General features: G+C 36.6%; 4 protein-coding genes across 4 annotated transcripts; all 4 read right to left on the bottom strand.

Moving 5' to 3' along the window:
- Nucleotides 1-494: 494 nt before the first annotated feature.
- On the bottom strand, nt 495-6,192 carry LOC144448043 (juvenile hormone acid O-methyltransferase-like). Its single transcript, XM_078138192.1, has 4 exons — nt 6,009-6,192; nt 4,948-5,264; nt 1,181-1,319; nt 495-658 (listed from the first exon to the last, which is right to left on the bottom strand). Exons 1-4 carry the CDS (start codon nt 6,190-6,192, stop codon nt 495-497), a joined length of 804 nt encoding a protein of 267 aa, XP_077994318.1.
- A 15,732-nt stretch (nt 6,193-21,924) lies between these two features.
- LOC144448042 (type I iodothyronine deiodinase-like) lies at nt 21,925-23,935 on the bottom strand. The gene is made up of 3 exons (XM_078138191.1): nt 23,879-23,935; nt 23,288-23,463; nt 21,925-22,183 (listed from the first exon to the last, which is right to left on the bottom strand). The coding sequence occupies exons 1-3, from the start codon at nt 23,933-23,935 to the stop codon at nt 21,925-21,927; spliced, it is 492 nt and encodes a 163-aa protein (XP_077994317.1).
- A 7,016-nt stretch (nt 23,936-30,951) lies between these two features.
- LOC144447951 (alpha-N-acetylgalactosamine-specific lectin-like) lies at nt 30,952-42,166 on the bottom strand. Its single transcript, XM_078138074.1, has 6 exons — nt 42,095-42,166; nt 36,215-36,282; nt 34,537-34,683; nt 34,113-34,201; nt 32,626-32,761; nt 30,952-31,058 (listed from the first exon to the last, which is right to left on the bottom strand). The coding sequence occupies exons 2-6, from the start codon at nt 36,273-36,275 to the stop codon at nt 31,054-31,056; spliced, it is 438 nt and encodes a 145-aa protein (XP_077994200.1). The 5' UTR covers nt 36,276-36,282; nt 42,095-42,166; the 3' UTR covers nt 30,952-31,053.
- Nucleotides 42,167-47,467: 5,301 nt separating this feature from the next.
- On the bottom strand, nt 47,468-60,223 carry LOC144448599 (C-type mannose receptor 2-like). Its single transcript, XM_078138875.1, has 9 exons — nt 60,187-60,223; nt 56,888-56,955; nt 53,489-53,635; nt 53,069-53,157; nt 51,590-51,725; nt 50,830-50,982; nt 50,190-50,278; nt 48,631-48,766; nt 47,468-47,693 (listed from the first exon to the last, which is right to left on the bottom strand). The coding sequence occupies exons 2-9, from the start codon at nt 56,943-56,945 to the stop codon at nt 47,689-47,691; spliced, it is 813 nt and encodes a 270-aa protein (XP_077995001.1). The 5' UTR covers nt 56,946-56,955; nt 60,187-60,223; the 3' UTR covers nt 47,468-47,688.
- Between the last annotated feature and the right edge of the window lie 11,866 nt (nt 60,224-72,089).

Genomic DNA, 72,089 nt, shown 5'->3' with positions numbered 1-72,089 from the left:
TACATTTCTATAATAATAGGTTGAAAATATATAATACCCATGGATTTCATTATTACAACCATGGTATCACCGAAACGGAGGAAATGTACTGGAAGATTAAAATTTAATTCATAGTAAATTGTAATCAAATTAAATCTATTGAAGTAACACGACGTGTACACTTTTCATTTCATTAATAATGTGCATGTATTTTTAATATTGTGGTTTATGCCCAGGATTTGGGGTTATAAATGTTGTAACTTTTGGATAGGGGTAGAAGCTTACATCTGAGCCGAGAATGTCTCTGGGCCTTTGCTTGGTTGTAAATGTTTGCTGCTATTTACAATTTACTGTGTCACTGAATATGTGGCCTTCCTGTACTTCTCTGCACAGAAATACAAAACTTTACAATTCTTAGATAATGAATATTATCTTCCCACTCTATATGGATTAGGCTTAGGTTACATAATACTACAACTATCAGTTGAAAAAAAACAGCTACAGCAGTGGAGTTTTCACTTCTCCAGTTTAATGAAAAGAGACTCAATTCGCCAATACGGGTTTCCCTCTTCATCCTTCGGTGCAAGGGAACAGAAGAGCTGATATACATCTTCCATAAACTCGTCGTGTAATTCCAATGGTATGTAATCCAGATGTCCAAGGATAGGTTTTAAGTAGCCTGTCAGAAATGCGTACAAAGTTGAAATTTAATTTAAATTCAAACCGAATTTATTTATTTGCATTTATTTATGCAACTTTAGTATTTCCTTCTCGACTTAACAATCACTGTTTAGTTCTATTTGCTTTCAATTATTCAACAATTTCTGCTTTTAAGAACGCCATGTAAAAGTGTTCGGCATGTTGTTTAATAACATACACGTTATTGCCTGGCACATTGAGGGCGCTAGTGGACGTCTATATCCTGCATGAGTTGTCATAAAGCTGACATTTTATGGAGAGACGCGCAATGCATCTTGGAACCGGCAATATGTATTCGGGCAGTCGTACACGCCTAATACCCACAAGGGCTGTTATGTAGCCACTATTTCCCTCGGTTCGTAGCCTTCACAACATACATAACAGCCCTACGTACGCTAGTGCCCTCATAGCCAGGCAATAAGTGTATACTAGTAATAAATGAAATTTCAAAAATAATTTCACGTTTCACATTTATTATATCACTGTTTGTGTGTTCCCATACCTTTATGTTTTGCTACGGAATCCCCCTTCAGTGATAGAGATTCATGGAAACTTTTAAGAATCTTAAATCCATTTCTTTGAACCATTTCATTTAGTTCTTCGTGTGTACCATTAAACGGGAAGATATCACCTTTGAAGTCCTATCAGTGGAGATATGAAAGTAGAATATATTAAATCAATTATTATATACATAGCACCTCATATTCAGAGGGTGTGACATCGAAGTACAGTAATATGAAATAAATAATTTCATATTACTATACTTCTGACGTCACAGTACAGTAACATGGTCGGAACTACTTCTTCTTTGAATATTTGTAAACATCAACCTGTACAGTTATGATGTTGTTGGTGTTAAATGCGAACGTGTACATCATAATTTGGTGAATTAAGACACCTGTGCATTTCAGTAAGGTTTCAGTTATAATTGATGATTTTTTCGAATATTGGGACATAATGATCATAGCTAACATATCACCTTCTGGCACAAAACATATCAACAACAACAATGCGAAGCTACACGTACGTAGATACATCAACATAGTTTGCAGCAAAGTACTAGACTTAAGGGACCGGTCAGTTTCTCCAGCCGGGGGGGGGGGGCGGTGGATTCTTAAATCGGGCCGACAAAAGTCACTGACCCCCTCCCCCCTATCTGTAAAACCCAAAACAGGCTGACCCCCCCTATCAATTAATTCTAAAACATGATGACCCCCCCCCCCCCTTGTATGATATACGCATGAGTGACAGGTATTTTTTGATCGTGACTCAGTGTGGACTGCTTGACTGTCTTGCATCTACTTTATAAGATCCCGGGTTAGCACTATCATAATTATAATTATTGACTACACAGGGTAAATATATTTGAAAAGGAGGTTAATAGCATCTTGACAGTGAAAGGTAGGGGGGAAGCTTGAGAAGGGAATATGTACAGCTGTCATGGGGTCTCCCCCTAGAAGCCCAGGAGGTTTTTAACTCTGAAAAGTCAATTTTCAGACTATTCAGACATTTTTAGAAAATCATTTCCAAGCTTTACAAGACAGCACCAACATGTAAAAAGCAACTACATAAGGTTGAAATATTTTTGAAATATAGTTTGATAGGATCTTGCCGACAGTAAGAGGTAGGGGGGGGGGGAGATCTTGAGACTGGGATGTGTACACCTCATGGGGGGGGGGGGTCCCTGGGGGTTTTTTCCCTGAAAAGTCAATTTTGAGACTATTCAGACCCTTTCAGACAATAATTTCCAAGCCTTACAAGACAACACCAACATGTAAAAAACAACTACATAGGGTTGAAATACTTTTGAAATATACTTTGATAGCATCTTGACAGTAAGAGGGGAAGAGCTTGAGACTAGGATATGTCCACCTCATGCGGGGGGTCTGAGGGGGTCTCCCTCTAGAAGCCCTGAAGGATTTTTACTCTAGCCAATATTTACGCTATTTAGACCCTTCAAGCACTAACTTAATCCATGCTTTACAAGACAGCAAGTATCAGAAACTATTCTTTATAACTTACACTAAGGATTGAAATATGTTCTTAAAAAGTTAAATGGCATCATTATATACATGTAGTAAAGGTCAGCACATCTAATGGTAGTATCATTGGTAGGGGAGATTTGGAGATTAAGGCAATTTTAGACTATCTTGGCAAACATTTCACATCTTGAAAAGACAATATCATCTCAAATTAGAATAGGGTGAAAATATTTAAGAAAATTTTAATACCATTATGACAGTAAAAAGGTTGTTGGTGCATCTGATTGTTGGTTGAATGCATGAGTGACCTCTGGGGTGAGGAAGTCCTTGGGGTTTCCCCCTGGCAGATATGGAGTTTTTTGCTTGAGATACTAAGGCAATGTTTAGGTTATTCATAACCTTTGAGGTAATATTTCCAAGCTTCGAAAAGCTAACCTAAATGTACGTTTTAAATGAGTTTCCTATATCACATAAAATAGACATGTAACATTAGTATATGGGCATTAATATATGTATAATAAAGTCACCAGTATGTTAGAGAACTTTAGGTGGTCATACCTAGTGTATAATATAAACTGGAATCTGATGAGATGTGGTGATTTGTAGTGTCAATAACATGACGAGTAGACCAATTTAGATTAACTTCATTTATAAACTATCTATGAAAATTGCCATTACGAAACCTTCAAGTCACAATTTCACTTTTGCCCCAAACTGCAATAAAGGTGAAGCATTGATTGTGAAACAGCCAAGCATTTACATGACATGTTCTGTAACTAGTGTGGTAGCTAGGTAATACATGTATATGTATATGTATAGTTATGTTTGAACTAATAAGTAATATTAAAGAAGTCATGTAAGAAACAGGGACAAGAACAAATATTGACATGTACCACATTTCAGACAAGGCTATATGCCATTGTAGAAAGGATTTTCTTTCTTCCATCACAATTTAAAACACAATGACCCCCCCCCCATCCACAATTTTCAAAACAGTATGACCCCCCCCCCTACTGCCAATTTCAAAAACAGGGTGACCCCCCTACCAATCCACCGGACACCCCCCCCCCAGGCCGAAGAAACTGACCGGTCCCTAATGTGGCTGTCATAAAAAAAGTGAAACACGCATGAAAATATGGTTTCCTGTCCAGTTCATGGATTGCCGAACATCGACCATCGATATCATCATCAGTGTAACAGTGAAAAAATACGGCTCGTTTGGACACATCGCCATTCATACAGCCACTAACGTACGTAAATATACAAGATCGTAAAAACCTCTATTTGTGAGATTTATACAATTTTTTAATGACTTTTCACAATGTGATTTTGCAAATTTCACCATGTTTTTAACGTTGCAATTGCCAGTTTAGTGCTCACTTTGCTTATATATTGTGGGGATTTGTCCCAAAAAAACAATACTCAACTTAGTGTGAAAAATATATGAACCACTAACAGTTTGATGCCATAGTGTATGTTATTCCCACACCAGTATTCAACACTAGAGGGCGTTATATTCTCAACTTCCGGTTTGCATTGTACAATGGGCAATTTGAATGGAAGGTTATATAATAAGAGTTCTTTGATGTTAATTTGGACAACTATGACATCACATTATTGGTATAAGTTAAGAAATACCATTTAGTGAGCATGATATTTTCAGTGAGATATCACAGTATTTACTATCAATATGAAGACATGGTATTTACAGACACTGTAGTCATAACAACACTGGGAACTGGTATTTCAACTATTTGTAATACTGATTTAGAAAAGTTATAAACACACAAACAGTTCAAACTTTTTAGCATTGAGCTTTCGACCTGTCTTAGTCGATGATCCTCATCAGAATGACAAATTCCGTAGTTACAGCTGACCACTAGGTGGCACAGTATGATCAGCCGATTATAGGATTTAGGTAGCTCGATATCCTCGTCTCTGTTGATCTTGGGATTGTAGCGTCTGATGTTAATAGCCTCCCTGATCGTCCTTGTGAAATCATGTGGGGATTTCTCAGTAATGGAAACAGAGTCCCAGTCGATATTATGATTGTAGCTATGGAAGTGTTCAAAGGCCAATACTACAGTGTGAACAGCACAGATTTGTGATCTTCCTCGATCGTGGTTTTCAATTGTCTTCCCGATTCCCGATTGTAATAAGTTATTTCATTCGGAGACGACTCAGCTGTACATATTCTAAACTATTGTGAATTAACTGCGAACATTCTACATTACCTATTCTCAACCCTGGTAAGTTGATCTATCTACAAGTTTTGACGACATCTTACCTGTAAATACTCCTTCCAACGAGGAATTTGTGAACACCCACGATACACAGCGACAATCGTATCATCCGGGTGCTTTATCATTATTGATGCAATGAATCCACCAGATGGTTTCAAACTCCAGTAAACGTTTCTGAACACTTCCTCCTTGTCTTCGATCCAATGAATAGTTGCTAAAGCTAAGACTTTCGTGAAAGAGTTTTCCAACTCTGTACAGGTTTCCTTTAGTTTGGTGGCATCAGCCACAATATATCGGCACTTATTTGTGACGGAATTGACTTTATTTGCAATGTTGATAGCATCCGCAGAAATATCAATACCTACCGACCAATGACAAACAGAATATTACTTTATGTTAAGTATAGTATACTAACAATCTCCTTACATTTTATGTTTAGGGTGGTTTGCTACTTTATTCTAAAATGAAAGAGAATAGACTATATCAATGAATTCATACTTTGAGTTCTGGTTCTTTGTTAATACAATGCTTTGCTGAGCTCTCTCTCTCTCTCTCTCTCTCTCTCTCTCTCTCTCTCTCTCTCTCTCTCTCTCTCTCTCTCTCTCTTTCTTTCTCTCTCTCCATACCAAAATGCTTATAACACGTAACTATGTGCATGTACCTCATAATGTTACAGTGGCATAGCCAGACAATCCATAGGGTGCAGTCATTATAGAGTTGCTATATTATGTTTCAGATGATACAACATTTGGTTAAGGACAAAGGCATTTTACATGTATTTGACAGCCCTTCATAATCCAATAGACCTTAAACTTCCTGTCAATGCCTGTTCTTATCCTACAACGTATGGTGACCAGACTTTGCTCGACCTTGAACAGGCGAGATAGAGCCCACACAGTGCAGGCTAAGACCGTGCAGTAGCATTATATTACTAGTAGCATTACCATTAATTGCACCTAAATCTCATTAATAGTCCAATTGTCCTAGATGGGGCTATATGGTAAGAAAAGGAAGTAGAAATACATTGCAAACTGATGGTACGATTGTTTTACCGTCCGTTGTCTCAAAGTAAACACTGAAAACTGGAGTAATATGTACCACTTACCAACAACACTTTGAACATTGTCGCGACTTGCTATGAACTTTGTTAGATCTCCAGTTCCACATCCTATGTCTAAAATAATCTCATCGTTTTCCCAGTCGTTATCCCATAAAGACAGTGTGAAGAGACCACTACTTTGCTGAATAGGTCTATTCCTTGAGTAGTCTGACCGGTATACCTGATTCATGTTGAAGCGATTAAGTATGTTGTGTAGAAATACCAGGTCCTATAAAGGCCAGTGGGCTGTGTTTTGACACATATGATAACAGTTGACAGAATTGTCAGTGCACGGCGGTGCCACCCCGAGGTCATTTTGGAGTCGTAGGGGACCAGCGTTATCAGATTGATACCTGTAACCATATACCTATAATCACGTCCCTACGTATTGCTATGGAGAAATCAAGAGCTCTACCCGGGCAGTAATTTCCGTATCACGGACCGGCACACTTTGCCCAAATAAGGCAAGGTGCGGGGATTTTGGACTACTTTCTTTCCCGTTGCTATGCGCGTTGCTATGCGTGTTGCAAAACTTGTTGGCATCCTGGGTATGTGTACGCTATCATGGCGGAAGCCAACGATATTCAACTGTCCAGTACATTCCTAGTTTTCGATTTGGCAATTGTGATGAAATTACATCGAATATTGGTATTACAGGAATCATTGGTTTCGATCAAAGATGTACAAAAAGTGAAGCCAACGATATAGGACGTTCGCGTTCCGTCCCCTACGACTATGAACAGCTGTAAGCTACGGTCATTTTCCCCAAACATCTGTTGTATAACTAATTATCATGAATAAAACATTATTAACAGTAATTTTTTGTTGCATGTTTTCCGTTTTTCGTGCCTTTTCTGGTGTCCTTGTGTGTTTCCTGCGTATGTACGTATGTGCAATGCAAGAAGCTCGAGATATGAACATACCAAAATCAATCCGCCAGGCCATACCTGTGATGAGGCCTTTGACATACGGCGATTTATTGTCAGTATAATGTCGCTTACTGTCTATAATAATGTCCAAATTAGTGATTGCAAATGTATTTTAGCGCTTCAAGAGGTATATGATAAAACCTTTACAGCCCGGATATGGGTTTTGCGGACCTTGGTCGTACGGCTTACTGGCCCTCCTAGTCGGGCCCTTCCACCGCACACCCTCACCATCTGATTGTCCATTGCTGTCAAAGAACATTATTCCGTTTTTTCTCTCCTTGGGACAGTAATGATAATACGTGTATGCAGACGTTGACCCTCTGTAAAGTTATCATGGTCTGAAAGGTTTACATTTCGAAATTCATGGCATTGACCAAGTTTGCATCTCATGGGCAGAGTAAGTTACATCACCAGATGGACTATATTTCATGATATATGCCTCCGTACACTATCGACATTATGACCACACACATCACTTTTGTGGTGTTATGTTATCAAGCTTCTCAACAAGCATTCTGTGTTTGAATTTGTTATGTAATTTATTTTTATATTTATGATACATACATACATACATACATACATACATACATACATACATGCACACACACAAACACATATACACATTAATATATGCAAGCAGACACACGCATGCACACCTACGTACGTACATACATACATACATACATACATACATACATACATACATACATACATACATACATACATACATACATACACACACGTACATCGATATTATAATAGGCTACCCTGATATTTATAATTGTGGTTGCAGACAATCCATGTATCCTAAGAACCCAGACATACCATGTTAGTGTACATGAGTCAGGTTATCTTTTATTAGCATCAATGATAAAATGAACGGGTTGTTTATTATATATAAGAGGAAATGCCTGACAGTGAGATGAATGATTCTATTAATAATAATGATAATATTATTTCATTTTTGAACGATCCCTTTATCAAAGTCGTGGTGAAAATTTACTACCACAGTGTGCATTTCGACATTAAATCAACATACTTTGGTAAATCTCTTTTCAAGTAGAAATGTTAGAATTATTTGTAACCTGGCAAAACTTGTCTATGAAGCATTTGTACTGAGGAAGGGAGCTGTCTCAGGGATCTAAGTTTTCCTTTGAGCGGCTGATTTATTTACTTAATATTTAATATGTATAATTTTCTTTACTATAAGCCGGTGATAATTTTATTATTGAAGTCAAACCGGAAATGTTTGATTTATTACCCGATATTTCGGTCTAAGAATAGGTACTGTATTATAACTCTTACGTGGTAGGCGTACATGTTTGATATCGACTTGTGACAGTAGGTAGCTAAGCCCTACTTCTATTGGCGATGGACTACTTTTGTCTCCGAGTATCCTTTCCCATAGTAGTTGGCTGTATTCCATTTATCTTAATTTGAAATTTGCTTGGTAGGTGTGTGTGTGTGTGTGTGTGTGTGTGTGTGTGTGTGTGTGTGTGTACGTGTGTCCATGTATGTATGTATGTATGTATGTATGTATGTATGTAGGTATGTATGTATGTAGGTATGTAATACATGTTTTGCTTGTTTGTGCTTTCTGTTGCCCTTCAGAAACATACAAGGAGATTCTTCACATTACATGCTTTTCTGTTGTTTACAATGCCAGAACATTGGGTGAGAAATGTATTCTCATTTACTATATTTGTCAAACAGTGACAAAGTTGACAATTAGTTGGAAACATAGCCTACATATCTCTAACATACTTCATCCAACACTAATAAAGTCAGTTGTTATTACGAATGTGCTAGCTACAAAATATTGTAAAGAAACGCCCTGCCATGGTAAAATCATACATACATACATACTAGTACATACATACTTACATACATACACACATACATACATACATACATACATACATACATACATACATACATACATACATACACGTACGCCAATTTTGTTATAATCAGCTACCCTGACACTATGTTAATGTACACGCGTCAGGTTATCTTTTATTAACATATCGTTGATAAAATGAACGGGTTACTTATTATACATATAAGAACAAATGCCTGACTGACGAATGCTGCTATTAATAATGATAATTTTAACATTAAAGCCAAACCGGAAATGTTTGATCTAGTACCCGATATTTCGGTCTAAGAATAGTTAATCTATTATAACTCTTTTGTGGTAGGAGTACATCTTTAACTCTTTTGTGGTAGGAGTACATCTTTGGAGAATTTTGATATCGACTTGTGACAGTAGGAAGTTAAGCATCTACTTCTATGGGCGATGGTCTATTTACTCGATTGGTCAGTATCATCTCTCATGGCTGTATTCCAGTCATCTTAATTTAGAATTCGCTTGGAGGGGCGGGGATTTTTTTTTTTTTGGGGGGGGGGGTAGGTATGTGATACATGTTTTGCTTTGCTTGTACTTTCGATTGCCTGAAAGATTGGATGAGAAATGTATTCGCATTTAATATATTTGTCAACCAATGACAAAGTTGACAAAAGATGTTAGGAACATATCCTACATATCTTTAAGTCTACACCATACATCATGCAAAATTAATAAAGTCATATGTTTTTACGAATGTGGTAGATATACAATGTTGTAAAGAAACTCTGTGCCATTGTAAAATTATACATACATACATACATACATACATACATACATACATACATACATACATACATACATACATGCATGCATGCATGCATGCATGCATGCATACAGACAGACAGACAGACAGACAGACAGACAGACAGACAGACAGACAGACAGACAGACAGACAGACAGACAGAGACAGACATACATACATACATACATACATACATACATACATACTAGTACATGCTACGCTATTATGGAGCGTATAAGATGAATATGTGTTATCCTTCACTGTCACTTGTTGAATGGTTTGTAGTCACTGGCAAAAACTCCCACGGTATAATCTGCTGTGACACTTTATTCTCATTTTATATGAATAAATGACGCCATTTTATTCTTATTATGAGAGTACCGTATCACAGTAGTTTATAAGGTAGGAGTTTAGCCAGAGAATGCTGGTTTGTAGACAAGTGATAGCGTGTGGTAAAATAGAAGTAACATTGATTTTATTTGGGAACGGACGGAGCCCAACGTAATAGTCTCTGGGGGGGGGGAGACTACTAAACGGATTATACAATTCAATTATTTGGCAACAAATAGTAAAATTGTGCAATGCGGATAGAATGTCATCAGTAAACATTTATACAATCTTCTGAAAGAAATAAGTCGATAATTGTAACACACATTATCCTAGTTACATCAAATTAGAGTTAACCCACCTTAGTATAGCACACACCTAAGGTTAACTACCTTGCTGGCTCAAATACCTGTACATTTAACTATTCGTGTGACACAGACGCTAATCAAGCGATTGGTATTTTCAACGTATCGGAAGTAGTTTACATATGCTGGTATTGACACACCTCCATCCTATAAACGCTTACTCATGGATATTTAAATACTGTACTGAATTCGATATATAATATCATATGGTTGTCCTGCGTTTCAGACACTTCCAGTCAGACAGAGAGATTAAGAACATCGATGAGTAAGTGTGGTGTTTTTTTGTTCTTGATTTTTGGGTAAATATCATTTAAATATGTAGATTGACAATGACGATGCCATTTCTTCTTTTAACGCTGTCCATTTACAGGAATGGCCGAGTTTTTGGAGGACAGAGAGCTTACCTTGAATATCGCCCGACGACTACTCGAACAGATGGGGAGTGCAGACTATAAAAGAAGATACGAAGTTGAAGTTGATCAGAATCGAGATGACTTAGACACACAACCGAGGAGAGTCAGGGCTCTTCGTGAGGCGTTGCACCAAGAAGTTCTGGATGAATTTGGCGTAACCTATCATGGAACCCAACTAGGGTTTATAGCTAAAGATATATTTAGGGTTTACAAATATGATGAAGAGGTAGGTGTTGTCAGGTGACCATTCATATAATATTTGCATGGGTTTGTTTGTTTGTTTTCAATGTGTAGGATTTTGTAATGCAATGAATCAAGAGTGTGCTATTACCAAGAATGTTAGTGGTTTTAAGCAAGACATAGCTCATGGTGTAAACTATTAGTCGTATAAATAACCAATTCATACAATTGATTCAGTAACTAGGAAGACTAGTTTGTTTTTATTTAGTGATAACTCTGGGTGTTTATTTTGGTTTCCATCTTTATAAGACACGGGTTTAGTAATGTTTTAAAATATACAGAAATGGAAGTACAATTATATACATGTTGAGGACAAAGAAAAAAAACTTGGAAGCAAGATCTAGAATTGTCAGAACTATCGAGAAATCGCCACCACAGTGACATTTATACTGGACACATAGTTTTTGCTGCATATTACATACCCTACGGATACTTATTACACACCCTACGGATACTTATGACTGAACGACATAATTTCAACTACACTGCTATACAAAAGGTATGTTATAAGGTTCCTGCCGTCTTTAACCTTTTATGCAACTTGTTGTTATAGATTATGGAAGTTCTTGGTCCGACGTTGTTCAAGGGATACAGCATAGAAGGGTGTACACTACAACTTGGTTATCCTGCACCCGATGTACAATTGGTTAATTTAGAAACAAGAGAATTTATCCCACTTTTAAGTCTAAGCAAGGCCATAGACAGACCACTCGCTGTCATTGCTTCTTCGTTAACCTGACCTCCGTTCCGGGTGAGTAACTGCAAATACGTTAGCATTGCACTGCTTAAACTCAGCGTCTGTTATATTTATTGTAAGGGTTCTCACAGAGTGCAGACGTAGCCATTATGGCTACAACATTGAATAACCCCCCCCCCCCCCCCGTGTATACTTTCAGACATTCATCAAGGTACTTACAACTTCGAATTCAAGTTCACGAGTTCGACTTATTACTTGATGCAACACCGTGACACTGGCAATACTTAAAAAAACACAATTTAGATTATAAATACTTCAGCTATGGAATACGAATTTCTATGATAGTAAACACCTGTCATACGAAATTATAAACATGAGCGTTGTCTAATATCAAGGGAAGAGTATAGGAACTTTTCAATAGGGCGCTGATGTATAGGCATGGTATGCTAAGGTTCACGGTTTACAACACGTGAAAAGGTATTATTATTCTAAAAATACATGCGAGATACATAGCCTCTCGTTCATAAATTTCAGGCATTCAACATGTATATTGGCATGTGGTACAATACAATGTATTCACTTGCTGTCACTTAGCTGCATTTTTTATTTTTCCCTATAGGCCATTGTTCACAGTGGCTCGTTGATGAAACTGTACCAGGAATACAAGGATAGAGTTGATTTCATAATGGTTTACATGAGAGAGATGCATCCAATGGGCACAATACAGGATCGTGGTAGCAACATAAGCTTAGTTGAACAACACCACACGCTAGACGACAGGATTGAAGCAGCAAAGTAAGTTATGACAAGGAAGCTACAATGGCATCTATAGTCATCTACGATTGTGAGACTCTTAGAAGCCAATCTCGGGTTCTCGCTTCTAGTGCTATCAGACTTTGGGACCATTCCTTTGTTCAGAACTACCTTTCTTAACAATGGCTGTTTTTCACATCCAATATTAAATTCTTATGCGACATGGGCTTTCAAAGATCGTCGATTTTGGTCTCCTATTTATGATTTTACCAGTGGAGCTACAAGGATAGTAAGATATGGCAATTTCTTTGTTCAGGACCATCCTATTGTAGGGACAACTATTTTACCCATTCGACTTTTAATCGTGAAGAGACATAGACATGTAAGTACATGTCTCGATGAACAATCTCTCAGCGCATTAATAGCGTTAATATTGAACTACATTCTTAATTACATTGGGTAAAGACTATTTCTTTCTAAGGGTTTGTTTAACTATTACTACAGAGATTATTTTAACCTGTTATTACAGTATTATATTTGAATCATGTGTAAATACTTTGACAGAGATAAATTTCCTTCACGAAAAGACATTATGCAAAACTTTTGATAGAGGGGTGCAGGTAGTTCAATGACATGAGCTTTCCTAGATGGGCAATAAGTGTTATTAATCCTTGAACGTATTCCTAGAATTTACAAAGGTACTTTGAGTTGAACTCTCTTAATGTGTTGTTTTTGCTGTGTATTTTTTTTAGATTTTCCATTGAGATTAGTGTTATTACAGTAGTATAGTCATATGTGCGATGATGGTACCCTTACTATGGCATGAGCCGGAATCAAGATTTATCTTGTCTTCCTCTAAGGGGGGGGGGGGCGGATTCATTCCACTCACTAGGTACCATCTAATTTACTGCCATCCTCACCATTTTGGTTTGATGGGGTGAATGAAAAGGAGTGAGACAAACATCGCCTACATGAATGCATACTAGGTTTTACATCCACGAAGGCTATGTTGTATGATTTCTGTGTTTTTATGTTTTAAATAGCCAAGTGTCATTTTTTAATATAACATATCTTGATTTGCATGACTGCTAACAGAATGTCCAAAGGCACAATCATTGAAACTATTTACTTCTTTTTACAGCTTGTTAATAGAGTTGGACACCAAATACCAAACGTTCTCAAGCGATGTCACTAACTCATCAAAGGTTCCAATAGTACTGGACAATATGGCAGATGATTTTAAAACGATTTTCGCCGCCATGCCAGACCGTGTAGTTGTAATTGAAAACAATCGATTGGCCTTTATTGGATACCGTGTTGAAGAACAGGTTCAAGAAGGACTGCTTATGACAGATGAATTACGTACTTGGTTTTGTAAACGGTTCAGTAATACATACTAAGTACCTTACACTTTTAGCACTGTCATGATGATAAACGAATTGTTTGTATTAAAGCTGATACACACACATACGAGTATACATACATACATACATACATACATACATACATACATACATACATACATACATACATACATACATACATACACACACAGAGAGACAGACAGACAGACAGACAGACAGACAGACGTACAAACAGGCAGGCAGGCAGCAGGCATACACACATCCATCCATCCATCCATACATACATACATACATACATACATACATACATACATACATACAGACAGACAGACAGACAGACAGACAGACAGACAGACAGACAGACAGACAGACAGACAGACAGGCAGGCATAAATGAATATGTACAAACACAAACACAGGCAGGCAGCAGACATACATACATACATACATACATACATACATACATACATACATACATACATACATACATACATACATTTGTGCGGATCTCAATGCATTGAAAGTTAAAAATACAATTTATGAGCAGTTATATTGTACTTTTAGTATCTAAAATACAGAAAAAGTGTTAGGTTTTGAGTTTACATAAATTTATCTTGCGACGAATACTTACAACACTTTCTATGTACATTTAGACATTCTCTCAATTTACGTCACTAAATATAGGGAGATGGTATATGTATATTACTCTGAATATCACGTATCACTATCGTACTATTATTTACAATATAATGCATTAACACGACCTTATTTTTTGGAGAAAAAAACTCAGATTACATTAGCATTTCACCTTCCTGACAAGCGATATTTTTGTCGAAACGGGCCCCCTTTTGTAATATTTCAATGAAATGAAATGACACCATGTATACGGTCCCAGGGCATTATGACGTCACACAAGACAATGTCTGTATGGCAACTAGTGTGATTGAAACGAAAAGTCCCTACCGTAAAACTGGTGTGCTTCTGATTGGAATGTTGTTAATGTTACAAATCCAAGTTTTCAAATAATGTAATTCCTGCATGTAAATAAAATTTGGAATGTTAAAATATTTCCCCACCGTCTTGCTTTCTTTTTGTAGATTTAAATAAAGAATACACCAAACTTTTACATCATTAATTTAAATGATGCGATTTCTTTGATTACAGCTGGTGACACTCGGCAATATTTCATTAATATTGATTACATTAATTTGTCGTTGAGTTTTGGTCTTTTGACACTTACGTGTAGCTTTTGTTGGAATAATTGCCTTGTGTTCAATCTCAGTCTAATGTTCAAAACATTGTATTTCAAGATTGCCTATAAAAACAGTCACTAATAACATCAACTTCAGTCTAGCTAACAAGGCATCATCGTATTTTATGACCTCCTGTAATCAGATACCACACTTGGCGTTGATTGTTTGAACTGAATTTCCCAAAGAGTGTAAATGTTTATATACAGGGGTCTTATGATTTGAATTTATCTTGAAAATCACAATTGTGTCTATTCCTTTCACACTGGTTACGTGAATTTCATTGTAATTTCAACACACTTGTCGTTGAGGGCGCATGATGCGTAGAATTCTATAGCATATTACATTGCTTGTTGTCTGCCGTCAATGGTGTCTTTTCAAGAGTGGCTGCTTCCTTCAGTTTAGCATGCTAATTTCCAACATGGCGTCTGTCATAATGCACACACATCACAATTTCAATAGTTCAAAAAATACTTTTAAAAGATCACAAAACATAGCGGAGAAGAACATGTACTGACTTGAAATTAGCAAATCTGAGTAAGCTATCCTACGGATATCTACATGCCAGATATCAAAGCAATCTAACGTGTAGTATTTGAAAAGATGAAAATATCATTTTTGACAAAATGGCACAGATCAACTTGGCTTGAACAAATCTAAATAGCCTCCCACAGGGACATGCAAACCAAATATCAATGTACTCTGACCGTCGGTTTTGGAGAAGAAGTTAAAAAGAGAAAAGGTTGGCAGATGGACGACGGACGCCGATGGAGAATCAACCTAACCCTTAAGCGGCCGCTGAAAGTGGAGCTAACAAGTTGACAAACGGATGACAGACAATTAACCTATCCACACAGCTTCCACTGATAACAGAGCTAAAAATTGAAACATTTTACTTTTTTTTATTAAAAGAAACCCAGGAATTGTTTTATAGTTCATACTCTTAATAATGGCGTTACATACATACACACATGCATGTAGACATACATACATACATACATACATACATACATACATACATACATACATACATAGACACGCACGCACGCACACACACACATACATACATACATACATACATACACACACGCACACATACATACATACATACATACATACATACATACATACATACATACATACATACATACACACGTACACGTGATTTTAGCCCTGACCTCCAACCGTCAGCGTTACATTGTTTGCATAGATTACATTAAGTACCCAAGTCCGATTTAATTGTCATAAATGTATTCACCTTCTTAATTACACTCTACTTTTGTTGAGAATAATTATCTAATAATATTTAATAATTTAATAATTATCATGTTCTGTTATTTCACTTTCACTTTGGTGCCTAGCCAATACTGCACAAGTGATAGCTATACGTCTGCAGTACCAGTGTCTAGCTAACACTGCAGGTGCTATTGTATACAGTTTTGATGTCTAGCTAACACTGTACGTATGGTCATTGACAAACCAAGTTGTTTATTCCGTAGCGCAATATACACAGTACACATTGATATAACAAAACAATAACATTGGTGTTCTGCAGGATGGCTTGGAGAACGCATCAGGGTTGTATCGTGGATAAATAACTTTCAGAAATTATATCTATGTGATCTTGATATTGAAGAGATGATTTTTAAAACATGAATTCATTGATTGAAATTGATTAATAAGGTTATATCTGTAAAGGACATTTGATTTCAGAAATTGCACGACACGTCGAGCTCGATATTGAGAACAAAATATGTCATTATTGTCGTCTTCGTCGTTGTTATGGGGGGATCATTGTCATTGAACAAAATCTGTCACAAGTTACAACTAAACACCCAGACAAATATTTCCTCGTTGTCCACATTACGAAGCACACTTGTAAAAAAAAAAAATGAATTAATGTGCCACCATGCAGACTTCTGATGTAGTCATCAAATTCAGAAGTGAAAATACTGTGTGTCTGCATCTAGTTAATTGCAGTCCATTGAAAGGGCTGTACTTTATTTACACAGAATGTGGCGGGAAAATGTGATCTTGTTATCTTAGTGTAGATCATGCAGTTTCTTTATTTGTTTTTGAGTGGTTGTACACAGAATCGCCGAACGGTAACATGAACCACGACAAATAGAGCGTGTCTATCTTTGTTTAAGTACACGTACGTAAACGTATTTAAAGCATTTTCGTTATCGTTGCCATAAGATGATATCGAGGCTCTAAATTCTACGAATTGGGGCGTGTTTTGTATATTGTATTTCAGCATAGTCATTGAGTTCGGTACCAGTAGACACTCCGTGTTTTTAACACTAATTTTGACGACTGATATCAAAAGATACATTAAGAAAAGGTAAGAAATACTTCTCCAAATGTGCATGTTGTGAGGATGCTGACCATTGAGTCAGATCATGGTCAGATACACATAGTTTGTACATGTATGTGGCCTGTCTGTTTTTATATTTCATTGTTCAGTTCTTTCAACTACATGTATAGTCAAAATGGTTTGTTGTTTTTTTTTATAAAAAACTTCCTCTACAACCACTAAGTTGTTTGGGCTGACATAGTAACATAATAGTAGTACCAAAAGAAATATTACAGTTGTGCTACAGTAACAAAAAAAATTGTACTCTTTTTAGTTATTGTAGGGGGCAGGATATTGTGCACTTTTTTTCTCTTTTTTTTTTGGGGGGGGGGGCATGAAATTTTTATTCTTTTGAAAGAGGGGGCTGTGAAATTTTGGTCACAGTGGATGGGGGGGGGGGGCAGGAAAAAAACCAAGTCAGAGATAATTTCTCCCCAGGCCCACCCCCTGCCGTAAATTCTGTCCGGTCCCTTAGTGAGTGACGTGTTTCAGAGTGAAAATTTCGATGAGACTGCTACAAGCCTTGTTCACACACAAATGACAATAGCTTGATAAAAGACGGATTATTAACTAGGTATTGTCTTTTTAGTGGTCTAAGGTATTGTACGATTGTCATAGAATCGAAATAACAGGTATGTACAACCATAGTTCCTCTGGACTGTGTGTGGTACAACGATACTGACGCAGGTACCCGCGAAAGTACATTCTACAAGTGTTCCTCGATGACATTATAACAAACTTACTGTAGTTGTAGGTGGAAAATTCTACTCGTTTTTGTTAATCACTTGAATGTGTTAGAACGATAGAAATGTGAGCAACTATGACAGTCCGTTGACCTCTACATAAAGCTATGTTAAAACGAAATAGATCCACAGTTGAAAGAACTGAACAATGAAATATAAAAACAGACAGGCCACATACATGTACAAACTATGTGTATCTGACCATGATCTGACTCAATGGTCAGCATCCTCACAACATGCACATTTGGAGAAGTATTTCTTACCTTTTCTTAATGTATCTTTTGATATCAGTCGTCAAAATTAGTGTTAAAAACACGGAGTGTCTACTGGTACCGAACTCAATGACTATGCTGAAATACAATATACAAAACACGCCCCAATTCGTAGAATTTAGAGCCTCGATATCATCTTATGGCAACGATAACGAAAATGCTTTAAATACGTTTACGTACGTGTACTTAAACAAAGATAGACACGCTCTATTTGTCGTGGTTCATGTTACCGTTCGGCGATTCTGTGTACAACCACTCAAAAACAAATAAAGAAACTGCATGATCTACACTAAGATAACAAGATCACATTTTCCCGCCACATTCTGTGTAAATAAAGTACAGCCCTTTCAATGGACTGCAATTAACTAGATGCAGACACACAGTATTTTCACTTCTGAATTTGATGACTACATCAGAAGTCTGCATGGTGGCACATTAATTCATTTTTTTTTTTTACAAGTGTGCTTCGTAATGTGGACAACGAGGAAATATTTGTCTGGGTGTTTAGTTGTAACTTGTGACAGATTTTGTTCAATGACAATGATCCCCCCATAACAACGACGAAGACGACAATAATGACATATTTTGTTCTCAATATCGAGCTCGACGTGTCGTGCAATTTCTGAAATCAAATGTCCTTTACAGATATAACCTTATTAATCAATTTCAATCAATGAATTCATGTTTTAAAAATCATCTCTTCAATATCAAGATCACATAGATATAATTTCTGAAAGTTATTTATCCACGATACAACCCTGATGCGTTCTCCAAGCCATCCTGCAGAACACCAATGTTATTGTTTTGTTATATCAATGTGTACTGTGTATATTGCGCTACGGAATAAACAACTTGGTTTGTCAATGACCATACGTACAGTGTTAGCTAGACATCAAAACTGTATACAATAGCACCTGCAGTGTTAGCTAGACACTGGTACTGCAGACGTATAGCTATCACTTGTGCAGTATTGGCTAGGCACCAAAGTGAAAGTGAAATAACAGAACATGATAATTATTAAATTATTAAATATTATTAGATAATTATTCTCAACAAAAGTAGAGTGTAATTAAGAAGGTGAATACATTTATGACAATTAAATCGGACTTGGGTACTTAATGTAATCTATGCAAACAATGTAACGCTGACGGTTGGAGGTCAGGGCTAAAATCACGTGTACGTGTGTATGTATGTATGTATGTATGTATGTATGTATGTATGTATGTATGTATGTATGTATGTATGTATGTGTGCGTGTGTGTATGTATGTATGTATGTATGTATGTATGTATGTGTGTGTGTGCGTGCGTGCGTGTCTATGTATGTATGTATGTATGTATGTATGTATGTATGTATGTATGTATGTATGTATGTATGTATGTATGTCTACATGCATGTGTGTATGTATGTAACGCCATTATTAAGAGTATGAACTATAAAACAATTCCTGGGTTTCTTTTAATAAAAAAAAGTAAAATGTTTCAATTTTTAGCTCTGTTATCAGTGGAAGCTGTGTGGATAGGTTAATTGTCTGTCATCCGTTTGTCAACTTGTTAGCTCCACTTTCAGCGGCCGCTTAAGGGTTAGGTTGATTCTCCATCGGCGTCCGTCGTCCATCTGCCAACCTTTTCTCTTTTTAACTTCTTCTCCAAAACCGACGGTCAGAGTACATTGATATTTGGTTTGCATGTCCCTGTGGGAGGCTATTTAGATTTGTTCAAGCCAAGTTGATCTGTGCCATTTTGTCAAAAATGATATTTTCATCTTTTCAAATACTACACGTTAGATTGCTTTGATATCTGGCATGTAGATATCCGTAGGATAGCTTACTCAGATTTGCTAATTTCAAGTCAGTACATGTTCTTCTCCGCTATGTTTTGTGATCTTTTAAAAGTATTTTTTGAACTATTGAAATTGTGATGTGTGTGCATTATGACAGACGCCATGTTGGAAATTAGCATGCTAAACTGAAGGAAGCAGCCACTCTTGAAAAGACACCATTGACGGCAGACAACAAGCAATGTAATATGCTATAGAATTCTACGCATCATGCGCCCTCAACGACAAGTGTGTTGAAATTACAATGAAATTCACGTAACCAGTGTGAAAGGAATAGACACAATTGTGATTTTCAAGATAAATTCAAATCATAAGACCCCTGTATATAAACATTTACACTCTTTGGGAAATTCAGTTCAAACAATCAACGCCAAGTGTGGTATCTGATTACAGGAGGTCATAAAATACGATGATGCCTTGTTAGCTAGACTGAAGTTGATGTTATTAGTGACTGTTTTTATAGGCAATCTTGAAATACAATGTTTTGAACATTAGACTGAGATTGAACACAAGGCAATTATTCCAACAAAAGCTACACGTAAGTGTCAAAAGACCAAAACTCAACGACAAATTAATGTAATCAATATTAATGAAATATTGCCGAGTGTCACCAGCTGTAATCAAAGAAATCGCATCATTTAAATTAATGATGTAAAAGTTTGGTGTATTCTTTATTTAAATCTACAAAAAGAAAGCAAGACGGTGGGGAAATATTTTAACATTCCAAATTTTATTTACATGCAGGAATTACATTATTTGAAAACTTGGATTTGTAACATTAACAACATTCCAATCAGAAGCACACCAGTTTTACGGGACTTTTCGTTTCAATCACACTAGTTGCCATACAGACATTGTCTTGTGTGACGTCATAATGCCCTGGGACCGTATACATGGTGTCATTTCATTTCATTGAAATATTACAAAAGGGGGCCCGTTTCGACAAAAATATCGCTTGTCAGGAAGGTGAAATGCTAATGTAATCTGAGTTTTTTTCTCCAAAAAATAAGGTCGTGTTAATGCATTATATTGTAAATAATAGTACGATAGTGATACGTGATATTCAGAGTAATATACATATACCATCTCCCTATATTTAGTGACGTAAATTGAGAGAATGTCTAAATGTACATAGAAAGTGTTGTAAGTATTCGTCGCAAGATAAATTTATGTAAACTCAAAACCTAACACTTTTTCTGTATTTTAGATACTAAAAGTACAATATAACTGCTCATAAATTGTATTTTTAACTTTCAATGCATTGAGATCCGCACAAATGTATGTATGTATGTATGTATGTATGTATGTATGTATGTATGTATGTATGTATGTATGTATGTATGTATGTCTGCTGCCTGCCTGTGTTTGTGTTTGTACATATTCATTTATGCCTGCCTGTCTGTCTGTCTGTCTGTCTGTCTGTCTGTCTGTCTGTCTGTCTGTCTGTCTGTCTGTCTGTCTGTCTGTATGTATGTATGTATGTATGTATGTATGTATGTATGGATGGATGGATGGATGTGTGTATGCCTGCTGCCTGCCTGCCTGTTTGTACGTCTGTCTGTCTGTCTGTCTGTCTGTCTGTCTCTGTGTGTGTATGTATGTATGTATGTATGTATGTATGTATGTATGTATGTATGTATGTATGTATACTCGTATGTGTGTGTATCAGCTTTAATACAAACAATTCGTTTATCATCATGACAGTGCTAAAAGTGTAAGGTACTTAGTATGTATTACTGAACCGTTTACAAAACCAAGTACGTAATTCATCTGTCATAAGCAGTCCTTCTTGAACCTGTTCTTCAACACGGTATCCAATAAAGGCCAATCGATTGTTTTCAATTACAACTACACGGTCTGGCATGGCGGCGAAAATCGTTTTAAAATCATCTGCCATATTGTCCAGTACTATTGGAACCTTTGATGAGTTAGTGACATCGCTTGAGAACGTTTGGTATTTGGTGTCCAACTCTATTAACAAGCTGTAAAAAGAAGTAAATAGTTTCAATGATTGTGCCTTTGGACATTCTGTTAGCAGTCATGCAAATCAAGATATGTTATATTAAAAAATGACACTTGGCTATTTAAAGCATAAAAACACAGAAATCATACAACATAGCCTTCGTGGATGTAAAACCTAGTATGCATTCATGTAGGCGATGTTTGTCTCACTCCTTTTCATTCACCCCATCAAACCAAAATGGTGAGGATGGCAGTAAATTAGATGGTACCTAGTGAGTGGAATGAATCCGCCCCCCCCCCCCCCCTTAGAGGAAGACAAGATAAATCTTGATTCCGGCTCATGCCATAGTAAGGGTACCATCATCGCACATATGACTATACTACTGTAATAACACTAATCTCAATGGAAAATCTATAAAAAAAATACACAGCAAAAACAACACATTAAGAGAGTTCAACTCAAAGTACCTTTGTAAATTATAGGAATACGTTCAAGGATTAATAACACTTATTGCCCATCTAGGAAAGCTCATGTCATTGAACTACCTGCACCCCTCTATTAAAAGTTTTGCATAATGTCTTTTCGTGAAGGAAATTTATCTCTGTCAAAGTATTTACACATGATTCAAATATAATACTGTAATAACAGGTTAAAATAATCTCTGTAGTAATAGTTAAACAAACCCTTAGAAAGAAATACTCTTTACCCAATGTAATTAAGAATGTAGTTCAATATTAACGCTATTAATGCGCTGAGAGATTGTTCACCGAGACATGTACTTACATGTCTATGTCTCTTCACGATTAAAAGTCGAATGGGTAAAATAGTTGTCCCTACAATAAGATTGTTCTGAACAAAGAAATTGCCATATCTTACTATCCTTGTAGCTCCACTGGTAAAATCATAAATAGGAGACCAAAATCGCTGATCTTTGAAAGCCCATGTCGCATAAGAATTGAATATTGGATGTGAAAAACAGCCATTAGTTGAGAAAGGTAGTTCTGAACAAAGGAACGGTCCCAAAGTCTGATAGCACTAACGCGAGAACCCGAGATTGGCTTCTAAGAGTCTCACAATCGTAGGTGACTACAGATGCCATTGCAGCTTCCTTGTCATAACTTACTTTGCTGCTTCAATCCTATCGTCTAGTGTGTGGTGTTGCTCAACTAAGCTTATGTTGCTACCACGATCCTGTATTGTGCCCATTGGATGCATCTCTCTCATGTAGACCATTATGAAATCAACTCTATCCTTGTATTCCTGGTATAGTTTCATCAACGAGCCACTGTGAACAATGGCCTATAGGGAAAAGTAAAAAAATGCAGCTAAGTGACAACAAATGAATATTGAATTCTACACCACATGCCAATATACATATTGAATGCTTAAAATTTATCAACGAGAGAAAATGTATCTCACATGTATTTTTAAAATAATAATAATACCTTTTCACGTGTTGTAAACCGTGAACCTTAGCATACCATGCCTATACATCAGCGCGCTATTGAAAAGTTCCTATACTCTTCCCTTGATATTAGATATCGCTCATTTTTATACTTTCGTCTGACAGATGTTTACGATCTATCAAAGAAATTCGTTTTCCAGAGTTGAAATATAATCTAAATTGTGTTTTTTAAAGTATTGCCAGTAGTGTCACGGTGTTGCATTAAGTAATAAGTCGGACTCGTAAACTTGAATTCGAACTTGTACGTACCTTTATGAATGTCTGAAAGTATACACGGGGAAGGAAGTTACTCAATGTTGTAGCCATACTGGCTACGTCTGCTAATAGACACTGAGCTAAAGCAGTACAATGCTAACGTAATTGCAGTTACTCACCCGGAACGGAGGTCAGGTTAACGAAGAAGCAATAACAGCGAGTGGTCTGTCTATGGCCTTGCTTAGACTTAAAAGTGGGATAAATTCTCTTGTTTCTAAATTAACCAATTGTACATCGGGTGCAGGATAACCAAGTTGTAGTGTGCACCCTTCTATGCTGTATCCCTTGAACAACGTCGGACCAAGAACTTCCATAATCTATAACAACAAGTTGCATAAAAGGTTAAAGACGGCAGGAACCGTATAACATACGTTTTGTATAGCAGTGTAGTTGAAATCATGTCGTTATATAAGTATCCGTAGGGTATTAATATGCAGCAAAATGTATGTGTCCAGTGTAAATGTCACTGTGGTGGCGATTTCTCGATAGTTCTGACAATTCTAGATCTTGCTTCCAAGTTTTTTTTTCTTTGTCCTCAACATGTATGTAATTGTACTTCCATTACTGTATATTTTAAAACATTACTAAACCCGTGTCTTATAAAGATGGAAACCAAAATAAACACCCAGAGTTATCACTAAATTAACACAAACTAGTCTTCCTAGTTACTGAATCAATTGTATGAATTGGTTATTTATACGACTAATAGTTTACATCATGAGCTACATGTATGTCTTGCTTAAAACCACTAACATTCTTGGTAATATATAGCACACTCTTGATTCATTGCATTACAAAATCCTACACATTGAAAACAAACAAACAAACTCATGAAAATATTATATGAATGGTCACCCGGCAACACCTACCTCTTCATCATATTTGTAAACCCTAAATATATCTTTAGCTATAAACCCTAGTTGGGTTCCATGATAGGTTACGCCGAATTCATCCAGAACTTCTTGGTGCAACGCCTCACGAAGAGCCCTGACTCTCCTCGGTTGTGTGTCTAAGTCATCTCGATTCTGATCAACTTCAACTTCGTATCTTCTTTTATAGTCTGCACTCCCCATCTGTTCGAGTAGTCGTCGGGCGATATTCAAGGTAAGCTCTCTGTCCTCCAAAAACTCGGCCATTCCTGTAAATGGACAGCGTTAAAAGAAGAAATGGCATCGTCATTTTCAATCTACATATTTAAATGATATTTACCCAAAAATCAAGAACAAAAAAACACCACACTTACTCATCGATGTTCTTAATCTCTCACTCTGACTGGAAGTGTCTGAAACGCAGGACAACGATATGATATTATATATCGAATTCAGTACAGTATTTAAATATCCATGAATAAGCGTTTATAGGATGGAGGTGTGTCAATACCAGCATATGTAAACTACTTCCGATACGTTGAAAATACCAATCGCTTGATTAGCGTCTGTGTCACACGAATAGTTAAATGTACAGGTATTTGAGCTAGCAAGGTAGTTAACCTTAGGCTTATGCTGTACTAAGTAGGATTATTAAACTCTAATTTGATGTAACTAGGATAATGTGTGTTACAATTATCGACTTATTTCTTTCAGAAGATTGTATAAATGCTTATTGATGACATTGTATCCGCATTGCACAATTTTACTATTTGTTGCCAAATACTTGAATTGTATAATCCGTTTATTAGTCCCCCCCCCCCCCCAGAGACTATTACGTTGCGCTCCGTCCGTTCCCAAATAAAATCAATGTTACTTCTATTTTACCACACGCTATCACTTGTCTACAAACCAGCATTCTCTGGCTAAACTCCTACCTTATAAACTACTGTGATACGGTACTCTCATAAATAAGAATAGAATGGCGACATTTATTCATATAAAATGAGAATAAAGTATCACAGCAGATTATACCGTGAGAGTTTTTGCCAGTGACTACAAACCATTCAACAAGTGACAGTGAAGGATAACACATATTCATCTTATACGCTCCATAATAGCGTAGCATGTACTAGTATGTATGTATGTATGTATGTATGTATGTATGTATGTATGTATGTATGTATGTCTGTCTGTCTGTCTGTCTGTCTGTCTGTCTGTGTCTGTCTGTCTGTCTGTCTGTCTGTCTGTATGCATGCATGCATGCATGCATGCATGCATGTATGTATGTATGTATGTATGTATGTATGTATGTATGTATGTATGTATGTATGTATGTATGTATAATTTTACAATGGCACAGAGTTTCTTTACAACATTGTATATCTACCACATTCGTAAAAACATATGACTTTATTAATTTTGCATGATGTATGGTGTAGACTTAAAGATATGTAGGATATGTTCCTAACTTCTTTTGTCAACTTTGTCATTGGTTGACAAATATATTAAATGCGAATACATTTCTCATCCAATCTTTCAGGCAATCGAAAGTACAAGCAAAGCAAAACATGTATCACATACCTACCCCCCCCCCCCCAAAAAAAAAAAAAAAAAATCCCCGCCCCTCCAAGCGAATTCTAAATTAAGATGACTGGAATACAGCCATGAGAGATGATACTGACCAATCGAGTAAATAGACCATCGCCAATAGAAGTAGATGCTTAACTTCCTACTGTCACAAGTCGATATCAAAATTCTCCAAAGATGTACTCCTACCACAAAAGAGTTAAAGATGTACTCCTACCACAAAAGAGTTATAATAGATTAACTATTCTTAGACCGAAATATCGGGTACTAGATCAAACATTTCCGGTTTGGCTTTAATGTTAAAATTATCATTGTTAATAGCAGCATTCGTCAGTCAGGCATTTGTTCTTATATGTATAATAAGTAACCCGTTCATTTTATCAACGATATGTTAATAAAAGATAACCTGACGCGTGTACATTAACATAGTGTCAGGGTAGCTGATTATAACAAAATTGGCGTACGTGTATGTATGTATGTATGTATGTATGTATGTATGTATGCATGTATGCATGTATGCATGTATGTAAGTATGTATGTATGTATGTATGTATGTATGTATGTATGTATGCATGTATGCATGTATGTAAGTATGTATGTATGTATGTATGTATGTATGTATGTATGTATGTATGTATGATTTTACCATGGCAGGGCGTTTCTTTACAATATTTTGTAGCTAGCACATTCGTAATAACAACTGACTTTATTAGTGTTGGATGAAGTATGTTAGAGATATGTAGGCTACGTTTCTAACTTATTTTGTCACCTTTGTCACTGTTTGACAAATATAGTAAATGGGAATACATTTCTCACCCAATGTTCTGGCATTGTAAACAACAGAAAAGCATGTAATGTGAAGAATCTCCTTGTATGTTTCTGAAGGGCAACAGAAAGCACAAACAAGCAAAACATGTATTACATACATACATACATACATACATACATACATACATATATACCTGGACGCGCGCACGCGTACACACACACACCTTCAAAACACATTTTGAATTAAGATAAGTGGAATACAGCCAACTACTATGGGAAAGGATACTCGGAGACAAAAGTAGGCCATCGCCAATAGAAGTAGTGGCTTAGCTACCTACTGTCACAAGTCGATATCAAAGATGTACGCCTACCACGTAAGAGTTATAATACAGTACCTATTCTTAGACCGAAATATCGGGTAATAAATCAAACATTTCCGGTTTGACTTCAATAATAAAATTATCACCGGCTTATAGTAAAGAAAATTATACAAATTAAATATCAAGTAAATAAATCAGCCTCTCAAAGGAAAACTTAGATCCCTGAGACAGCTCCCTTCCTCAATACAAATGCTTCATAGACAAGTTTTGCCAGGTTACAAATAATTTTAACATCTCTACTTGAAAAGAGATTTACCAAAGTATGTTGATTTGGATGTCGAAATGCACACTGGTAGTAAATTTTCACCACGACTTTGATAAAGGGATTGTTCAAAAATGAAATAATATTATTATCATTATTATTATTTATAGAATCATTCATCTCACTGTCAGGCATTTCCTCTTATATATAATAAACAACCCGTTCATTTTATCATTGATGCTAATAAAAGATAACCTGACTCATGTACACTAACATGGTATGTCTGGGTTCTTAGGATACATGGATTGTCTGCAACCAAATTATAAATATCAGGGTAGCCTATTATAATATCGATGTATGTGTATGTATGTATGTATGTATGTATGTATGTAGTATGTATGTATGCATGCGTGTGTCTGCTTGCATATATGTATATATGTGTGTGTGTGTTTGTGTGTGTGTGCATGTATGTATGTATGTATGTATGTATGTATGTATGTATGTATGTATGTATGTATGTATGTATGTATCATAAATATAAAAATAAATTACATAACAATGTACGGAGGCATATATCATGAAATATAGTCCATCTAGCATCTGGTGATGTAACTTACTCTGCCCATGAGATGCAAACTTGGTCAATGCCATGAATTTCGAAATGTAAACCTTTCAGATCATGATAACTTTACAGAGGGTCAACGTCTGCATACACGTATTATCATTGCTGTCCCAAGGAGAAAAAAACCGGAATAATGTTCTTTGACAGCAATGGACAATCAGATTGTGAGGGTGTGCGGTGGAAGGGCCCTACTTTAGGAGGGCCCGTAAGCCGTACGACCAAGGTCCGCAAAACCCATATCCGGGCTGTAAAGGTTTTATCATATACCTCTTGAAGCGCTAAAATACATTTGCAATCACTAATTTGGACATTATTATAGACAGTAAGCGACATTATACTGACAGTAAATCGCCGTATGTCAAAGGCCTCATCACAGGTATGGCCTGGCGGATTGATTTTGGTATGTTCATATCTCGAGCTTCTTGCATTGCACATACGTACATACGCAGGAAACACACAAAAAAACGGAAAACATGCAACAAAAAATTACTGTTAATAAGGTTTTATTCATGATAATTAGTTATACAACAGATGTTTGGGGAAAATGACCGTAGCTTACAGCTGTTCATAGTCGTAGGGGACGGAACGCGAACGTCCTATATCGTTGGCTTCACTTTTTGTACATCTTTGATCGAAACCAATGATTCCTGTAATACCAATATTCGATGTAATTTCATCACAATTGCCAAATCGAAAACTAGGAATGTACTGGACAGTTGAATATCGTTGGCTTCCGCCATGATAGCGTACACATACCCAGGATGCCAACAAGTTTTGCAACACGCATAGCAACGCGCATAGCAACGGGAAAGAAAGTAGTCCAAAATTCCCGCAACTTACCTTATTTGGGCAAAGTGGGCCGGTCCGTGATACGGAAATTACTGCCCGGGTAGAGCTCGCGATTTCTCCATAGCAATTCGTAGGGACGTGATTATAGGTATATGATAAGCGGTATCAATCAGATAACGCCGGTCCCCTACAACTCCAAAATGACCTCGGGGTGGCACCGCCGTGCACTGACATTTCTGTCAACTGTTGTCATATGTGTCAAAACCCAACCCACTGACCTTTATAGGACCTGGTATTTCTACACATCATACTTAATCGCTTCAACATGAATCAGGTATACCGGTCAGACTACTCAAGGAATAGACCTATTCAGCAAAGTAGTGGTCTCTTCACACTGTCTTTATGGGATAACCACTGGGAAAAGGATGAGATTATTTTAGACATAGGATGTGGAACTGGAGATCTAACAAAGTTTATAGCAAGTCGTGACAATGTTCAAAGTGTTGTAGGTAAGTGGTACATATTACTCCAGTTTTCAGTGTTTACTTTGAGACAACAGACGGTAAAACAATCGTACCATCAGTTTGCAATGTATTTCTACTTCCTATTCTTACCATATAGCCCCATCTAGGACAATTGGACTATTGATGAGAGTTAGGTGCAATTAATGGTAATGCTACTAGTAATATAATGCTACTGCATGGTCTTAGCCTACACTGTGTGAGCTCTATTTCACCTGTTCAAGGTCGAGCAAAGTCTGGTCACCATACGTTGTAGGATAAGAACAGGCATTGACAGAAGGTCTATTGGATTATGAAGGGCTGTCAAATACATGCACAATGCCTTTGTCCTTAACCAAATGTTGTATCATCTGAAACATAATATAACAACTCTATAATGACTGCACCCTATGGATTGTCTGGCTATGCCACTGTAACATTATGAGGTACATGCACATAGTTACGTGTTATAAGCATTTTGGTATGGAGAGAGAGAAAGAAAGAGAGAGAGAGAGAGAGAGAGAGAGAGAGAGAGAGAGAGGGAGAGAGAGAGAGAGAGAGAGAGAGAGCTCAGCAAAGCATTGTATTAACAAAGAACCAGAACTCAAAGTATGAATTCATTGATATTGTCTATTCTCTTTCATTTTAGAATAACGTAGCAAACCACCCTAAACATAAAATGTAAGGAGATTGTTAGTATACTATACTTAACATAAAGTAATATTCTGTTTGTCATTGGTTGGTAGGTATTGATATTTCTGCGGATGCTATCAACATTGCAAATAAAGTCAATTCCGTCACAAATAAGTGCCGATATATTGTGGCTGATGCCACCAAACTAAAAGAAACCCTGCTTCTAAAGGTTGCATTTGTTTTACCCAAAATGCACATCTCTTACGCAATCATTTTGATTTGAAAAATTTCCTATAAAAAACAATCGACGCAGTGGTTTTCGAGACACATTGTACCATGCCTATTGTGTTAGTGACCCCTTATTAATTGAGCTGTGCTAATGAGTTGAAATGAGGTGAGACAAGGCAAGGTGAGATGAGATGAGATGAGATGAGATGAGATGAGATGAGATGAGATGAGATGAGAAAAGAATTTAAGTCGCTGTGTAATGCAAAATCCAAATAGCTACTACTGAAAGACACTTTACAACATAGGATTCCACAGCACACATCAGGTATATGCTCCATCACCAGGATTATTTTATTCAGTCGAACTATCGATTCAAATATTACATCTGAAGATCTTGCAGTGAATTGACATCAATGCTCTAACCACACTATGCAAATTATTAGATATTCTTTTTTCCACTGTATCAGAAGTATTTTTCACAATTAAACCGATCAGTTTGGACCAAGAAACATGAAGTACCCAAAAGTTATTGAATATTGAAAAGAGCGACCATAGACCCCAATCTTGTTCATTGAAGACATTGGATAATGTTTATGCTGTCAAAAAAAAAGAAAAAGAAAAAAGGTTACATAAATCAAATAAAATGTTATTCACTGACGTGTTTGTATACTCTGAACTTATATACATTTTGAACAAAATCTTATTTAAATGTTAATTTAACATCAGTCACACCAAGTATCTACTGATGACATGGGACACAAGCAGCCTTGCAGTATTCTGCATATGGAGATACACATAAGTATCACATGCAATAGGGAACTTGAAACCAGCCATGTCGAATGTTGCATCATAGGAAATGTGATAATAAATGCTAATGAATTGGTATGTAAACAATGCTGTTACATTGTTTGCAACCACGAATGACCAATTCATAGTCACCCTGACCATTGTGGGAGGTTTATTTTATCAGTAGCTCAAGATTAGGTATTACAATGACCACATATAATCCCATAGTCATTTGCATCTGAGCATGCCCAGTCTGGATTGCAAGTTCCCTATTGACTGAACTCGCACCTGGTATTAAGATATAACATATAAATGATCCAATGACATAATTTCATATACGTTTGAAGAATCCATCCCATGGCAATCGAATGTTGTAACAAAATTAGAAGGCAAATGATAAGACCGGGCCTGTATATAAACAATTACACTCTTTGGAAAGTCAAATTCAAACTATCAACACCTTGTACATTATCTGATAATGGGAGATCATAAAATACATGTCTTGCCTGCAATCTCAGTCTAAGCTTCAATCCGTTATATTGCAAGACTGTCTATACAATAGTGTTTCTAGTAAGGTAAACTTCACTCGGTCTAGATTATAGCGTTGTTGTATTCTCAGCTACCACGTACATTATCTTCTATAGGACCCTTACTACAGTGGAATAACTTCAATGGAAAATCCTACTACATTAACATAGAAACAGTTATACCTACAATGAAGCCACACAATTCTGCGATGGTATATCAAGTCATCTCGCGATTATCAATGATGAAGAGGAAAATACATTTCTGAAAGGCGATAGAGAGAGAGAGAGAGAGAGAGAGAGAGAGAGAGAGAGAGAGAGAGAGAGAGAGAGAGAGTGTGTGTGTGTGTGTGTGAAAGAAATTTAACAAGGAAGAGTGAGTCAGAAAGGCAGTGTCAAACAGGCAGTAGTACTGAGACATACATTTAACAGAGAGAGTAGTAGTTAAGAGGGAGACAAAGAGGGCAGATGTGTAAGGCACGAAAAAAGACAGAATGATCACTAGCTTGTATTTATTTCTTTGTCGTCCAAGTACTCACTGTAAATATCCAATGTTATTGTAATACCTAAAGTATCTTCATTTATCCAAGTGAACATTATACCCACAATTTATTGCTGACATGCCATTGTTTACAGAAGTAAATCAGCTGATGAGAAAATGTTAAGTTACAGTTCTTATGGGAATGATGGCAAAAAAGTTCCTGTACAATAGGGGTGATTCAGGTTTTTGATCTGTCCTGTTTGACGTCACGTGTGAGGTTTACATGTATTAATATAATTTTTAAGGTTAGCTGTTGTGCACTGCTGCCACATGTCACAGTGTGATCAGGAGTAAACTACATGTATAGCCTACCTTTTTCGCAGATGAAGCCAATCTTTTTTGAACAGGGAAGATCATTCCATTTGCCATTGTGATATACGAAATGACCACAGTCCTCCTTATTTTCATAATTGTCTGGTTGTCCAGTATTCCAGTCTGAATAGGTCACCTGAAACAATGTCATGTACATGAATGTATTTACATTTTTAGTGAGTAAATGCAAAAATGTTTTTGATCATTGATGTTTACTACACTGATATGATTATGGGACTGCAGATCAAGTGCCAATGTATTTGAATTAGAAACCACATATGAAATAATTTACGGGTTGTTGTGACACAAATATGTTGAATATCTATTGTTAGGTAAAATTTGGCAGTAAATTTCAAATTTTGTGCAAGATATTAGTCATTAGAAAAGGGCAGTTTATAGTAGATGTATTCAATAGATCTGTAAGAATTATTTCTTCTACGTTTTATTCCCAATATCAACTATGTAATGATCAGTGATATAATCTCCTTAGATGTTTATAACAAGTGACAATCGGTCAGAATAGCTCGGTTTTGTTTTGTTCTTTTTTGTTTTTCTTTTTGTAACGTGTACAAGTGGTTCTGCTGTTCAGCTCTTCCACTATGCAATTTTATTTTAGCAAAGTAATAAAGTGGTTAATGGTTTCATATGACACACATCCTATTGAACACATTTCACACAGAAAGTTGGTGAAATATTGTTACAGTACTAGTAGCCTTTTACCATTTCACACAAAAATTATTTTACCCCTAATATGCATATTAATGACCCAGTCAAATTGTCTTAAACAAACTTATATATGCTCATCCCAAGGCACCTACACGACAAATTTCAACTCAATTGGCCAAGTAGTTTTGGAGAAGATTTTAAAACCTTTTTTACCAAAAATTCTATTTATAGACCTAGTTTACATATCAATGACCCAGTCAAATTGTCTTAAACAAACTTATATATGCTCATCCCAAGACACCTCCACGACAAATTTCAACTCAATTGGCCCAGCAGTTTTGGAGGATAAGACTTTTGAAGCATTGTTTATACCAAAAATTTTATTTTAGACCTAATTTGCATAAAATGACCAAATCAACTCATTTTGAACAAACCTATATCTGCTTATCAAATGACATGTACACAACAAATTTCACATCAATTGACCATGTAAAAGAAGATGAAAGTAGACAAGTTGATGGACGGACGACAGACACCGACAGAGAATCAACCTAACCCTTAAGCTCCGCTCAGCTGTTGCTGACAGCAGAGCTAAAAAATAACCCCCAGCTCCAATGATCAAAACAAAAGTAACTGTAATGAAGACCACATTTTCCAAAATGACACTTACCCCCCCCCCCCACCTAGCCCCCCCCCCCCCACCTAGCTACCTAGATAGAAACAAGTAAAGAAGTTTCCATTGATGACTTAAATATATTGATGTAACGTAAAAACAAGAAATAAATATACTGGTTGTTGATAAAAAGTGTTTATTTTTTTACCAGTGACCCATCCAGCCATCTCATTTCTCCTTCCACGTCTCTGTCATCCAGTCCCATCCATAAATGCGATCCAGCATTTAGTACCAAATCTTTCATTGGAAAAAATGGAAAATAAATAACCCTTAAAACAAAAATAGCTTTATATGATGCTACCGAATATATTGATAACATATTAAGAGGTTTGATAACAAACTGAAACATGAAAATATTATAGATAGCGGTTATGCTACATATTAACAACTATCAAAGACAGACTAACGCATAGTAAGCCATCTTCAGTGAAGATAAAAATGAAAATATCCTGCCTGCTACTTACATGTATATGTCTGCCTCCCTCCTCTCTCTCTCTCTCTCTCTCTCTCTCTCTCTCTCTCTCTCTCTCTCTCTCTCTCTCTCTCTCTCTCTCTCTCTCTCTCTCTCTCACCTTTCAAATATCTATTTTCATCATCATTGTTGACGATTACGAGGTGACTGAATCTACCTTCACAGAAACAGTTGGCTTCCTCATATGTATAACTGTTCTCAGGGCTGATGTAGTAGGAATTTCCATTAAAATCCGTCCATACAGGATCTGAAAAAAAAATCATTAAAAGAAACAGTTGAGAAACTCAAATGTCAGTTTCAGTAGCACAAAGACGTTTGTTGACATGAATCCTTCCTTTTGATTTCTTCATCTGTTGATAAAGTCTAGCTGCACTGTCAGCAAAAGCTGCACAGAGCTGAAGGGTTAGTTTGATTCTTCTCTAAATTCTCCAAACCTACTAGGCCAATTGAGTTGAAATTTCTTCAACACAAGTTTATTAGGTTATTAATATGCAAGTTAGGGGTAACAATAGAATTTATGGAAACTGACTATAATATAATATAAAAGTACAATGTTTTACGAACTTTCTGTAACAAATTTGTTCAATAGTGTGTGTGAGTCATCATATGAAACCCCTAACCACATTATTACTTGCTAATACAAAAGTAAATAGTGCAAGAGCTGAACAGCAGAACCACTTCTACACATTTTAAAAAAAGAACATAAAAAATTACACCAATGGCGTTGTAGCACAACTGTATTTGGCTGTTGCTATGGACATGGTCTTGTTGCTAGGCATATTTGCATACATTTTTGGAATCTTTATTAACTTGCCTACCCTTCCTACTTTTCATCCTTGCAATATAAACCGTCATTTAGATGTTGCTATGAGCGTGATCCTGTTGCTATGTGTATTTGCATACATTTCTTTGAACCTTTAGTCACTTACCTATACTCATCCCTGTTATCTTTGTATTATGCAGTCATTTCGCTGTTGCTAAGGGCATGGTCATGCTTGCTAGGGCCAATTTTGTCAAAATGTTTTCAATAACAATAACTAATAACAATAACTGCAGAACAATACCAGATCATCACATTATTAATACAGCTTCATCTATACATTCCCAGGTGCATCGCGATTAAATTTCAGACCATTCTGCTCAGCAGTTTTGTTTGTAGACCTAATTTGCATATCACTTGCATGTCATGAATAATTCTTAATCTAAACACCTCTAACAACGTTCCAACCAAATTTCAGACCAATCTGCCAAGTAGTTTGGGAGTTTAAGTTTATTGACTCTTCTCTTTTTTCACCCAAATCACACACCGGTGGTAAAATCATTTTGATTTGAACAATTTCCCAACTAGACACTCAAGGTAATACATCCACCAAATATTAGGGCAATTGGACCAGCGGTTTTTGACTTAAGTTGTTGACACACATCCATGCACAGGCAGACAGACAGACACTTTGCCATAGCACTACTGAACCTTATCAGTTCAGTTGTGCTAAAAACAGTGGCACTATTCTGACCAATAGGTCGCTTGTATTTTCTTCACAAGTCATACCAACTAGATTTACACATTATTAATCATTACGGTTCTTAGGGGGAATGATCACACATGATTAATAATGTAAAGATTAAAATGAACCCCAACTGCGTTCCAGGGAATATATCAATAACTTTCATTTCAGTCCTCAATCACTCGTGAATGAGTTAAATGGAAAATGATGAAGGAAATTTCTTTTTAAATTGAAACATGTATCTTGTGAATATATCAATTAAAATGTCATTACCTTCAGCAAATACTTGTACGAAGGAGACGCACATCAGGATAGTAATTGGATGTTTCATCATTGATTGTCTTTGATGGCATAAAAAATAAACCAACAACCTTTGTCATTTATTACATGAAGTATCCTACTCTAAATGGCATGTTAACATGTTGTGGGGGGGGGGGGGGGAGAGAATTACCTTAATGACATTAAAGGTGGAAGTAAGATAGGAACCTGTAGTAGATGTGATATTAACTATATACTCGTTTGCTATAATGATAGAGAAGTCATTATTAGAAGGGTTTGAAGATCCCTCTTTAATTTATGTTATTTATGCATTACACTTCACAGGTGTTAATTATTAAACACAAGAAATCAAAAGGGACTAGGTCATAGAAATAACAATACTATTAATTGACATTAACATTATACTAAGGCTATTATAAATGACAGCCTGTAATAGGAATGAACAAGCAGGTGCAAGACACCTCTAATTGTCTTCAACCTTCATCCTTCATCAAATTATACAAGTCATTCAAAATGACATAGTCCCTGCTTTAATTGGCAGTTTATGTTGTCATTTTCAAACCTGGTTAATGTTGTTTGTCCGCATATGGTTATTTTTGATATCACTACTCTGATCACGCAACAACATTTGTGAACCTAAAACAAACAGACTTAGATATGTTGTGTCTGCTCGTTGGACATGGAACATGACTACTCATGTTGTGTTTCCTCATTGGACATGGGACTGACTACTCATCACAATGACGTCATGGAATAAACCATTCAACAATAAAGGATGGGTCGAGTAGGGGGGGACCTGTTCAAGCATGTCTGAGTTATGGCTTTGGACATGAAAACTGCGCCAACAAAATGGTTGCAAGGCAGCCATATCGGATTATATCACAATGAAAATGGATATGCACATGAACACTGTGCTAATACCAACTTTGAATGAGATCTGTTCAAACATGTCTGAGTTATGGCTTTGGACATGAAAATTCGCAAACAAAATGGCTGCCAGGCAGTCATATTGGATCGTATCATGACAACAATGTATATGCACATGTATGTCATAGAACGCTGTCCTAATACCAACTTTGAATGAGTTCTGTTCAAGCATGACTGAGTTATGGCTTTGGACATGGAAAATTCGCAAACGAAATGGCTGCTAGGCGGCCATATTGGATCGTATCACAATGAAAATGGATATGCACATGTATGTCATAGAACACTGTTCTAATACCAACTTTGAATGAGATCTGTTCAAGCATGTCTGAGTTACGACTTTGGACATGAAATATTCACAAACAAATGGCTGCTAAGCGAGAAAGTACTCAAGGTGGCAAGGGACAAGAACTCCCCTAACTTCGTTTAGACAACCACCTAACCTCCATAAACTTTTAGTCAAAGCTAGTCTCACCAAGTCATCTAATCACAATACCACTGGTTACACTGAACGTTGCGACAAATGAAACCAAAGCCATTTCATCACCAAAACTAACACTCTCACCTGCTCCACCACTGGTGTAACACACAATGTCATTGGTAACATTTCATGTAACACACGTAACTTAATTTACATCATCACTTGTCACAAATGTCACAAACAATACATTGGCGAAACTAAAAACCTGCATTTACGAACACATTTACACTATCCACAGTCACAAACCAACCCCCATTTCACAACACTTCAACCAACCAGATCATGATCTTTCCCACTTTAAAGCTAGTGGCATTTGTAAAGTCTACACTACCAACACTCGTAAAAGACGACTCCTTGAACAGAAATATATCACCATGTTTAACACACTAACACCTAACGGTATTAATATAAGAGACGGTTAACACTCGCTTTCTTCCCCACTGTCCTTTGTCCAAGCCTTTCTCTTTTTTCCTATCATGCTAGGGTTCCCTTCGGCTTTACCCTGTCCTTTCACCTAGTGGGCCTTGCTACACACTTGCACCTACACTCCAACTCAGCACTTCAGCCCAGATAGAGCATCTTTCGCCTGCTCCTTCTAAAGTCAGTCTGCACCTCCTACTTTCCGAAACTTTCCCGCCATTTCCACTCTATGGTTATTCAATTCTGATCCTTTTGACATTTACTTTGAATTTGTAACTTTTAATACCATTTTTATTCACTTTTGTTCACTTTGTATACTCAACTACGTTCTCTTGGACTTCAAAATCCGCCTACATTTTGTGCAGTTCTGTATTCTACTGTTTTACCTTTTTATAGCTTACATGTCACTTTATCCTGGATTTTTATTTCTTGAATACTTTGTAATTTTACCACTGTGTATTGTACTCTTTTTTATCAGTGCTTACCCTGAAGAAGGCGACTTGTGCGTCGCCAAAACGTTGGTGTTTTAATTTATATCAAAATAAAGATCAGATTGAAGATCGGAGACCAGTTGAACCGCCTCGTTTTATTTATTTATTTTTTATTTATTTATGGTACGGGCGTGTTCCAGCTCTCCACTTGTGCCTTCCAATAGTTGTAGTTGGACTGATTCTAACAAGAACACTATCACAAGAACTTCCCCGGTCTACAATATGACAGACGACAATACTACATCTATGGAAGATTTGTAACCATGAAAAGTCTTCAAAATACCAAGTTTGGAACCATGAGAAGCAAGCAACATGCTAAGCTGTAAACGACTGACGATAAAGTTGCAACTCCGAAAATCAACAGTTAGCGAAGCAAGAACCATGAAGGGGGGAGAGAGACGACACAAGAATTAAGAACAGTAATAGAGCGATCCAACAACACTATTTTGTACGAAAACTTGTACGTGAACTCTGAACTATTTCACTGTACAGTATTTAATTTGTCGTAATATTTTGTGTCTACCAAATGACTATAATTCTTAGAAAAATGTTTTGAGTAAAGTTTTAGACAAGCAAATTTATATATGACTTCAGCTTTTCATGTTCGTCAACTTTATGCGGAGGTCTTGTGGTCACTTACATTAGTTTGGTTAAAAAATTAGATACTGTAGCAGCTCGATAGAGAAAACCTAATTCACTGGTTTATATTTATGTCTGACCTAAAGAGACGAGAATTCCTATCAACGAATATTCTACTTTTAGCCATCAAGCTCTTTCTTCGTGTGGCTTGGGAGCAGGGTTGGGAGATGTTTTAATTTTAAGATGTCCCTAGGCCTGATGACATACATAATGTGGTTTGGGGGGCATTGGTTTAGTGGTAAGCGTTTTCTGGCCTCGAATTTCGCAGTTGCTCTTCTGTAATGTGTCCTATGACGTGAAATTTTCTGGACTACTTTACTGTTACATGCGTATTTCTGCATGCACTAAAACAAGCTTTGATAACCGTAAGGAGTTTAGCTGGTATTATATAGATGGGTAGAACAAATTCTGGTGAAAGGTTAATGATGCTATTTAAAACCACAAATTCATGCTTTAACATTTCAGGGTACCTTTGCAGAACAGCAATATCAGATATCACTTTTTCTTCTCAGTTTAATTAATATGCGTGTTTCATCACCCTACACTGACCTCGCTCATATCCCAACCAACGCACAGCACTCACGCCATAACTACCAAAATATTGCAGATATCGACGCACATTATCCATGCATGTTGTATTTGATGGCAATATATACCAGCTTAATGCACAAGTTATATGTATTACGGTGTAAAACCAAACCATAGTTTGAATGTCCTTTGGTGTCTTACACACATACAATGTATTATAATAGATAGTCAAGGCTGTATTTGAAATACAAAACTTCGATTCCAAAATTCTGCTTTGGTCAAGGTGCTGATTGACCTTTGGGTCATAAACTTGTATAACATAGTTTTGACTAGTGTTGTACTAGAAATGATGATAAAAATCATGAATTCGCCCTATTGCTTTTAATTTGTTACTAGGGGATTTTATGTGTTGCGTTTCTGCTAATGGGTTGAAAGTTGCTTCCCATATCTATGCTACTACTATATTTACATGGACATCACGTACCTGTCAACAACATTGTAATGTAAAACCATACACAGTATGTACATACAGTTGGAAATTAAAAGCTGATTGACGTCATTTCCAGAAAAAGTGTTCAAGCACTTTGCAGTTATAATTATATAACCTACCCTTTAAATTATTGAAAATATCTATTTTCATAGTTGATTCTAACATCAATATTATCAAACAAGAATTGGTGCCTGGGTTAAACCAGACTCTACCCTGGCCCTGTAAAATTTCAACACACACAGACAATTTTCTGCCAATAAACTATGTAAGACAAAACGTCGGGAGTCAGGACTTCTATTTGATATTGTTACTTACCCACTCTTCTCAGGTAAGAATCAAGTTCCGATTTACACCGTTTTTACTATTCCTAGAGCTAACATTGATTAAAGACATATTTGCTGCAACAGAGACTATTTTTTTTCACTATTTTTGTTCTTGTTTTCAATATAATTTTACTTTAGCACATGCAAAAGCATGTACAATGACCTCGAAGAACCTCTTCGATTTCACCATACTAGTGATGTGGGAGTCGAGCGAGTGACCACAGAGAAAAGTACTCAATTTGTCATGGGAAAAGAAATTCCCCAGTGTACAATATATGACCGACGACGATACCACATCTATGGAGGATTTGTAACCATGAAAAGTCTTCAAAATATCAAGTTTGGAACCATGACATGAGAAGGCAACGACTGACGATGAAGTTACAACTCCGAAAATCAACAGTTAGTAAAGCGACATGAGAAGGGAGGACAAGAATTAAGAACAGTAACAGAGCGATCCAACATTAGAACGATCACTATTTTGTACGAAAACTTAACTATTACAGGACCACTGAACTATTTCACTGTACAGTATTTAATTTGTCATATTATTTTGTGACTACCAAATGACTATAATTCTTAGAAAAATGTTTAGAGTACTAATGTTTTAGACAAGCAAATTTATATATGACTTCAGCTCTTCATGCTCGTCAAATTTATGCGGAGGTCTCGCTGTCACTTAAATTAGTTGGATTAGTTTGGTTAAAAATTTCGAAACTATAGCAGTTCGATAGAGAAAGCCTATTTCACTTGTTTATATTTATGTCTGACCTTAAGAGATGAGAATTCCATCAACGGATATTCTACTTTTAGCCATCAAGCTCCTTCTTCGTGAGGGTTGGGAGCAGGGTTAGGAGATATTTTAATTGTAAGATGTCCCTAGGCCTGATCACATACATAATGTGGTTTGAGGGGCATTGGTTTGGTGGTAATCGTTTATTGGCCTCGAATTTCGCAGTTGCTCTTCTGTAATGTGTCCTATGACGTAAAATTTTCTGGACTACACACACTCAACCACATATTATTGGCAACTGTGGTACGTAAATTTCTGACGGAAATGATCACATGTTGTAAACATGCCAGAATGTAAGCTATATTTTATATTTAATTCTCATGGAAAGAGATGAGAATGTCGTATTTTCATTTTTTTTACGGCTTGGGAGAAATCGGTCCAGTCATTTCCGAGAAATGGCTCCGGGCGCAGGGAGCCAAATCTGTAAATTCCCCCCTCCCTGACTTCTTCAGGTGGGGATGACTAATGACTACATTTGTACTTCTGGTTTGAAAGCATTTAACCAATATGTCCTACATTTTGTACAATGGAGAATGGGAGAGATATCAAGGAGTTGTGACAAACAATTCCTTAATTATGAATAATTTTACCTTTTTCGTGAAACATGTAAAGAAACAACAAATTATTCTGTTGACATGGTTTATAATCTTTACAATCTTAAGTGTTTTAAAAAGTAAATAATATGTTAATAAAATACATTCAAATCATTATTATATCATTTGTCATTTCATAGAAGGTATACATTGGAAATTGAACAGAGAAACTTAAGGATCATATGTACTTACCAATCAACTGATCGATATTGAAGTGCGAAAGTGGACTGGAAAAGCTGTTACTGTTACATCCGTATTTCTGCATGCACAAAACAAGCTTTGATACCCATAAGGAGTTTAGCTGGTATTATATAGATAGGTAGAACAAATTCTGGTGAAAGGTTAATAATGCTATTTAAAACCACAAATTCATGCTTTAACATTTCAGGGTACCTTTGCAGAACAGCAATATCAGATATCACTTTTTCTCACGCCATAACCACCAAAATATTGCAGATATCGACTCACATTATCCATGTTGTATTTGATGGCAATATATACCAGCTTAATGCCCAAGTTATATGTGTTATCGTGTCAAACTAAACCATAGTTTGAATGTCCTTTGGTGTCTTACACACATACAATGTATTATAATAGACAGTCAAGGCTGTATTTGATATACAAAAATTCGATTCCCAAATTCTGCTCTGGTCAAGGTGCTGATTGACCTTTGGGTCTTAAACTTGTATAATATAGTTTTGACTAGTGTTGTACTAAAAATGACAATAAAAATCATGAATTCGCCCTATTGCTTTTATTTATTACTAGGGGATTTACATGTGTTGCGTTTCTGCTAATGTTTTGAAAATTGCTTCCCATATCTATGCTACAACTATATTTACATGGACATCACGTACCTGTCAACAACACTGTAATGTATAACCATACACAGTATGTACATACAGTCGGAAATTAAAAGCTGATTGACGTCATTTCCAAAAAAAGTGTTCAAGTACTTTGCAGTTATAATTATATAACCTACCCTTTAAATTATTGAAAATATCTATTTTCATAGCTGGTTGTTAGGGAAGAGGTCTGGATGAAAAATATAGTCAGCAAGTCTATCTTTAGTAAGCATTCCACTTGTCATCCTGACATCAATTTTATCAAACAAGAATTGGTGCCTGGGTTAAACCAGACTCTACCCTAGCCCTGTTAAATTCCCCCACACATACAATGTTCTGCCAATAAACTGTACGTAAGACAAAACGTCGGGAGTCAAGACTTGGTTTTGATATTATTATTTATATATTGTTACGAGTACTTTACATGCCGAAATGCAAAAACTGTCAACCCGATTGCCTTGGTATTTGGTGGGGACATTACTTATGGGGTCTAGTTGGGTAATTGCTCAAATGAAATTGATCGCATGACACGTGTGTGATTTGGAAAAAAAAAATAAAAAATCAGAAACTACAGGGCAGATTGATGCGAAATTTGGTGAGAACATTCTTAAGGGGAGTAAAGTAAGATTTGTTCATGACATGATGATTCCCTTAGTAATATGCAAATTAGGGCTAAAAATGTGTCTTTTTGGTCAAAAATCAATAATTCCAAAACTAGTGAGCAGATTGGGCTGAAATTTAATGGGAATGCATCTAGGGATGTATGGACAAAGAAATATTAAGCACACAATGATTCCATAAGTAATATGCAAATTAGGTGTAAACATATTCATTTTTGGTCAAAAACATATCTCACAAAGTACTTGGCAATGAGACTGAAACTGGTGAGATGTTTCTAGAAGTGTTATTATGCAGATATTTCAAAATATTTTGACACAATTGGCCCTACACAACCAATTTGGCAGTATATTTTGGTCCAATGACATTATCTGGAAGGCAATTGAGTAAACATTCAAAACAATGTATGCAAATATCCCTAGCAACCATGACCACGCCCAAACCAACAGCCAAACGGTCGTGTTTTTCACTGAGATAACAAGGATTAATAGACAATTGAATAAACATTCAAAACATGTATGTAAATTTGCCTAGCAACAAGACCACGCCCATAGCAACAGCAAAATGATCACGTATACTGCAAACAGGAATAGTAGACAAATTAATAAACATTCAAAAAAATGTATGCAAATGTGCCAAGATCACGCATACAGCAACAGCCAAATGATCAAATATATTGTGGATAACAACGGCGATTAATAGACAATTGAATAAACATTCAAAAAATGTATGCAAATGTGCCTAGCAACAAGGCCACGCCCCCAGCCAATTATCACATATAAGAAGATAATATCAGGAATTCATACAAAAATGAACAAAAACATACAAAAATGTATGCAAATATATCTAACAACATGACAACGCCCATACCAACAGCCAATCGATAGCGTATATCACAAAGATAGCAACATGGTTGGATAGGCAACTGGGTAATCATTCAGCAAATGAACACATATTGTTAGCATGGACTAGCATGTGCATAAATTTTTTTTTTACATGTACAGTTGTGCTACAAAGCCATTGGCGGTATTTAAAAAAACAAACTATACACGAACGTTATAGTCCCCGTTGCAGCAAATATGCCTTTAGCTCTGGGAATAGTAAAACTTTGAGGTGGAGTAAACCAGAACTCGATTCTTACCTGAGAAGAATGGATAAGTAACAAACATCAAAATCATGTCTTGCATACAGTATATTGGCAGAAAATTGTCTGTTTGTGGTGGGAAATTTAAACACCCCCACATAGAAATGTGTCCCCTGCCAGGGGACACATTTCCTATAGAAGGAATTCTGACAGTTTGTGGCCATGGGCATCTATGCACGTAGACAGCCTGCAAAGGGAGGTCACCATTGAGAACGAGCAGATGGAGCACTCTGGGCTGGATACCTTGGTAATTACAGCCCAGGAGGCTCCAACCTGGACTGAACTGAACCTTCACAGGTGGTAAGGTTTGTCAAACTGACTCATCAAGCCACACGTGAGGACTGGACTACCTCCGTGGTTTGCCAGTAGAGGTATGTCCGACCCTCTTAAGAAGAGACACAACCGTGGGAGGAAGCGTACCAGGTGCCGAGTCCCTGCAGCAAACCAGGCCCAGGCTACCCCTTTCCAGGAGAGTGCCACAGGGCAGTCAAAAGGAAAAGGGACCAGTCAGGGAAGTGGATGATGTACTACTACTAAGGGCAGGTGCTAGGGCCGCCTTCTTCCCTGCTTGAGCGGAGGCATAAATCTCAACAGGTGGGAAGCTGAAGCGCCCAAGCACAGGACGACAGGTTTCCAAGCACATTATGCTCTCACCACTAAGGTCCAACCTTCCGCGGGGAAGACCCATGTCCAACCTACACCTCAGGGGAGCATGCCGAGACAGAAATTTAGACCAAAAGAATGGTTCTGTCGGTCCTGAGGTTCCCCTCCCTCCTTAGAGGAGGAAACACCTTGTTACCACCCTGGTCTGGAGGGCCCCAGCGTCGCTTTTTCTGGCTACATCAAATCGTTGCCAGTCCAACATGTGCAGTGCCTACTACCGGAGTGTCTTAAGGACTCAAAAACGCTTAAAGAGCATGTTTTTAAGCACCATCTCCCAGCGGCACTCTGGGGTCAAGAGGCTAATTTTGAAACCTTTTGGCTCTCCATGCAATTTGAGTGCTCCACGGGTAGATTGTTGGTGGTAATTCTGTGAGCCCAACCCATGACTTGCTGGACTACTTTTTGAGGGTTGGCCAGGCCTTCCTTCCAGTATCTGTGGTAGGTAACTGGTACCAGGCAATAATGAGGCAGTTGTGTAAGGAGGCTGAATGGATGCCACCCTTGGTATTTACTCTGCAACCTCCATCATCTCCAGCTGTTCTCATACATTGGCGAGTCCTGTTAATCCTGTTGAGACTCATATCCCCCATGCAATTGCAAATGACAGAGTTCCTGTGGATGTTGGGCAGCCTCGGTTGTCCAACACTTGTAGGAGGAGCCCCTGTTACGGAGGTGAGACCCATACAGGTAACCAACTCACCCAGATCTTCCTGTGCCGCCTTGGTGATGGGAGCCATAGGTGTACTTGTTGAGCCTAGTCATCCAGGCATGCCACTGATGCCTGGAAGGTTATAGTGGAGGAATACCGGGGAGCTTTTGATGTCCATTTCCATCTGGACAGTGGTATCCTATGCCGCTTATTGGAAAAAGCTTGGATTCCACCCAGCAAAATGGAGGTAGTAGTCTCTGACTCACTCGTACCAAAATCATACTTGGGGGAGTGGAGGTCTACTGACACTACACAACACACTAATTCCCGTTTTGAAATGTTTTATATTTCCAAGAAATGAACACCGATAATCAGAATCTATATTTAATTCTCTATTTCCTTGACAAATTTCAGGTAGATTTGACACAAAATGTTTTTGCGATTTTGAATTTTTCGATGACGGTAGCAGTATTGTTGAGCCTGTGTTAATGGCGCGGTCGATATCAAGTTTGTCAATGCAACGATGTGGGTTCGATCCCTTCACATAAGCATTTTGTTCACACGTTTCAGGCTATGTAAAAAAAAAAGACTTATGTTTAGAATAACTACATTTATCCATGATTTGATGCCCATTTATGTGTCGGACATTGTTGTCAATGTCATAAGCAAAATAAGGGTAACCCACTTCTGGGCATAGCAATGGCGCCTCATGTATACATACGGCGATGATTAGGCTGTAGGTTTTGTTTTCATTATATTATATTGTTCCGTTTACATCGATCATTTTAAGTATCTACACCCAAAAATTTCAACTAAGGGAACGAAAAAGAAAAGCTAAAGCTGAAGCTGCTAGAGTGAAGAAGAAGCTGCAAGTTGCTTTGAAAAGTGTTAAAGAGCTGAGGGATATAAGTGATAGGGCTTCTCAGGATTCAGAGAAAATAAATAACATGCAATTATGTATTGAAAAACTATCTGAGGAAAGGAACTTGAACAAAGAAGAACAAAGAAGCAACAAGATGGGAAGATGCGACAATCTCATTAATAGGTACACTTAAATCTCTCTATGAATATTTTGATTTCTTTTTTGTGGCCTACAGCTCTAATTACCAAAAGTAAGCCAATAACTTATTAAAGCAATAATATTTCAAGACAGATGCGGTGTGGTATCGCAAATGTATGTACCAAATTATCTTGACTTTGAAGTGTGCATTATTGAGATCTTAATCACCGAAAACCATTAATGATGTAAATTGCTCATTAATATTCATGGGCTGTTTACCCAAAACTAATCAGTTCTTGCCAGTACCATACGGAACACGTGTACCAAATTCCGTTTGAATTGAGTCAGTCATTTTTTTAGAAAATGGTGATACAGACACAGACTTTTCAAACCTATATAACTTGCATTCTGCCTCTTGTGCAATCATTTTGATTTGAGTTGTGCTAATGATTTGAAATGAGGTGAGACAAGGCAGGGTGAGATGTAATGAGATGAGATCAGATGAGATGGGAAGAGTATTTAAGTAGCTGTGTAATGCAAAATCCAAATAGCTACTACTGAAAGACATTTTACAACATAAAATTCAACAGCACACATCAGGTATATGCTCCATCACCAGGATTATTTTATTCAGTCGAACTATCGATTCAAATATTACATCTGAATATCTTGCAGTGAATTGACATCAATGCTCTAACCACCTTATGCAAATTATTTAGATATTCTTCTTTCCACTGCATCAGAGGTATTTTTCACAATTAAACCGATCAGTTTGGACCGAGAAACATGAAGTACCCAAACGTTATTGAATATTGAAAAGGGCAACCATGGCCGCCAACTTGGCCCAATGAAGACCTTGGATGATGTTTATGCTGTCAAAAGAAAAGAAAAGGAAAAACAGTTACATAAATCAAATAAAATGTTGTTCACTGACGTGTTTGTATACTCTGAACTTATTATACATTTTGAACAAAATCTTATTTAACATCAGTCACATCAAGTATCTACAGATGACATGGGACACAAGCAGCCTCAGTTTATATTTTTTTGGGCAAGATTTATGCTGCGTATTTAAAAGTCACTCGCAGTATTCTGCATACTGAGGCATACATAAGTATCACTTGCAATACGGAACTTGCAACCCCGCCATGTTGAATGTTGCATCATGGGAAATGTGATGATAAATGCCAATGAATTAGTATTGTAAACAATGCTGTTACATTGTTTGCAACCATGAATGATCAATTCATAGTCACCCTGACCATTGTGGGAGGTTTATTTTATCAGTAGCTCAAGATTAGGTATTACAATAACCACAGATAATCCCATAGTCATTTGCATCTGAGCATGCTCAGTCTGGATTGCAAGTTCCCTATTGACTGAACTCGCACCTGGTATTAAGATATAACATATAAATGACCCAATGACATAATTTCTGATACGTTTGAGGAATCCATCCCAGACAATCGAATGTTCTAACAAATTAGAAGGCAAATGTAATGTCGTGGCAATGCTCTGACATTTCTAATATACTATATACAACTTGAATCAAGGTTTTATGGAAGTATTTTCACTTGAGCACAAGGTTTATAAACTCAGCTTGTGCCACTTTAAAGATTTAGTATCAATTTCATAACCAGATAAAAAATGAAAACATGATAGCTGTATTTATATCATCTTTAGTTTGTTTCCAATATCTAAGTATTGTTTCTGACGATCTGCTTATGCTAAAGCTGTCATTGACAACTCTAGAGGCGATGATGTTTTGCATGGCTATCATTTTGTGATCAAGGGTAATTTGTAGGATACCTTTTTCGCAGATAAAACCGATCTTGTTTGAACAGGAAAGATCATTCCATTTGCCATCGCTAAATCTGAAATGACCACAGTCCTCATTGTTTCCATAATTGTCTGGTTGTCCAGTATTCCAGTCTGAATAAGTCACCTGAAATCAGATATATAACAACTATTATACATGCAATATGAATTACTGTCAATTACCAATGTCATTCTAAATATATCTATAATACTACAAGGTAACACAACTTTCAGATTATTGATGTTTGTAGACAATGCGATTCTACAGTATATATCATACAAGTATTATCATATACCTATGCCCAGAAGAAACAATATATTAGACTAATATATAGTAACAAGCCATCGTATATGACATTGTCTCCGCCATTTGGGAGCTGTTGAGCATGTCTGCCAAATGGTACCAGACATGAACAAATCATAACAGAATGGCTGCCCAGCAGTCCTGTTGGATCATATCATACCAAATTTCAAGGGAATCAGTTCAGACACATCTAAGTAATGTTTCTGGACATGTAAACATGGTAACAAAATGGCTACCCGGCAGCCATATTGGATTGTATCGAAACATAAATTGGCATGCATATGTATGCCATAGTGTTGTCCTTGTACCAAGTTTGATAGAAATTGGTCCAGTCATGTCCAAGTAATGTTCTGGATATGAAAGAATCGTAAAAACATGGCCATCCGTTGGCCATATTGGATCAAATCATGAGATAAATTGACCTGCAAATGTATGTAATACAACATTGTCCTTTTACCAACTTTGAATGAGATCACAGTTTAAGCATATCTGCATAATGGCTTTGAACATGAAAAATCTGAAACAAAATGGCTGTCTAGTGGCCATATTGGATTTTATCACAAAATAAATTGACATGCATATGTATGCCATAGTGTGTTGTCCTTGTACCAACTTTGATAGAAATCGGTCCAGTAATGTCGAAGTAATGGTTCTGGACATGAAAAAATTGAACAAAAATGGCAGCCTGGTGGCCATATTAGATCGTATCAGAACATAAATTGACATGCATATGTATGTAATACAACATTGTCCTTATACCAACTTTGAATGAGATCTGTTTAGGCATGTCCGCATAATGGCTTTGAACATGAAGAAATTGATATTGGATCATATCAGAAAATAAATATACATGCATATGTATGCCATAGTGTGTTGTCCTTGTACCAAGATTGAGAGAAATCAGTCCAGCCATTTCTGAGAAATTACTCTGGACGCACGCGTGGGCACAAGTTTCTTGACCAAATATCACATTTGTTTTACCCAAAACCCACATCTCTGATGTGATCATTTTCATTTGAACAATTTCCCAACAAACACTCAAAGTAACATGGCCACCAAATATCAAAGCAATTGGTCCAGTAGTTTTTGACTTCAAGTTGTTTACACACACACACACACACATCCAGACAGACAGACAGACAGACACTTAGCGATGCCTAAAGCACTACTGAACGATATCAGTTCAGTTGTGCTAAAAAACAGTCTATATACGTATATATTGGTTATTGATGAAGTGTTTTTTTACCAGTGACCCATCCACCCATTTCATTTCTCCTTCCACAGCGATGTCATCCAGTCCAATCCACAAGTGCGATCCAGAAGTTACCGCGAAATCTTTCATTGAAAAAATAGAGGAAAACCAATTATTTTCTGACTGTTCCAGTACAAAATTAAATATATCTGACATCAATAAATCAAACATTTCTGCATGATTCTCTACAATGATGATGATTGATGAAATATCTAAGTGGTCTCATAAGAATTTTAATAAATGAAGATACTTTAGGAATTACAATAACATTGGTTATTTACAGTGAGTACTTGGACAACAAAGAAATAAAAAGAAGCTAGTGATCATTGTCTTTTTTCGTGCCTTACACATCTTCCCTCTTTGTCTCCCTCTTAACTACTACTCTCTCTGTTAAATGTATGTCTCAGTACGACTGCCTGTTTGACATGTCCTTTCTGCCTAAATCTTCCTCGTTAGATTTCTTTATTTATATTTAAACTGTGTTAGTCTGTCTGGCTGTCCAATTCTCTATTTCTAGCTTTGTCTTTGTCTGTCTTGTACTCTTTCACACACACACACACACACTCTCTCTCTCTCTCTCTCTCTCTCTCTCTCTCTCTCTCTCTCTCTCTCTCTCTCTCTCTCTCTCTCTCGCCTTTCAAAAATGTGTTTTCCTCTTCATCATTGATAATCGCGAGATGACTTGATATACCATCGCAGAATTGTGTGGCTTGATTGTAGGTATAACTGTTGTCTGTGTCAATGTAGTAGGATTTTCCATTGAAGTTATTCCACTGTAGTAAGGGTCCTATAGAAGATAATGTACGTGGCAGCTGAGAATACAACAACGCTATAATCTAGACCGAGTGAAGTTTACCTTACTAGAAACACTATTGTATAGACAGTCTTGCAATATAACGGATTGAAGCTTAGACTGAGATTGCAGGCAAGACATGTATTTTATGATCTCCCATTATCAGATACTGTACATGGTGTTGATAGTTTGAATTGGACTTTCCAAAGAGTGTAATTGTTTATATACAGGCCCAGTCTTATCAATTGACTTGATCTTGAAAATCACAGTTGTGTCTATTCCTTCATGTGGGTCATTAATATTTCAATGTATTATTGCATGATCATACAATTATCAATACAAGTGAACATTATACCCAAAATTTATTGCTGACATGCCATTGTTTACAGAAGTAAATCAGCTGATGAGAGAAAATGTTAAGTTACAGTTCTTATGGGAATGATGGCGGAAAAAGTTCCTGTAGAATAGGGGTGATTCAGGTTTTTGATCTGTCCTGTTTGACGTCACGTGAAGGTTTACATGTATTAATATAATTTTTCAGGTTAGCTATAGTGCACTGCTGTCAAGGTGTGATCAAGGTTAAACTATATGTATAGCCTACCTTTTTCACAGATGAAGCCGATCTTGTTTGAACAGGAAAGATCATTCCATTTACCATCGCTAGATCTGAAATGACCACAGTCCTCATTGTTTCCATAATTGTCTGGTTGTCCAGTATTCCAGTCTGAATAGGTCACCTGAAACAATGTCATGTACATGAATGTATTTACATCTTTAGTGAGTAAATACAAAAATGTTTTAGATCATTGATGTTTGCTACACTGATATATTTATGGAACTGAAGATCAAGTTAGAAAACACGTATGGTATGGTTTACAGGTTGTTGTCACACAATATGTTGAATATCTATTGTTAGGTAAAATTTGGCATTAAATTTCAAATTTTGTGCAAGATATTAGTCATTTGAAAAGGGCAGTTTATAGTAGATGTATTCAATAGATCTGTAAGAATTATCTCTCCTACATTTTATTCCATATATCAACTATGTAATGATCAGTGATATAATCTCCTTAGATGTTTATAGCAAGTGACCTATCGGTCAGAATAGCTCCGCTGGTTTTTTTTTTGTTCTTTTTTGTTTTGTTTTTGTAACATGTAGAAGTGGTTCTGTTGTTCAGCTCTTCCACTATGCAAGTTTATTTTAGCAAAGTAATAAAGTGGTTAGTGGTTTCATATGATGACTCACACATCCCATAGAACACATTTCACACAGAAAGTTGGTAAAATATTGTTACAGTACTAACAGTCTTTTATAATATAGTCACCATTTCACACAAGAATTATTTTACCCCTAATGTGCATATTAATGACCCAATCAACTTGTCTTGAACAAACTTATATCTGCTCATCCCACGACACCTACACAACAAATTTCACCTCAATTGGCCAAGTAGTTTTGGAGAAGATTTTAAAGCTTTTTTACCAAAACTTCTATTTATAGTCCTTATGTGCATATCAATGACCCAGTCAAATTGTCTTAAACAAACTTATATATGCTCATCCCAAGACACCTCCACGACAAATTTCAACTCAATTGGCCCAGCAGTTTTGGAGGATAAGACTTTTGAAGCATTGTTACCAAAAATTTTATTTTTAGACCTAATTTGCATAAAATGACCAAATCAACTCATTTTGAACAAACCTATATCTGCTTATCAAATGACATGTACATAACAAATTTCAGGTCAATTGACCATGTAAAAGAAGATGAAAGTAGACAAGTTGATGGACGGACGACAGACGCCGACAGAGAATCAACCTAACCCTTAAGCTCCGCTCAGCTGTTGCTGACAGCTGAGCTAAAAAATAACCCCCAGCTCCAATGATCAAAACAATAGTAACAACTGTAATGAAGACCACATTTTCCAAAATGACACTTAACCCCCCCCCCCCCCACCTAGCTACCTAGATAGAAACAAGTAAAGAAGTTTCCATTGGTGACTTAAATATATTGATGTAACATAAAAACAAGTATATATAATTCTACACTGGTTGTTGATAAAAAGTGTTTGTTTTTTACCAGTGACCCATCCACCCATTTCATTTCTCCTTCCACGTCTCTGTCATCCAGTCCCATCCATAAATGCGATCCAGCATTTACCGCGAAATCTTTAATTGAAAAAAATGGAAAACAAATAAGCTGTAAAACAAAAATAGCTTCATATGGTGCTACGGAATATATTGATAACATATTAAGAGGTGTGCTCACAAACTGAAACATGAAGATATTATAGAGTTAGCGGATACGCTATATATTAACAACTATCAAACACAGACTAACGCATAGTAAGCCATCTTCAGTGAAGATAAAAATGAAAAATTCCTGCCTGCTACTTATAAGTCTGTCCGCCCGCCCCCTCTCTCTCTCTCTCTCTCTCTCTCTCTCTCGCTCTCTCTCTCTCTCTCTCTCTCTCTCTCTCTCTCTCTCTCTCTCTCTAACCTTTCAAATAACTATTTTCGTCATCATTGTTGATGATTACGAGGTGACTTGAGCTAGCTTCACAGAAATGTTTGGCTTCATCATATGTATAACTGTTCTCAGTGTTGATGTAGTAGGAACCTCCATTAAAATCCTTCCATACAGGATCTGAAAGAAAATCGTAAAAAACGGTTGAAAAACAAACTCAAATGTCAGTTTCAGTAGCACGGAGACGTTTGTTGACACGAATCCTTCATTTGATTTCCTCATCTGTTGACAAAGCTTTGCTCCGCTATCAACAAAAGCTGCGCCGAGCTAAAGGGTTAGCTTGATTTTCTCCTCTAACTTCTCCAAAACTACACTGCCAATTGAGTTGAAATTTCTTATGTAGGTGTCTTGGGATGAGCAAATATACATTTGTTCAACACAAGTTTATTAGGTTATTAATATGCAAGTTAGGGGTAAACATAGAATTTATGGAAACTGGTGACTATAATATAATATAAAAGTACAATGTTTTACGAACTTTCTGTAACAAATTTGTTCAATAGTGTGTGTCAGTCATCATATGAAACCACTAACCACATTATTACTTGCTAATACAAAAGTGAATAGTGCAAGAGCTGAACAGCAGAACCACTTCTACACATGTTAAAAAAAGAACATACAAAATTACACTAATGGCGTTGTAGCACAACTGTATTTCGCTGTTGCTATGGACATGGTCTTGTTGCTAGGCATATTTGCATACATTTTTGGAATCTTTTTTAACTTGCTTACCCTTCCCACTTTTCATCCTTGCAATATAAACCAACATTTAGATGTTGCTATGGGCGTGGTCATGTTGCTATGCATATTTGCATACATTTTTTGAATCTTTAGTCACTTACGTACCCATCCCTGTTGTTATCTTTGTATCATGCATAGTCATTTCACTGTTGCTAAGGGCATGGTCATGGTTGCTAGGGCCAATTGTGTCGAAATGTTTTCAATAACAATAACTAATAACAATAACTGCACAACAATACCTCAGAAAAATCCACACCCTGTTTCAACCCCATTCACCATGCAGTTTCAAGATATAAGTTTTTGACTAAAATTGACATTTTCAGACCTAATTTGCATATCGTTGATGGGATCATCACGTTATGAATACAGCTTCATCTACATATTCCCAGATGCATCCCCATTAAATCTGCCCAGCAGTTTTGGAATTCAAAAATTTTGTCCAAAGAGACATTTTTAGACCTAATTTGCATATCACTTGATGGGATCATAGTGCCATGAACAATTCTTAATCTAAACACCTCTAACAACATTCCAACCAAATTTCAGACCGCTCTGCAGAGTAGTTTTTGCGTTTAAGTTTAGTGACCAAAACTCAAATCACACACCGGTGGTAAGATCATTTTGATTTGAACAATTTTCCAACTAGACACTCAAGGTAATACACCCATCAAATATCATGGTAATTGGTCCAGCAGTTTTGGACTTACGTTGTTTACACACATCCAGACAGACACTTTGCCATGGACATAGCACTACTGAACCTTATCAGTTCAGTTGTGCTAAAAACAGTGGTGCTATTCTGACCGATAGGTCGCTTGTATTTTCTTCACAAGTCATATCAACTACATTTACAGTGTATGTATTTATCACACTTGATTAATAATGTAAAGCTTAAAATGAACCTCAATAGGAAACTTGCGAACCTGCTATGTTGAATGTTGCATCATGGGAAATGTGATAATAAATACTAATCAATTAGCATTGTAAAAAATAATGTTACATTGTTTGTAACCACAAATAATCAATTCATAGTCACCCTGACCATTGTGGGAGGTTTATTTTATAGGTAGCTCCAGATTAGGAATTATGATAACCACAGATTATCCCATAGTCCTTTGGACTGCAAGTTCCCTATTGAGACCCAGCCAACAAGCTTTCATTTCAAACCTCTAAATGTAATCGTGAATGGTGAAATGCAACATGATGAAGACATCTTTTAAAAATACCGCCAATGGTGTTGTAGCACCAACTGTACAGTTTTTAAAAATGTTTATCCATATGCTAGTCTATGCTAACAATAAGTGTTCATTTGCTGAATCCCGTTGCCTATCCAACCATGTTGCTATCTTTGCGATATACGCGATCATTTGGCTGTTGCTATGGGCGTGGTCTTGTTGCTAGGCAAATTTACATACATTTTTTGAATGTTTATTCATTTGTCTTCCAATTCCTGTTTGTTATCTTTGCGATATATGTGATTTGGTTGCTGCTATGGGCGTGGTCATGTTGCTAGGCAAACTTACATACATTTTTTGAATGTTTATTCAATTGTCTATTAATCCCTGTTATCTTCGCAATATGTGATTGTTTTGCTGTTGCTATGGGCGTGGTCTTGTTGCTAGGTACATTTGCATACATTTTTTGAATGTTATATTCGTCTGTCTTTCAATTCCTGTTGTTACCTTTACAATATACGTGATCATTTGGCTGTTGCTATGGGCGTGGTCTTGTTGCTAGGCAAATTTACATACATTTTTGGAATGTTTATTCAATGGTCTATTCCCTGTTATCTTTGTGAAATACACGACCGTTTGGATGTAACTATGGGCGTTGTCATGGTTGCTAGGGATATTTGCATACATTTTTTATATATTTACTCACTTGCCTACCAGAAGATGTTATTTAACCAAAATACACTGCCATTTGGTTGTTGCTAAGGGCGTGGTCATGGTTGCTGGGGCCAGTTTTGTCAAAATGTTTTGAAGAAATCTGCAGAATAACACTTTCAGAAACATCTCACCAAGTTTCAGACTCATTGACCAAGTACTTTTTGAGATATAAGTTTTTGACCAAATATGAACATTTTTACACCTAATTTCCATATCACTCATGGAATCATTATATGCTTAATATGTCTTCGTCCATACATCCCTAGATGCATTGCCATTCAATTTCAGCCCAATTTCCTCAGTGGTTTTGGAATTATAGATTTTTGACCAAAAAGACAAATTTTTAGCCCTAATTTGCATATCACTGATAGGACCATCATATCATGAACAATTCTTAGTAAAAACTCCCTGAAGAATGTTTCACCTAAATTTCAACCCAATCTGCCAAGTAGTTTTTGAGTTTAAGTTTTTTGACCAAAAATCACATTTTTTGACCCAAATCACACACCGGTGGTAAGATCATTTTGATTTGAACAATTTCCCAACTGGACACTCGAGGTAACATACCCACCAAATATCAGGCAATCGGTCCAGCGGTTTTTGACTTTAAGTTGTTTACACACACACACACACACACACACACAGACGCCGGGCGATCCCCATAGCACTACTGAACCTCAGTTCAGTTGTGCTAAAAACTGAAACATGTATCTTGTGAATATATGATTTAAAATGTCATTACCTTCTGCAAATACTTGTACGAAGAAGACGCACATCAGGATAGTAATTGGATGTTTCATAGTTGGTTGTCTTCGATGGCATAAAAAATAAACCAACGAGAACTATATTGTCATTTACTACCTGAGGTATCCTACTCTAAAAATTACATGTTAAGAGGTGAGGTGAGGTGAGGTGACATTAAGGTGGAAGTAAGATAGGGACCCATAGTAGATATGATAACTTGTTTTGCTATAATGACTGTAGTAAATGAAGTGTATAGTGTTGCAGTGAAGCCACAACAATTCACAAGTGTATCAATACTATTATTTTCCTCTGTCTCGCCATCATTACATGTACTCAGAACATTGACAGTAAATTCTGACTGCAGCCTTATAATGTCAGTGTTGCTCACTGGCAAGTACAAATATACTATACAAAAACCCATGTAAGTACCATTGTGTTGATACATGCTTTTAAGCATATCTAAAAACAAAAACCTGTGGAATAAACACAAGAATTTAAATTTACAGTTTACTAAATATTCTGAAATTACAAAATAAATCCATCCAATCAAAACAATAAAAAGGTTAACAATAAGAAAGGAAATAAAAACATAAATATTCATTACTAAAACAGATTCATCACAGCATTATGACAAATCTGTAATGTGGGCATGAGTGTCACAAACTAATATTTGAACCCTTTTAATTTTTTTTTTGTAAACTTGTTAATTTGTATACTTGTGGATATATCAGGTCAGATGTTTCATAATCAAATGTATACTTTAGTTAATTGAAAAACAATATCAAATATTTTATGCCAACAGCTGTATGCAACTAATCTGAACTGAATTTCTGCCAATTATCAGGCATTGCATGAATGAGATATGTGTTAGTACAGTGTTGTGCAAATACTACTGTGGTCGCGACCTAGGTTACAATCGAATTCAGTCTTGATGCTTGTTATCACCTGCTGCTCTCTTGTGGAGAGATATGTGTTCAGCATGTTGCAGTACATTGTGGAGTTTAAGGGACATTACAACCGATTGTCGAAATGGCACATTGTTGAGATGAAGCTCCGACACGTTGTGTCTTTGGCGAGGGTAATAAACAAAAACGCAATTGATAATATCTTGTTTAATCAAGATTTGTGACGAAGAGTTGAAACAGGCGCGAACATACAGAGTTGATTCTGGTATATATTATTTTCATACAATTTCGTAAAAATAATCAATATCTGTTTCCCCTCAAATAGTACATTTGAATGAAGGATAAAACTTAGCAGCAGAAGGATAAAACTTAACACATACCCGTAAGTTTGCCCATAACAGATTTTGCGTCCTTGAACGAGGGCTATGTATTTCACGCATACGGAGAAAAAAAAGACCAGCAAATTGACCGAATGTTGAGCACGCGCACAACGAATTTTCCCCATATCTGATATTCCAATCAGAGTGATTCCGATACAATATGCGAATAGTCGTAAGTCCGCGCGATCGCGAACAGATAGGCTAGGTCGTGTATGGTGCTAATCAATGTGCGTAATACACAAACATTCACTGGACACATGCACTGTGTACGTCAAGCCAAAGTATTATTCCAAAGCGTATTTTACTAATCACATTATATTTATTTGTGCATTGAAATCACATATTTAGTATTGTGCCAGAAAACACTAAACAGATTGTATTTCTCCATGCCGTTGATCTAAAAGCCATGATATATGAGTACAAGTGTCACGGTACCATGTTAGAACGTATGGTATCTTTGGGAATGACGTATAATTGTCTTTATTTATTACAAGAATTCTTGCCTTGTGCCCTTGTTCTTTATTATTAAGGTTTATTTCGTTCTTTATTATTAAGGTTCAGTATTACTATTTATGTAAGATTTAAAAATGAATAGCGAGATAACTGAGAAAATTATATCGCATAAAAGTTTCTAAAAGTATTTTATATTCAACTGAGCAAATGGCTGGGGGGGGGGGGGGGGGCAAAGGGGCCTGCTTCCTAAATTGAGTAGTGCGTGAAAAAAGGGCACTCCGGCTCAGTTTGCCATAATAATACACGATTTTACCATTTTGTGGACTTTATATATACCTACACGTATGAAAGATTTTTGTTCATATTTTCCCGAAATTTCGGAGGTGATTTTTGAGTGGTGGAAATTACAATAACAGAGAGCATGACACTGGTTGAAATCTAGCAAATCACAGTAAAATCAGACTAAAAGATAGACATTTAAGAAATCAACACCACACAATTTTAGAAGAGATCCAAACGACTTGAAATCTCAAAACATTTATCGTGAATTACACAAAGATCAAATCTTTGAACCTAGCGATTGTAGGGGTCCGAACTTGGTTGTTTACATTACGAATACTACGTCAGATTTACCATACAAAAACAATGACCGCGTTTATTAAACCTGCGTGAATACTATTCGCTCGGGCACATTTTATCGTGTACACCTACATAAAACACGGACCTCTATCGCTGCCATTGTGTGAGTAGGACTTCATTTTATCAATGTTCTGTGACAAATAAAGCGAGAGATTCATAATTTTCCGTATATTTCACCAAAATGTCATCAATTTGTAATTTCTGTGTCTGGGTTCAGACATGATATTGTTTATACAAGTCGCCAAACACCTGGTTATAGAAATGAATATGGTTCACATGGATGTCAAAACAATTAGGTACACTAAAATCGTATGTCTGGAGATGTCATTCAAGTTAAAGTTTAGTATCCTTTGTTTCATTTCCAGGACGCTCATAACTATGATTGATCTATTGTTATCTTAGGAAGCTAGTCTCATATGCGTGAATTATTGTGATTTAATTATTGTAACGACCATAGCGTCGCAGATTCAGGACTTGGTTTTTGACCGTCGAGCTATGAGCATCTGTAAACTCCTGGCCCTGGCCTTGGGGTGAGGCCGAACTCATCAGGGCTTTGATAAACACAGTTTATTTTCAAATTATACAACATCCATCGTTTCGCATGCAGTTTATCCTTTTACTACAAGTCTCGCACTGATGACCAGAAAGTCATGACATTGTGGAGAATTCGACGGGTCTATCTGTTATTATGGGCATACACGAGTTCAATGCGCTGTAGGTTGCAAAAAAAATCAATATTCTTTTCACTTAATAACTTTGTGACATTGTATAATCAATCGATACTGTGCCTGTCAATCAAATATTGCTGATTAAATGCTACGCAGAATATCGGACAATTTGAAACGGGCTATTAGTCACGTTTCAAATTCACATTATTAAACCATATTACTCTATTATGCCAAGAAAACAGTAATGCTTACCTATACTTGAGACTTCTGGTCTGTACGGTAACGTGTTGTAATATAGGACTAATTCTATCCAAAATTAGCTGTACTTATATAGACAATACTTACTAAAACCATATGTCATGTTTTGTTACCATAAGGTGTATTTATATAGACCGTCTGTACTGAAACAATATATCATGTTTTGCTGTGACACATTTAAAAATAAACGAACTCTGCATTTTTAATATAGGCCAAATAAAACATATAGTGTGTTTCTGATAACCCAACCGATAATAGATTAAGCCTTCAACCCTAAACATTTTTCACATGCAGAAAGGTAAAATTATGACACCTTACTTCTATTTTCCTGTAGTTTTGGTTACTATTTTAGCACAACTCAGCTCATAAGGTTCAGTAGTACTCGTGCTATAGGCATGGTGTGTTGTCTGTCCGGCTGTCTGTCTGTCCATCTGTCTGTCTGTGAATGTTAAACTAAAAAATAGCACAAATGGCGTTGTAGCACAACTTTTACAGTTTTAAAAAACTTTTACCAACATGCTGATCCATGCTAGGTGAAGATGTTCATTTGTTGAATTATCCAGTTGCCTATCCAACCCTATTGTTATCTTTGCAATATACATGATCAATTGGTTGTTGCTAAAACATCTGCAGAATAAAACTTCTAGAAACATCTCACCAAGTTTGTCTCATTGACCTAGTACATTTCGAGATATGTTTTTTGACCAAAATTCACTTTTACACTTAATTTGCATATCACTGATGAAATCCCCATTAATTTCAGCACAATCTGCTCAGTAGTTTTAGAATTAAAGATTTTTTACTAAAAAGACGCATTTTTAGCCATATTTTGCATATCATTGATGGAATCATCGTGTCATTGACAATTCTTAATCTCAACATCCCTAAGAATATTCCCACCAAATTTCAGACCGATCTGCTGAGTAGTTTTGGAGGTTTTTTTTTACCCAAATCACATACCAGTGAGTAAGTCATATTGATTTGAACAATTTCCCAACTAGACACCCAAGGTAATACACCCACCAAATAACATGGCAATCGGTCACACACACAGACAGACACTTTGCCATGCCTAAAGCACTACTGAACCTTAACAGTTCAGTTGTGCTAAAAATACACTTTGTTGAAGAGAACACATTAAAATCATTAATAAAGAGCTACCTGAACAAGCTAACATGAGCCACTTCTAGCTGCAACCCTAAAGAATGTGTACCTCGATCATTTGAATTGTGAACACAATATGAGACAGATAGAAGTACACTGTACTCACAAGCGTGCATGTACACACACACACACACACACACAATGAAATAAACAACACACAGACACACCACATATGGGAAGATGAAAATATGAAAATAAGCATTGGTGGTAAAATTCAGTTGTAAAAATCTTACCTGCCATTTTTTGAGGCCCGGGTTCGATTCCCACGCAAAGTATGCTGTTAGTAAATGAGTGAAATATTTCTGTAATTAATTTCTTTGAAAGTTGATAGAAGAATAGTGTTTGCAGAAATTAGACAAATTTGCAATTGGATTGCTGTTGAATTGCAAACACAATGACAGAAAGACAGACATACACGCAAACACAAACACACATACAATCAGACAGACAGACAGACAGACAGACAGACAGACAGACAGACAGACAGTCAGACTACAAAAACATACTTCCCTTATGGAAGGTGAAATATGATTCTATGGTTGTATTACCATATATTAGATCTAAATATAAACAATACAGAGACAGTCAGAATTTGGTTCATTTGACTTGAATGCGAGAAAAAACATTTGACGCTGGCCAAAAGCTGGGGAATAAAATTGCCAACTCAAAAGAAAAAAATTCTTTCGACAGTATGAGCTTAAAAAAATAAAATTGTTGTGCTGCCAGTGCAGAAAGTGGCTACAAATGTGAAATTCGTCTCAGGTACATATGTTTTTGGCGCAAAACTGCTGGTCAATTGAAACAAAAATATTGATATTTAAGTATCAGCATTGTTTATAGGGCGTTTGAAGTTTGACATTGTTGATGGTAGTGATAAAGGATAGTAGACACCAATCGCATCCTTCTAAATAGATAATATCAGTTTCACATTGGAAAAACAAGTCAAATGAACCAAATTTTGATGGTCTGTATTGTTTATATTTAGATCTAATATATGGTAATACAACCATAGTATCATATTTCACCTTCCATAAGGGAAGTATGTTTTTGTAGTCTGTCTGTCTTTGTATTGTATGTATGTATGTATGTATGTATGTATGTATGTATGTATGTAAGTATGTATGTATGTATGTATGTATGTGTGTGTATGTATGTGTGTGTATGTATGTATGTATGTATGTATGTATGTATGTATGTATGTATGTATGTATTTATATTTGATTTGTTGGTTTCCTAAACTGTATACTTCGAATACCATGATTCTTCTAATGAATATTAAATAGGCTTGTTGTATGAAAGTGATATTGAAACAGGGGAAACCACACGTTTTCTCAGTTTAGACGAGTCGCTAAACAAGACTCACGAAATTCTTTACAACTCCATTGCTTATAATAAAATCCGGTTAATAAACCCTCTTCCTTAATATCGTTTCATCGAAATTTCGCAAGTAACGTATGTGAACCTCCGCTTTGAGTGGTACATAGTGCTATTTATATGCAATAACTCGGAGCGTGCTTCCATATGCTCGGAGCAAACTGAATTAATTCGTGTATTTTGGGACCAACAAAAATATTGTGCATGTCCTGATATGCGTTCTTGAAGTTTTCCATGGGTATTCTACTAATTAGATGCGCAGTTCAAAAGGCAACATCAGTGCTGATGAGCTAAAATATGCCATCAAGATGGTTTTGTAGTGTTTCTTGTTGGCAAATGATGAAAGTTAGATAAATAAATGTAATTGAATGTGAAACACCCGAAATTACAAGTGTTTATGTAATCAAGTCTAGCCGTTTTGATTTATTTTGCCATATAATATTAAATGACGAGTTTTCGATGGTAAGTCAGTGACCTTATAGATTGTGAATACTAATACTTTATTTTATGGAAGTAATTTAAGAATGGTTATGAATGAGCTTGCAAACCCGCCATGTTGAATGTTGCACCATGGGAAATGTGATAATAAATACTAATCAATTAGTATTGCAAACAATATTGTTACATTGTTTGTAACCACGAAAGATCAATTCATAGTTACCCTGACCCGGCAGAGTGGGAGGTTTATTTTATCAGTAGCTCTAGATTAGGTATTACAATAACCACAGATAATCCCACAGTCCTTTGCGTCTGGGCATAATCAGTCTGGATTGCAAGTTCCCTATTGTAGCGTTACAAAATCCGTGTACACCAGATCACAATATGACAGAGCAATACTTTTTGCCTTCATAGATTAGAGTCGTTCGTTTTAATTTTCTTATTTCATTTATTATTTTCTTATTCCATTATATTTATTTCTAGTATGAGTAACCATGGGCCATGTGTGCATATATATGTAACGAGATGCAAATTAGATGCAATAATACTGTCATTTTGGCCACTGGTGGCGCTGTTGAACTTGGATTGGAGGCTCAACTTTGAACTGGGTGGGCATGTAGCGGGTAGTGAGTGGCAGACAGCGGACAACCTTCGACCATGGCGGTACGTTCGAAAGTGATGAACTAGATACAAATAGAAGACTGACTATATAGCCAATGAGTTGTCTAGTGAGGTACAACTTTCCAGAGTAAATGAGTGAAATATTTCTGTAATTAATTTCTTTGAAAGTTGATAGAAGAATAGTGTTTGCAGAAATTAGACAAATTTGCAATTGGATTGCTGTTGAATTGCAAACACAATGACAGAAAGACAGACATACACGCAAACACAAACACACATACAATCAGACAGACAGACAGACAGACAGACAGACAGACAGACAGACAGACAGTCAGACTACAAAAACATACTTCCCTTATGGAAGGTGAAATATGATTCTATGGTTGTATTACCATATATTAGATCTAAATATAAACAATACAGAGACAGTCAGAATTTGGTTCATTTGACTTGAATGCGAGAAAAAACATTTGACGCTGGCCAAAAGCTGGGGAATAAAATTGCCAACTCAAAAGAAAAAAATTCTTTCGACAGTATGAGCTTAAAAAAATAAAATTGTTGTGCTGCCAGTGCAGAAAGTGGCTACAAATGTGAAATTCGTCTCAGGTACATATGTTTTTGGCGCAAAACTGCTGGTCAATTGAAACAAAAATATTGATATTTAAGTATCAGCATTGTTTATAGGGCGTTTGAAGTTTGACATTGTTGATGGTAGTGATAAAGGATAGTAGACACCAATCGCATCCTTCTAAATAGATAATATCAGTTTCACATTGGAAAAACAAGTCAAATGAACCAAATTTTGATGGTCTGTATTGTTTATATTTAGATCTAATATATGGTAATACAACCATAGTATCATATTTCACCTTCCATAAGGGAAGTATGTTTTTGTAGTCTGTCTGTCTTTGTATTGTATGTATGTATGTATGTATGTAAGTATGTATGTATGTATGTGTGTGTATGTATGTGTGTGTATGTATGTATGTATGTATGTATGTATGTATGTATTTATATTTGATTTGTTGGTTTCCTAAACTGTATACTTCGAATACCATGATTCTTCTAATGAATATTAAATAGGCTTGTTGTATGAAAGTGATATTGAAACAGGGGAAACCACACGTTTTCTCAGTTTAGACGAGTCGCTAAACAAGACTCACGAAATTCTTTACAACTCCATTGCTTATAATAAAATCCGGTTAATAAACCCTCTTCCTTAATATCGTTTCATCGAAATTTCGCAAGTAACGTATGTGAACCTCCGCTTTGAGTGGTACATAGTGCTATTTATATGCAATAACTCGGAGCGTGCTTCCATATGCTCGGAGCAAACTGAATTAATTCGTGTATTTTGGGACCAACAAAAATATTGTGCATGTCCTGATATGCGTTCTTGAAGTTTTCCATGGGTATTCTACTAATTAGATGCGCAGTTCAAAAGGCAACATCAGTGCTGATGAGCTAAAATATGCCATTAAGATGGTTTTGTAGTGTTTCTTGTTGGCAAATGATGAAAGTTAGATAAATAAATGTAATTGAATGTGAAACACCCGAAATTACAAGTGTTTATGTAATCAAGTCTAGCCGTTTTGATTTATTTTGCCATATAATATTAAATGACGAGTTTTCGATGGTAAGTCAGTGACCTTATAGATTGTGAATACTAATACTTTATTTTATGGAAGTAATTTAAGAATGGTTATGAATGAGCTTGCAAACCCGTCATGTTGAATGTTGCACCATGGGAAATGTGATAATAAATACTAATCAATTAGTATTGCAAACAATATTGTTACATTGTTTGTAACCACGAAAGATCAATTCATAGTTACCCTGACCCGGCAGAGTGGGAGGTTTATTTTATCAGTAGCTCTAGATTAGGTATTACAATAACCACAGATAATCCCACAGTCCTTTGCGTCTGGGCATAATCAGTCTGGATTGCAAGTTCCCTATTGTAGCGTTACAAAATCCGTGTACACCAGATCACAATATGACAGAGCAATACTTTTTGCCTTCATAGATTAGAGTCGTTCGTTTTAATTTTCTTATTTCATTTATTATTTTCTTATTCCATTATATTTATTTCTAGTATGAGTAACCATGGGCCATGTGTGCATATATATGTAACGAGATGCAAATTAGATGCAATAATACTGTCATTTTGGCCACTGGTGGCGCTGTTGAACTTGGATTGGAGGCTCAACTTTGAACTGGGTGGGCATGTAGCGGGTAGTGAGTGGCAGACAGCGGACAACCTTCGACCATGGCGGTACGTTCGAAAGTGATGAACTAGATACAAATAGAAGACTGGCTGACATTTGAGGGCGCCCTTTCACAACTTTATCTGTACATACTTAATTCAGCTTTCAATTTGTGAGAGTCTAAGGGTGACCTTTTTTTTTGTTTCTCATCTCCAGTGGAATAATCAGGCGGGGCGGGCGGGCAAAATAAAAAAAAAAGGGGCAAGGAAAAAAATCTGTATTTTTTCAGTTCTATTCTCTGTCCTTTCTGTTCTTTCAGTCTCTCTACAACTTCTTTTCTCTTCTCTTTATTGAACTCCTTCTTTCCTTCATTTTAGCAAGGTTGACAAGTCCATAAAACAACTTTGTAAGAAGATGAATACTTATCATCCTGATGGGTGTATATCTGTAGCCATGAACTATTGTGTGATTTTATCCGGAGTACTAATACATTCGTCCTATTAATCAAAGTGGCATTGGCATCGCTTATAATGTTTTTCAAGTTATCAAATGAAAACTTTAGTATGTAACTTTTTGTAACACTTGTGTGATTGTCATCAGTGTGCTAGAGGAATGCTTTTACGAATTTACACCAGCTCGTTTCAATAAGGTATTGCTATCATATTTCTTGAGAATAAGAGTTTTAATAGTGACATCACATTTTCACATAAGGTGGAAGAATGTCATGAATCTACATGTGGAATATTTCAAAAGATAGCGTGTGCTTCTAGAAAACAATTGTCCCTATGGCGTCCTTTTGACGTGAGGTTGTGAGTACGAACACAGGGCTTTGATAAATAAAGCCTGTGTTCCAATTACACCAACCAGATTACTTTGAACGGTCTTAAACAAAGCAAATCAACTTTTGAAAATTGGGAAATACTGACCCAATACAAACACTTTGTACAGGAACCACTGTGATGAACTGGCTTTTCAAATTTACTTTTCTCATTGTAAAATGTTAATGAGGGTGTTGTGATCTGTTAGGTAGAGCAAATAAATTGTAACATTCTATTTATTGCCTAGTAAGTGAAAGGTAAAGAAACAGAAAGTCCCCATCAAACACTACTATTCTTATTAAGGTTACTCACATTTACAATTCTGTTAAGCTTAGTACTTTCTTTCATACAATTTACATCACATGCTTTCCTATGCTAATTCCTTCTTTTTTTAAATTTCAGAAACTAAATGTACAGACGAAAAAAACGGTTAAAATGTGCATTACACAATTCTTGAATACAGAGAGCAAACGTTACAGATGCGGAAGTTAATATTACCCGATATGTAGTATATTTCCTGATAGTATTATATAAATTTAAGTGCTGTTGTGCCACTCTACATCCATGCCAGGGGTAATAAGTGTAGGTGCTTTGATAAGGGTGAGGTTTTTTTTTTTTTTGTTTCTCATCTCCAATGGAATAGTCAGGCGGGTCGGGCGGGCGAAATAAAAAAAAAGGGGGGGCAAGAAAAAAAAATGTATTTTTTCAGTTCTATTCTCTGTCCTTTCTGTCCTGTTAGTCTCTATACAACTTCATTTCTCTTCTCTTTATTGAATTCCTTGTTACAAGTCCCTTTCCTTCATTTTAGCAAGGTTGACAAGTCTGTAGAACAACTTTGTAAGAAGATGATTAAATACTTATCATCCTGATGGGTGTATATCTGTAGCCATGAACTATTGTGTGATTTTATCAGGAGTACTAATACATTCGTCCTATTAATCAAAGTGGCATTGCCATCGCTAACAATTTTTTCAAGTTAGTATCCAATTTGAACTTTAGTATGTAACTTTTTGAAACACTTACGTGATTGTCATCAGTGTGCTAGATGAATTTTCAATTTATATAAACCATTACTTCTATGAAACATTTTTCTTCAGTGTGAACTTGTCAAAATAATTTTGAAAATGATGGAAATATTCTGAGCTATTATTACATTGCAGCAAAATGTACCGCGTGACAGTATTAATTTTGAGCCCTGTCCCTCATCAAACCTCAACGGCTTCTGCCATGATGAAAGACACATGCTGCTCTGACGTAACAAAGGGGTTGGGTGGGTGGGTGGGTGGGTGAGGGGGGGGGGGTTAGATGGCGGTGTTCTGCCAAGGTTTCCAACAAGTGGGGACACAAGCCCCTTGGTTCCAAAAAGTAGTGTCATTTGACAGGGAGTGGGGTCAATTATTATTGTCTATGAAATATTCATATAAATTATCTCAGACCACTATAGAGATACTGTGGTCTGAGATATTCCATTACGTATAGACCATTACCTAACTACATAAAAAAATTCCATTCATAATAACAGTTCCCAGTAAGCTATTTTTGAAAATTGTTTACTACACATTACACCTTAGAAAAAGAAGGCAATTAAGATTATGTAATTTTAAGTTATATATATATATATATATATATATATATATATATATATATATATATATATATATATATATATATATATATATATATATATGAATGATATATTGTTTAGAAAGATTGGAAAGCCAGGTAGTCACAATTTTTAATCTGAATATCAATGAAGAGCAGTGCTAAAATTTATAATTCACTTTTTTCAGACAAGGACAATGAACAACTTCAAAATAAGTCACAGTGAACATATGATTGAATAAAAACTTTGAGAAATCCTAAACTTGTAACCACTTGTTTCATTTTTAAAATTGTTAGTACACTACTGTGTTTATCATTCCCTCTTCAAATTCATGACATTTTGAAGAAGAAAAATCCCTGACTTGAAAAGTACCAAATGTGAACGAAAAACTTACAAATAATAGTCAAACAAACTTTAAAATAATTTATTTTTTATTAATTAACCGTTACTGGCTGTGTATCATGATTTGGTCCTGCTATATCAAATGACAGCATAGTAAACTGCATGCAATGATACGGAAAGCTGACATTAGGTGTCCTTGAAACTCAGAACTTGAATCTTTAACTAAAACTGTCAACAAAGTCAAAGTTGGGATGCTCTGTAAATATTACATTAATTTTATTCTGATTTGCACAACAAGTTCGTTCTTCATGTCTGACCGGGCGCACATGCATCGGCCGTCTATAGTGGCCATGCCCATGCCAGTGATTACGCATTGATTCAGTGCCCAACATTCACGTGTCACTAGCACTGTCAACATCATGCAACACGATCCCCTAACACAGCTTTTTCGGAATCAAAATACACATGTACTCATTTAATTTAACCCATCAACAAATGAAAATCACAACCTGTCCCATAAATTTGGTTCACGAAGGCTTCTGAGCTGTGGCATGGCAGATAGATGTTCCGGTAGCAAGTTCAGTGTTTCGCACACGTCAGTGATTAGGTCAGAGGTCACGACAGTGACAAAACATGTGACGAGAGACGTCCATTTCGACGTCTCATCTAATCCCTCTGTTTTAATTTGTAGATTAAGTTTATCAAAGTTGATCTTTTTGTGGCATTTTTTATGTTAACAATAGAACTGCGCGTTGTCATCACTGTATCTTATATGATGTCAACAAAACTTTCCCTTACGCAGTCAGTATACTTCTTGTGGGATTCACGTCGAGTCAGAGCCTGGCCTGGTCCGGCCGTGGACTTAGATAATTTTGATGTCTGCCGTAAAATGAATGCGCCAAAGCGACGCAAGGTGGGAAAATTATTGCTTCATTTGTAATTTTAGGGGGCCAATGTCGCAAGGTCGTGGCCTCGGCAGAACTGGCCTAAGACGCCATGGGGAACCTTACAATTTTGCTGTGCTCAGGGGTCGGTCGAAAATAAAAAAACTTTTTTTTTTCTGATGTCGGAGCTGCAAATTAGGGTCGGTCGGGAGATGAGAAACAGAAAAATAAAAAGGGCCGCCCTAACAGGAAAGCTCTATATAGAAACCAACATTATTACAATTTTCATGATTTTTTTAAAACTATTTTTTCTTCTTATAACTGCAAGCAAGTCACTGGCAGAACAGCATGACAATGACATGATATGCCCAGTGAAAACTGTAGAAGTTGTTCTCCAGCATTTACCACAATATGAAGAACTGGCAACTAAGGGAGGGCATTGAAATCAAGTGCACCGTAATTACGCGTAGTCACGAGTAGCTCCTCGTAGCTCCGATGTACTACGGTGAATATTCATGAGTTTTGACGCATATTCATGAACTTTACGTTGTAGACAATAGAAAGTAAACACCTATTGTCCGTCCTTCAAGAGTCCAAACTACGCCAATTTACGCGTAGTCTCGATTATGAAAACAATTCTCATTTCCAGCGTACTTTTTGTCAAAGTTGTCATTCATTCATTCATTCATTCATTCATTCTAATAGCTTCAATTCTGATCAAGCAACATGTCATACAGCTATCTCTTTCCACAACGTAGATCACAAGGCGTGGGAGGTACTTTCCCCATTGGCCCTTCTCAGGGCCCTGATCTTCGTTTCAATGTAACTCCACAGAGTACGAGAAAACGTCGAAAAGACCACAACACGGAGGAAAAAGAGAAGGGGCCGGTAGGCCGAAGATATCAGAGTTGTTTCCATCTGTCATTAAGGTGACAACTGCATTCGTCGAATCCAACGGTTTCAAAGCTCATACCCTAGTCGGAGACGAGAAACCACTGGAAGTTGTGGAGTCACCATAAAACTGATTAAAAATCATCTAGGTGAAAGTGACCCACAACTGAAGGAATATGGTGTAAGCGAGACCACAATATCAAGATGGATGGTACCCCCCAATAAGAGAATACGGGCATCGGCCAACTACTCATCAGAAATCGACGCCAAGGCAGCAAATATCCAGAACAACAGACGCAAGGAAGACCAAAACGACCATTATTACTTTTCACAAGTCAAATATATACTGGAGTTTGCCGCAAAATACTTAACACAGACGCTGGTGTTATCATGCGATAATTTGAACAAAGTACAAATTGGTGGTACCGAGGTGTCAAGACATTTCAAAACATCGCGAATTTTCCCCGTCAACGACACCCCACATGTGCCGGACCATGACTTTCCCACGCCACGGTACCAGATAACGCCAAACGGGTACATGGTTATCAAGAAGAAAACAGATGAGCCGGCCATGACAATGGACGAACTTGGACGTGAGCATTTTAATTATGGAAGAAGTGGTCTAATAAGAGTAAGAAATCGCGTGGAAGATTTTCACTCAACCAACATAGCAGCTCACCTTGAACGCTGGCAACCGATCGTATGCGGGGTTATTGATGGGGGGTCAGACTTCAACACAAACTTTGTTACGAATGCATTTTTGTACATGAGACTTTGGAGAGACCTTAATCTTGATGCACTTGTACTAACATCGTTCTGCCCGGGATTTAGCGCCTTCAATATGATAGAACGGGGATGGGCCACGCTATCCAAACAACTCGCTGGGGTAATGCTCCCAGACAAGTTAGAAGGCGAGACAACATCTCCTTATTGTCAACGAAGGACTTTGTCAGAGAAGGAGCTGAGAGGAAAGGAAGCACAGGTACGTTAATTTCTTTGCACACTTTCACAAGAATTGATCAAGTGTACGATGTATACGATATATCTCATGCATTGACAGCGTTTTAATGATCAAGGGGAATATCAAATCAGGGGGGCGGGGGTTTACTACGGTCCGATTACTATAATATCGAAAATAATGTTCATTGTCATTTTGGGCGTGTCGTAAACGAAGCTACCTAGAAAATGATGTCATAATGCATTTATTTTATTTGTCATTAAATTAGAAGCCAACATTCTGTCGCAATATAACGGTTATATTTTACCATAAATCCTTATATTGATCAGGAAACATGTTTTTACGATTGCCAAGGTATTCCAAAACATGCCTTCGTATGTCTAATGACAATTAATTATGAACAAGAGTATTTAACATTCTAAAATCTAAACACGTCATGCAGATTACAGTGGCAAGTTCTGACATCTCAATGTAATTTTAAAAACATGATATATTTCTTAAAATAGTTATCGAGTTATTAAACCCTCGGCCCTCGTCAATATCGCTGAGTGTGTCCCCTCTTTCTTAAACACGCATGTCCGTCTGTTTCATGGAAAC

The sequence above is a fragment of the Glandiceps talaboti genome, chromosome 17 (genome assembly GCF_964340395.1).
Source record: "Glandiceps talaboti chromosome 17, keGlaTala1.1, whole genome shotgun sequence".
Taxonomy (NCBI): domain Eukaryota; kingdom Metazoa; phylum Hemichordata; class Enteropneusta; family Spengelidae; genus Glandiceps; species Glandiceps talaboti.
This window is presented reverse-complemented; position numbering and strand designations above follow the sequence as displayed.

Excerpts from the sequence above, each read along its gene's own strand:
- LOC144448043 (XM_078138192.1), bottom strand. The coding sequence starts at position 6,192 with ATGAATCAGGTATACCGGTCAGACTACTCAAGGAATAGACCTATTCAG. Across the intron at positions 5,265-6,008 it reads CAATGTTCAAAGTGTTGTTG|GTATTGATATTTCTGCGGAT; the intron begins GTAAGTGGTACA and ends ATTGGTCGGTAG. Across the intron at positions 1,320-4,947 it reads GTTGGAAGGAGTATTTACAG|GACTTCAAAGGTGATATCTT; the intron begins GTAAGATGTCGT and ends CTCCACTGATAG.
- LOC144448042 (XM_078138191.1), bottom strand. The coding sequence starts at position 23,935 with ATGGCTACAACATTGAGTAACTTCCTTCCCCGTGTATACTTTCAGACA. Across the intron at positions 23,464-23,878 it reads ACTTTCAGACATTCATAAAG|GCCATTGTTCACAGTGGCTC; the intron begins GTACGTACAAGT and ends TTTTCCCTATAG. Across the intron at positions 22,184-23,287 it reads GATAGGATTGAAGCAGCAAA|CTTGTTAATAGAGTTGGACA; the intron begins GTAAGTTATGAC and ends TTCTTTTTACAG.
- LOC144447951 (XM_078138074.1), bottom strand. The coding sequence starts at position 36,275 with ATGATGAAACATCCAATTACTATCCTGATGTGCGTCTCCTTCGTACAA. Across the intron at positions 34,684-36,214 it reads CGTACAAGTATTTGCTGAAG|ATCCTGTATGGACGGATTTT; the intron begins GTAATGACATTT and ends TTTTTTTTTCAG. Across the intron at positions 34,202-34,536 it reads TGAAAATAGATATTTGAAAG|ATTTGGTACTAAATGCTGGA; the intron begins GTGAGAGAGAGA and ends TTCCAATGAAAG.
- LOC144448599 (XM_078138875.1), bottom strand. The coding sequence starts at position 56,945 with ATGAAACATCCAATTACTATCCTGATGTGCGTCTTCTTCGTACAAGTA. Across the intron at positions 51,726-53,068 it reads AATGGGTGGATGGGTCACTG|GTGACCTATTCAGACTGGAA; the intron begins GTAAAAAACAAA and ends ACATTGTTTCAG. Across the intron at positions 50,279-50,829 it reads GGAAAACACATTTTTGAAAG|ATTTCGCGGTAACTTCTGGA; the intron begins GCGAGAGAGAGA and ends TTTCAATGAAAG.